General features: G+C 39.5%; 1 protein-coding gene across 1 annotated transcript; it reads left to right on the plus strand.

Moving 5' to 3' along the window:
- Positions 1–2,981: 2,981 nt before the first annotated feature.
- SLC17A6 (solute carrier family 17 member 6) lies at positions 2,982–42,706 on the plus strand. Its single transcript, XM_003428300.5, has 12 exons — positions 2,982–3,810; positions 7,519–7,771; positions 10,016–10,134; positions 22,966–23,080; positions 24,629–24,716; positions 24,832–24,918; positions 27,787–27,929; positions 33,694–33,843; positions 37,511–37,643; positions 38,386–38,496; positions 39,442–39,569; positions 40,621–42,706. The coding sequence occupies exons 1-12, from the start codon at positions 3,725–3,727 to the stop codon at positions 40,954–40,956; spliced, it is 1,749 nt and encodes a 582-aa protein (XP_003428348.1). The 5' UTR covers positions 2,982–3,724; the 3' UTR covers positions 40,957–42,706.
- Positions 42,707–72,089: the final 29,383 nt, after the last annotated feature.

Raw genomic sequence — 72,089 nt, forward strand, 5'->3', positions numbered from 1 at the left:
GCTGCTAATCAAGGAAAATACAATTGTGGAACTTTTTTATAATATTTAAGTTCTTATACTATGTGCCAGCTACTGTACTAAGCCCTGGACATATGCAAGCTAGTCAGGCTGGAAATGTCCATGTCCCAGTGGGGCTCACAGTCTTAATCTCCATTTTACAGGTGAGGTAACTGAGGCACAGAGAAGTTAAGTGATTTGCCCAAGGTCACACAGCAAACAAGTGGTCGAGTCTGGATTAGAACCCAGATTTTTCTAGCTCCCAGGCCTGTCCATGATTCATTGACCCACGTTGTTTCTACAAAAGTGTTTCTGGGGAGGGGTAAACCTTAGTAGGGCAGAATGGAACAACTGAAAGAAATAGCTGGATATGATTACAGTGTCACTATTATGCTGTAAACTTAAATTCACCTTATCTGGTTTTTGCCTAATGCAGAAAGAACAGTATAATCGTCTGAAGAGATTGAAGTATGTAGAAGAGTAGAAGGTGATGACTTCCAATTTAAAATGCTGAGTGGGAGCTGTCCATTTGGACCATGGGTAGATCTAGCTGGAGCAAAGAAGAACTCAATAACTCAGATTCTCCCTATTCCAAATACTTATTTGGTTTCCCAACCAAACAAAAATGAAGTTAAACCGTCTTCTTTTGAAACACCTTAATTGTTTAATTGTGATTGGTTGTCTTGCACAACTTTTGAATTTTGATCAATTTTGCCTGTTGATTCTTCTCCATAAACTCCATCTAGACTATAAGATCCTTATGGGCAGAGAACATGTCTACCAACTCTGTTTTTTGCATTCTCCCAAAAGCTTAGTACAGTGATCTGCATACAGTAAGCATTTGCTAAATATTATTGATTGATTGATTGATTTGCCTTTGAAGATGTTGAGCTCCTGAGGACCATTTCTTAGTCAATTTCAGTGTACTGATTACAGTGTTTTGCACAATGTAAAGACATACATGTGGTGATGATGATGATATTGTTCTTGAAATGACAAATATTTTGACTTTAAATTAAGCAACCAAATTTGTGATTTACATATGGTATGTATCTCTAGGGAGAGGAAATCAGGCCGCATTGGCATTAGAAATACTTTATTCTTTCCAATCCAAATTTTCATAAATGTTCCAATTGAAATGTTAACTTCTTGAGGTCAAGTACTGTGTCTTTTTCATGCCAAGGGCTTTGTACAGTATTCTGAACCGAAGAAGGAAGGAAGGAAGGAAGGAAGGAAGGAAGGAAGGAAGGAAGGAAGGAAGGAAGGAAGGAAGGAAGGAAGGAAGGAAGGAAGGAAGGAAGGAAGGAAGGAAGGAAGGGAGGGAGGGAGGGAGGGAGGGAGGGAGGCTTCCTGTATAATTTCTTATACCATTGTCATCATCTTTCTGAATTACTGCAGCAAATCTGTGAAATAACCAGAAATTGGAGCTAATCTAAACTCCAGGTTTGAAAGGATTAATCACATTGAATTTCTTTCAGGCTTTAAATGTGCTACAGATTTGTGTTTACTTAATTCAGAGAATATGCACTGCATCTTAGATAGATGTCTTAATTTTCATAGAGCTGGTGGACTTTGGTTAGTGAGGGGGAATAAGGATGGCGCCTTCAGATGTCTTTTTTATTTTTTCCATTACAATCCAACTCAAGTTTGAAGTCATTTATATACGCCTGGCTATGAAGAATTCCTTGTCCTTCATGGATCACTATGGCCATTCATTTAGATCCCTTCTACAAATGAATTAATCGAGTCACACTTCAGGTAAAGGGATGCAGATTCCCACGGGTTGATCACTCCAAGAACTCCCCCTACTGGCTTGAAGAAATCCAAATTTGTTGACCTTCAGAAAGTGGTGCAAGGCCAAATTTCTTTTTGCTGCCGTAGAGCTTACTATCATGCAAATCTCAGGAGACTAGATTTATTAATTTTTTTATGTCAAAGATAGACTACATCTCTTAAATAACGGATCATATATAACTTTTTTTTTCCATTGGTAATAGAATGCACTAACGACCTAAAAAGAAACCAAACAGCAACAACAACAAAACACCCTCCGTTCTAAATATGGCCAACACATATTTCATGGTAACCGTAAAATTTAAATATTCATGAGTGGAGCCTGTTCCCAATTTTAATCTACTTAAAAGTATTATCATTAATGCGGGAAAGGAAAAGTCAAGGTTATGCATATGTGTCTAAGAGGTAAAAACATAAATCAGAAATGCTTATTCTTATTTCAATTAACACTTTACACGAATGTCACAAGTTAAAATAAAAAAAAATCAAAAGCATAATTGGAGATGGCCTATCTATTATTTAATAAACTTCCTGGCATTTGCGCGTCAGCCGTATTTACAGCTGGGTTATTTTCCTTCCAGAGGTTTCAACGCTTAATTTCAAGTGCTTAGTACAGTGCTTTGCACACAGTAAACACTCAATAAATATGATTGAATGAATGAACGAAGCCTATTAACAAGATAATTATGTCAACAGGTACTCTTAAGCAAAAAACGAAGATAGCCAAAGCGACCCTAGCATGCTGCAGTCCCAGATGCAATGTATAATAATCCTTCCTCTTTGCAACAGGGTCTGCTCTGGCGTCAGCATTCTGGTCGAGATGGAGGAAAGGAGAGGTAACTTTCAATTTTTAATAAACTCTTCTACCCCTGCTCAGCCAACTTCACTACTTTCCCTTCAAACACGGGAGATGATGACATCTTTCCAGTTGGTTTCCATAGCATCTACTCTTGAATACTCCCAGAATGGTCCTTGGGCAAGACGATCCGCCCATTGGACCCAGAAAGTTGGCCGCGCTGTCCTCAGTGCTGAAACCCACTGGGTCACTCACACTGCGCGGAAAGAGCTGTTCTTGGTGCTGGGTCTGGAATTGTCTGAAATTAGGACCTTCTTGTCTCTTCATCTCTCTCCCTCTGTGTGTGTTTGTGTGTGTGTCTCTCTCTCCTTCTCTCTTTCTCTCTTCGACTCTCTTTCTATATCTCTCTTGCTTGCTTCTCTCCCTCCCTCTTTCTCTCTCTTTTTCTCTCTCTCTTTCTCTCTTCCCATTAAACCCAGCTCCAAGAACGCGCGAGCCCTCTCCGTCTTCTGTATTACCGCAGATCCGAGTTGCGTCGCTGTAAAGGGGCTGAACCTCAGTTGCAGTGATGAGACGCCAGAGCTGGTGTTGCCACCCGATAGCTGAAATGAATCCATCAGCTCTCTTCAGCCTGATCTGATCCGGGCAGAGGAGGTTGACTGTTCCTGCCGTTGTTGTCGTCGTCGCTATTTCGCTTTGCACCTCAGAAGGGCTGGACGATCTTGCTACCTATAAAAACCTGCCTTGCATGAAAACATTCTGCACTCCAAGCCAAGATTTTTTTGTCTTTCAAGCGGACTGATATCCAGGAAAAAGGAACTCTCCCTATCGCTCCAAATATCATGGCCCTGAATGTGCTCTCTGCCACTGGATCCTGCCCGTCCAATAAGACTTCCTAATTGTGTCTCCCAAGTCTCTCCTCTAAGGTCTCCGTGGTTTGCATGTAGATACTCAGTTGTATCTCCTTCCTCTCCCCTCTTTCTCGCTCACCCTCTTTTTGCGAGGAAGCACCAATAGCCATTTCGCGGGAAAGGAAAAAAAAAAAACCTTAGCGATTAAGCCAATATGCGCATCCGTTGCCTTTCATAGCATAGCAAACCACAGTCAGAGTAAACGGCAGTAACCACCTCTACAGGCATGGAGTCGGTAAAACAAAGGATTTTGACCCCCGGCAAAGAGGGACTGAAGAATATTGCTGGAAAATCCCTTGGTCAAATCTACAGGTAAGAGAAAGCGGCTCCCAACGTTCGAGTTTATGCCTACTGAAAACGGTCAGCGACGTTTCGGAACACTGAAGCTCTTGCTATGACCGGTGATTCTTGTAGGATATACCTGGCTTGCATGGGATTTACCGGGGAATGCTACTCGTTAGCTAAAGAATTTGACTTCACAACAACCTGTCTGGTGTGTGTGTGTGTGTGTGTGTGTGTGTATGTTACTACTGGTGTACTGACTATTAGGGGCACATTTTAAACCTCTTCTTCTTTCTGTTCATGCCCTTTAAGAACTTAGAGCCAATTTTTTCAAAGATCGCTTTGTGTTGGATTTAATTTGCAGCGTGGAAAACGCTCAAGAGTTAGGCTTGCCATTTTCCACTAATGCAAAAGCATCCGAACCATTCGATGAAGTGATTCCCAAAAGGAGATCTTCCTCCTCGGTGAAGAAAAAAATATAATGAAGGTACCAAAGTGCATCAATAATGGATAACTGGGAAATTTCTGAGTCTGAATCGGAGACAATTATACGTTTTTAATTATTTATACTTTTTTATGCACACAACATAAAAGCACGTTTCAGTGTCGTGAATGGGAAATGCACGAAAAAATATTGAAGCTGCATTCTCTTGCATTAAGAGAAAGAAAAACATCCGTCTGAAGGTGTCGGGAAAGGCTGAAAATGAAATTTCTATCTACCTTTCCGGAGGTTCCCTATTAATGAAATGGATCCGTTTTGTAGATTTAGTCTCCCATTCCCTCCACATATGTCATGTTTAATATTATTTTTAGGTTAATGAAATACAAATAAGATAGAGATGAAGCCTGGTGAAAGAAAGCCATCCACAAAGTCAGTCAGTGATTTTCAGGCTTAGAAAACAGAAATACTCAGAGAAAGGGAGATTATTTTCAGAAAAAAAAGTTTTACAGCGTCTCCAATAGTCCCTGTCCAGCAATTCCCCACTGGTCCTTTTTATGTACTGGATGTACCTCTGCGGCAATCCACCGCATCCTCCTCTGCAAAATCCTACAACCAACAAGGACGTTAATTCAATCACAGCATCCTTACCATTAGGCTGTGCGGGCAAACCGAGACATGCTTTCGTTGAGCTATAGCATTTTCTTTTACTGGAAAATAATCAATGCAAGGTTCCAAAATGTCCCGTTTGGAAAAACAACAACAACATAATTCTGAGATTAAGTTACCTCGGCACCACTAACCAGAACGGCCAGAAATTTCACCTTTCCAACCCTGGGTTTTCGACTCTAGGATGACCCGACTATTAAATTAGAATGATTAAAGCGCGAATGATTTACGAGACGCTGTTTGCAAAGACGATATGAATATACTTTTCTTGATGTCTTTAATTGCTTGAAAATAATTTTCAGTTCTATATACTTCTTGGGATGATCTAAGATTACTCTGTTACTGTCTATATGTTCAAAGACACGAACGAATATCAGCTGCATAAACGATGGGAAATGCAATCAATTCTGCACAACTGTTAACTTAAAATAAGGCCCTATTTATATAAGAATGTATCAAATATCCACCAAAATAATTCAGTCTATTCTAAGAGAAAAACGAGTTTGGCATATTTTATTCCTAAAAATTCTTCGTTAGAATAGAAACGGCGAAGATTTAACATCGAGCAGAAAATGGCTCCCATTTAAAAATTCATAGTATCATTTTCTCAGGAACGTGTTCTGAAAGGAATTGATTCATAAAAATATGGAATTTAAAATATGAATGCAGATGAGCGTTTTCAAGCAAACCCGGATTTCTCATTTTATTGGGAAATGCACGGGTGTGTGTGGAATATGAATCGCATTTCCCTGTTTTGAAATAGGCCCCGTATTTTTTTTTTTCTGTGTGTGTAGCAAGCATAGTAATGACGCAACAAGGAGTGAATAATTAAGCAGGGAAGCTTCAACAATCGTGTATGTTTGGCCCTATGTTCTGTGGCCTTTGTTTTAACTACCTTAGAATCTACAAGCAAAAAGTCATAGGGGGGCAAAAGAGATGTTAACGACTTTGATCCAGGAAATGGAGTGAAATCGACAAGAGGTGGGGTGAAGGGGAAACAGAGAGAGCTGAAGGTGGATCCAGCAAGCCAGCCCATCGCGATAGGCCCCTCACTGTGGAGATCCTTACGATAGGGAAGGAATCCAGGGCGAGACCTGGAATTCACCCTCCCCCACCCAGAAATCAGCATCTCTTTGGTGGAAAGGGGTGCGGGGAATGAGGGGGTGCGAGGTGCGGGAGTGTGGATGGTCGGGGAGGGTAGGGGGGGAATGGTTCCTCCAGACTGCAGTTCGGCCTGGCTCCCACCCCAATATCAAGAGTAACCAGGCTGAGTTTCGGAGGTAAACTCGACGTGGGGGTGGGTGAGAAAACGGAAGAGACACAGACGGGAACAGAATGATGGCGGGACTGCTTTTCCCCGATTGTAGCAAGTCTCCTATTTCGTCCAGTCCTCCCGTGGGAGTGTCCGGGAATACCTACCCTGCCCGTTGGCATCCCCAAAAGGTCAATGTACGGGAAACAGAGATGGCAAGGGAGGGGAGAGGGGGTGGTGGCGTGAGAAAAGGTGTAAAGGATCAAGAGGAGGTGCCCGGGGGAAAAGGGAAAAGAGGGTAAACGGTTTTATTTTGGAAACAAGAGAGAGAGAGAGGGAAATGCATTCATTCATTCATTCGATCGTATTTATTGAGCGCTTGTTGTATAAAAAGCACTGTACTAGGCGCTTGGAAAGTACAATTCGGCAACAGAGACAATCCCTAACAATGGGCTCACAGTCTAGAAGGAGGGAGATAGACAACAAAACAAGTAGATAGGCATCAATAACATCAGTATAAATAGATAGAATTATAGATTCATTCAGTCGTCTTTATTGAGCGCTTACTGTGAGCAGAGCACTGTACTAAGCGCTTGGAAAATACAATTCGGCGACAAAGAGAGATAATCCCTACCCAACAACTGGCTCACAGTCCAGGAGGGAGACAGACAGCAAGTAGACAGATATCAATAGCCCGTCATTGGGCAGGCATTCTCTCTTTCTGTTGCCGAATTGTACATTTCAAGAGCTTAGTACAGTGCTTTGGACATAAGTAATCTCCCAATAAATACTATTGAATCAGTATAGATAGAATTATACATCCATTTACTCAATCGTCTTTATTGAGCGCTTACTCTGTGCAGAGCACTGCACTAAGCGCTTGGAAAGTACAAATTTTCAATAGTATTTATTGAGCGCTTACTATGGGCAGAGCACTGTACTAAGCGCTTGGAATGTACAATTCGAATATATACACATCATTAAGAAAATGAATAGAATTATAGATGTGTACATCTATATACAAGTGCTATGGGGCGGGGACGTGGGTAGAGCAGAGGGAGGGAGTCGGGGCGATGGGGAGGGGAGGAGCAGCAGATGAGCCCTAGCAAAGCTCCCCACCCCATCCTCCCCTCCCCGCAACACACACTAAAAGCTCCCAAATGTGCTGAAAACCGGTCCTCTGATTTACTCCCCCAGCCTCCATCACATCCAACATTATTATTATTATTATTATTGTACAACATGGAATCATTCGTGGGGACCTGAGTTCGAGTTCGACCCGTTTCGGAGACCCTCCCCCAGGCCCCTAAGCCCCTGGGCAGCCTGCTCTATCCCCCCTCACCCTCCCGTCTCCTGTCCCCCACCCCACCCCTGGCAGAGTGCTGGAGAAGAAGCAGAAGCCCGGGGAGACCATCGAACTGACAGAGGATGGGAAACCCTTGGAAGTGGAGGAGAAGAAGGCTCCCCTGTGCGACTGCACGTGCTTCGGCCTGCCCCGGCGGTACATCATCGCCATCCTCAGCGGACTGGGCTTCTGCATCTCTTTCGGGATCCGCTGCAACCTGGGCGTAGCCATTGTGGACATGGTCAACAACAGCACCGTGCACCGGGGAGGAAAGGTCATCAAAGAGGTGGGCGGCTGGGGGCGGCCCTGCCTCCGCCCCAGGGGCCCTCGGAGGAAGGAGGATCTCCCCGATGGCCCTTTACTCTAGTTTATTGGTTTATGTTCATTCCCCTCCAAGGACCATCCGGGGTCGGAATATTTGGTTTTCATCAATAATAATGTTGGTAATTGTTAGCACTTACTATGTGCTGAGCACTGTTTTAAGCGCTGGGGTAGGTACAGGGTAATCAGGTTGTCCCACGTGAGGCTCACAGTCTTAATCCCATTTTATGGATGAGGTAACTGAGGCACCGAGAAGTTAATAATAATAATAAATTTGGTATTTGTTCAGCGCTTACTATGTGCCAAGCACTGTTCTAAGCACTGGGTAGATCCCAGGTAATTAGGCTATCCCACGTGAGGCTCACAATCTTAATCCCCATTGTACGGATGAGGTAACTGAGGCACCGAAAAGTGAATAACAACAATACTTTTGGTATTTGTTCAGCGTTTACTATGTGCCAAGCACTGTTCTAAGCGCTGGGTAGATACAAGGTAATTAGGTAGTCCCACGTAGGGTTCACAGTTAATCCCCATTTTCCAGATGAGGTAACCGAAGCACAGAGAAGTTAAGTGACTTGCCCGAAGTCACACAGCTGATAAGTGGCAGAGTCGGGATTAGAACCCACGACCTCTGACTCCCAAGCCCCGGGTCTTTCCACTGAGCCACGCTGCTTCTCTCAAGATGGGGCTCCCCCAAATCCTTAGAGCCCAGGAAGAAATGAAAAGCCGGGCCGGAGGGAGAGGGGGCGGGGCAGGCTGGGGACGGGATTTATTTCACTTTCATCCCTTAAGTGGGCTCCGGTGGAATGAGAGAGACTACTGAGCAGGAACCGCTTTGGCAATGATCCTGGTATTTGTTAACCGCTTACTATATCCCCGGCAATGTACTAAACTCAGGGCTGGGTACAGACAAACCGCGTTGGACGGAGACAACACGATTAGGAAGGAAGGCGATGGTGACCTTGAGCTGAAAGAGAAATCTGTCCAACGGTCACCATGGCCATTCACTCTCCGTTTCCCTTTAGGCTCCATGAGAGAGACGGTTCCCCCAAACCCCGCAATCCCTGCAGTGATCCTGCTCCCCGCATCCCCTCTCTTCTCCCTCTGCTCTCCCTCATACCAATCCTCGACAATTTCAACGGTCCCAAGGGCACGACGTAATGGTTAAAACACTGGCCTGGGAGTCAGAAGGCCATGGGTTCAAATCCCGGTTCTGCCACGAATCTGCTACTGTGACCTTGGGCCAGTCACTTCACTTCTCTAGGCCTCCGTTCCCTCATCTGTAAAATGGGGATTGAGACCGTGAGCCCCAGGTGGGACAGGGACTGTGCCCAACCCGATTTGCTTGTATCTACCGCAGCGCTCAATACAGTGCCTGGTACATAGGAAGCACTTAACAAATACCATAATAATTGTTATTAAGGGCTCAGAACCGTTAGCTTTTGTCCCAGGGGTAGACGCCAGATAGGGATCAGGTGTAGACAGCAACCTGTCAAGGGCCAGCTTGCTTTATCTTGCTAATTTCAGCAACCAAACCCGTGGGGCTTTTGTCTAATTCCGCACCCTATTCCTTACCTCTATTCTCGAGACTTTATTTCACCAACGACGCATTTCATGATTATAAATACATGTATAAACACAATTCAGCGTACCTACCCTAGAGAAGCAGCGTGGCTCAGTGGAAAGACCCCGGGCTTGGGAGTTAGAGATCATGGATTCAAATGTCGACTCAGCCGCTTGTCAGCTGTGTGACTTTGGGCAAGTCACTTAACTTCTCTGTGCCTCAGTTACCTCACCTGTAAAATGGGAATTAAGACTGTGAGCCACACGTGGGACAGCCTGATCACCTTGGATCCTCTCCAGCGCTTAGAACAGTGCTTTGCACATAGTATGCGCTTAACAAATGCCATTGTTATTATTATTATTTCTACTCGAGTTCACACCATGGACCGAGAGGAGTGTTTAGCAGATCACGACGCGAAAAAGGAGAGGCCTGCTTAAAATAAGCCTGGTTAAAATATTAAAAGAAGACTGTGGTGTCTGCAGTGTGGAAGCTGCGCTTATAAAACAAGCAGGGTGCAGCACCTCCTCTCACCACCCTTATGCACTGGGAAGTCAATAGTGGCCGGGGTCTGCGCCCTAACCCTTGTTCTCTCTCTGTCTCTCTCCCCCTCGACCCTCGCCCAACATGCTGCCCCGGGACCCGCAGAAAGCCAAGTTCAACTGGGATCCAGAAACGGTGGGAATGATCCACGGTTCCTTCTTCTGGGGCTACATCATTACCCAGATCCCGGGGGGCTACATCGCCTCCCGCCTGGCCGCCAACAGGTAGGGGGGTCGGGGGAGTCGGGACCGGTTGGAGCCGCTGACTGGGCTGACCAGGGCAGGGGGGAGATGGGGAGGGGGGACGTATCTCAGAGGGTGGAGTGACCTCCAGAGCCCCCGTTCACCCTCTGATTCTGAGACCCCTCGCCGAAGGCCCCAGAGAAGCCGGGGTCGAGACCGTCGAGCTCAAAGAAGTCATCTGATCGTTTTCCTCCACCGGTCTTTCTTGCTTCTCCCCTCTCCCCTCCTTTCTTTTCTCTCTCGGCCTCTCTTGTCCCTCACTTCTCCCTCACCCTTTTGGAAAGTGAGTTCCCCGGTTTAGCCCGCATTCCCTGGGGACCGAGGCGAGGAGCTGAGATGGTGCAGAAGGACGGGGCGGAAATGTTGCCTCGAGGGCCCCCGGGCCTTGGGGATTCTGTCCAGTTTCTTGGTGGTTTCACTTCTTAGAGACGCGGTTGGGCTCCTCCTCCTCCTCTCTCCTCTTCCTTCTCGTTTCTCCTCCTCCTGCTCTCTCCTCCTCCTCTCCCTCCTCCTCTTCTCTATGTTCAGCCTCCTCCCTCCTTCTCTTTCTTCTCCTTTCTCATCCTCCACCTCTCTCCTCCTTCTTTCATTCAATAGTATTTATTGAGCGCTTACTATGTGCAGAGCACTGTGCTAAACTCTTGGAATGTACAATTCGGCAACAGATAGACGGGCTCACGGTCTTCTCCCTCTCTACCTTCTCATCCTCCTCTTTCTTCTTTCTCATCTTTTTCCCACTCCTTTTCTTCCTCCTCCTTCCTCTCCATTTTCCTTCCCCTCCTCCTCTCTTCCTCCTTTCCCTCTTCTTTCTCCTCTTTCTTCTCTTCCACCTCCTCCTCGCTTCGTATCCTCCCAACTGCACTAAGGAGGATGAACTGTCTCTACTCTTCTTTCTCAAAACATACAACACACATACAGGCATATGCACCCACTCAAACAAATATTAATACACACTGCAGTTGCAGACACACACACTCCTACACGGATAGATTCACGCACCCACACACACATGCATTAAACACACAACAGATACACAAAACACACGGCACTCTCCCTCCTCCCCGAAAAGCCGGTGCAGATGGCGCCGGTTACAGATGGGTCTGGAGGGTTGGTTTCTATGGTGTCTGGAAAGATTTCAAGCACCCAGGGTGTGATTCCACCTGTTAATTAGCTCCTCCGAGGTTTAGGGAAGACAGAAGGCGTTCAGAGGCAGCCTGGGGGCCGAGTGCTTGGTGCCTGCAGAGAAGGAACGGGTCCTAGTGCCACGCTGCCCTAAGCATCTGGGGTGTCCGAGGAGTCAGCGACTTTCCTTTCCCCATCCACTCTCTCATCTCTGCACCCCCGTTCGCCTTCACCACAATCTTGTCTCTGGCCCAGGGCACCACAGTGACCCCAGCATGGGATGACTGCAGAAGCACGGGAGCAGATCGCGGGGGAGGGGGCTAGTTGAATTTGATTTCTTTGCTTTATTAGAGAGTAAGAAAAATGTTCATTAGGCTCACAGCCTCCCAGGAGACGGATGAGGAAGCCAGGAGCTGTTCTTGTACCTGCTATTTTAAAGCCCAAGGCCCCTTTTTCTGCCCCTCTGCCTCCCCCACCCCCAACCAGCTCCCTAATACAAAACCTAATTTCAATATTCCAGCTTCAAAAAAATATATATCATTGACATATTCTCTTCCTCGTGACACCGGATTCCTGCTCTTCTACAAGTTTCCCAACCTCCATTTCTCTTTCCCACCCAATCTTTTCACCAAGGAGATCATAACGAAGAGATCAAGGGCTTCTGCTTCTGACAGCTCTGCTCTCTCCAGGGTGTGGAACTGCTGGAAATTTACTTGAGGCTTAGCAGGCAGAGGGCACTGATTTCAGTATAGAGTTATCTAGCAGCTAGGAGGACAGTAGATTTCCATTGTTTCTTTCTGAATATTGCTTCTATATGACTAATAATAAATGGATGTACACAGCACCAGTTGGTAAAAAACATATGTGACAATTTTCTGGGCTTGACGAAGGCTAGTGTTCCAACAGATTTTTGAAATGGGCTCCCAGCTTTGCTCATCTAATGTCTCTGACAGACCTGAGAGTTTCCGGTGAGGAATGAAAAGATGGAAATTGGTGTCTTTATGGCCTGTCTATTCTTTAAAGCCTGTTCCCTTCCAGTCACCATTCCCACCTAATATCCATAGCCACTTCACACCCTTACTCAATAAGTGGGTAACTACCTATTTAGAGAGGATTGGAAACACTTTAAGTATGAAGTTTAGTAGCAAAGGGAAAGGGAGAAAAATCTCAAAAAAGAAAAATGACTTTTGATGGAAAGAATTAAAGAGACTTACCCATAGGATGGTTGACCCTTATTTACTCTTGCTCATTTCCAGTTTCAGATTCTCAGTGGCAGCATTATGAATGCCTTAGTAAATAAAAAAATACTTTAAAAATAATTTTCACTTGTAAATAATTCTATCAATTTTCATATGTGTACCTCTAAATACTAGACTATACAATATCAAATCAAAATACAATTCATTAGCAAAGGATATGTTCAAAGTCCTAACCTTATGTTTTCCAAGTGCTAACGTGCTTTCATTTCCTGCCAAGCAGGAACCACCTTTGCCAAGTTTCTCTCTTTTTTCTCCTTTTCTTGGACATCTATGGAGGGAACTTTCTTTGTAAAATCGAAGGCCATGGCCTTCAGCATAGATCACAGCTCAGATGACAGATGATTGGCTCCAGCACAAATGCTAATTTATATGATATTGTTTGTCCAAGAGATGTTTGGGCCAAAAGATTGATCACCAATTTGAGCTTCTAAAATGATCATTCGGACCAAAGTTCACCTTCTACTAACAGCTAGATATTCTTACAGTGATTGATTTGATGATGAACTTAAATCCAGTCAACAGTTATTTCATAAATGTATTAAATAATTCCAGACTGAAGAAAAGCATCCTCTTTTGGAGGTATGCCTTTGATCAAAGATGGAGGAAAACAGCTCTGGGTTTGTTTTTTACTCGCTTGAAAATCCCATTCAATTTATAAAGTGTTTCCATGAACAATAATAATAATAATGTTGGTATTTGTTAAGCGCTTACTATGTGCCGAGCACTGTTCTAAGCGCTGGGGTAGACACAGGGGAATCGGGATGTCCCACTTGGGGCTCACAATCTTAATCCCCATTTTACAGATGAGGTAACTGAGGCCCAGAGAAGTGAAGTGACTTGCCCACGGTCACACAGCTGACAAGTGGCAGATCTGGGATTCGAACTCATGACCTCTGACTCCAAAGCCCGTGCTCTTTCCACTGAGCCACGCCGCTTCTCTAACAAGCAACATGTATGAACTCATTCAAAGCTGCTCTAAAATGGAACTCACTTCATTTTAGTGAGGTGCTAGGTAATGATTTTTCTACCTAAAGGCACAAAATGAGCTTGGATTGCATTTGCTTTAGAGGCCTCACGCACAAACCTGAGTGAGAACATAAATTGGGCATAATCCACAAAAGTAAAATTTTGGTGACTACACCCTCTCATGATAAATTTCTCATTAAAAGAAAATGCAGTAAAAAAGATGTAGAAACCAGCTCGAATTTACTGGCCGAGGGATGCCTTGCAAAGCAGTGATGATAACACCAGCTGTTGGTTTCTTATTTTCTGGGATGATGGGCTAGGAATTATGAGAAAACAATGAGCTCAGTCCCTTAAAGGAGAGATCATCTTGCATCATGCCCATCTCTGCCTGCACTTTAAGGGGGAAAGAGAGAGCCTAGCAGAAGAGGTTAGGCTAAAGAATAATTTGGGGGGATGAGTGAAGAAGCATCAATTCTCAAATATTCCTGGTTTAATTGTATAGCAGTGTATGTACCAAGTTGAGTTTTAAGGGGATAAGACTGCTCCTGGCCAGACATGGAATTTTTTCCATCCAGATTTATTTAGAAATTCAGTATTTATATCAAAAATTATATGAGATTATCTTTTTTTAAGATTCAAGACTTGCAAGACTATCTGGCCTTCTAATCCCTTTCCATAATGGCAAATAGTGAAAGCAGTTCAAAGTGTACGCAGAAAAAACCCTTCAGAGAACCTTGTTCTAGATTTAATTGTCATTTTATTTCTTGCTGCCTAGCAGCCTCTGACCTTTCCATTTACAACCCAGTATTTGATGCAGCACATTCTTTAAAACTGACTTATGACTTCTCCAACCAAATCAGATGCAGAAAAATGTACAGCTCAAAAAAAGAATTGAAATGTAAGTTTATGTGATTCCGTTGAAGTTCTCTCACTAATTACAATATTTAGAAATGGAAGTTGCAGTGTCCATTGTGGCGAAAGTCTTATAAGGTGTTATATTTCTATATGATTCAATTATTTAATCTTTAATGCAATTCACAATAGAAGTCATTGCCCACAGAAAAATGCTCTAAATCTCATTTTGAGGCTTTTAAAAGAGCAGACTTAAAGTGCTATTATTACAGCAGCATTGGCATAGATCCTTCACCTCCCAACAATCCAGTGGTATTCATTTGTTATGCATTAAGAAAATGCAGAGTGCCAGATTCTAGTTAACATCGATTATTTTTTTTTTCTGAAGTCTTAGATAGTTTAGTTTTCACCCTTACATAAATATAGATCAGTTTCCTATTTGCTCTCTTGTTTTCTAAAGTGCATCTCAAGGCTCCTGATTCAAACTTGGCTTGGATATAAAAATGAATTTTTTTTTTTTTGATGATTGTGAGAAAGAAGCTGAAGTATAATAAAACCAGTTGCCAGGATCGAACCTTCAGTCATCACTTGAACTGACATACAGTTAACACATTTCTGCAGCATACAGTCTGCTAATCATAATGTCTGTTTTCAATGAATCAGAGTGCCAACTGTAGTCCAAATGAGAGATCACTATCTATTACACCAAAGATCCAGACAAAAAAATCCAAGAATTAGAGAACTGAGCCTTTAACATCCCCAGAGGACCCGAAGATTTGTAGCAATAGAGAGCAGGGAAGTCTCTCATGCCTTCCTAGTACTGAGTCATTAAGGATCCCTGACTCTCTCTTCCACTCAGTAATATTTATCTCTTTTTTTATTATTTTGTACTTCCTTAAAGGCCATATACAAATAAGAGTGACCTAGACAATAGCTTTATTTGTACCTAGGGAGAATGTGGGTTTTAGGGCAAATGCTCTGGCTGTCTGGATATAGTTTGAGATACTGCAGAGGTCTGAGGATATGTAATTTCTGTCAGGTCAAGAATATGCTGTGAGATAATTAACTTGGTAATTTGTGTTTTTCAGCTATTGTTTTGACAGGTAAAATGCAGATCCATTTCTGTTGAAAGTCATTTTTTTCTCAAAGCCAAAAAAAAAAAAAAATCAATAGATTTAGATACAGTTGTCCTCGAGGAAGGCAACATTAAAATTTTAAACAAATTACAAAAAAATTAGTATTTTAGCCTGCATTTTCCCTAACACTCTACAGTCTTTTCATGTTGAACTGTGAAATGATTTTCAGAGAGATAAAACATTTTATCCAGAAAAGATCCTACGTGTTTCGTGTTCAAAGTACAAAAGGATTATTACTATTTTTTTTTTACAAGAAATAAAGCAATGCAACACATCCTTTTTGTTTATTAGGATTATTTCACTGCCAGGACTAATTTAGTGTCACCACAAATTGTCACTTTTTTCCCATTTGTCATTTTTCACCGAAGGTCCTTAACCTCTAGCCCACAAGCCTTTTATATGTGAAAAGAATCCAACAAAGACTCCTTGAACAATGGAGCTGGCCTTGAGCTAAGGAGGATTTTTTATTTTTCAACTCAGCTCTGGCCTTTCAGGAGTTTGATCTTGGAGGGTGGGGATGGGAAAAGGGGGGTCACAGTCACCTTTCTGTCTGACGAGTGAAAGCCTTTCCTCCTCCCTGCTTGATGCTACCTTATCCAAGGCAAGTGTTGTTCACCATCAGTGTAGCAATCCCCAAAGCTGGCACGTGCCATTCACACCCCCAACCAGAGCTGCACGTGCTGCACTATTTGGCTGCAGGGCTGGAGAAGACCAAAGGAGCTGGTGGGGGAAGGGTGGCATCAGGTGATTAGCTGGTGGATTCAGTCTCTCTCTGCCATATGCCACTGCTGAGGCTGCCTATTTTCTCTGTCATGAGCGATGAAGTCATTTTTACAGCTTAATGAGGTATCAAGGGATTTGGGGTTGTGTGTGTGTGTGTTGTTTTTTTTTAATATCAAAGTGGGGCATCAGATGTGGCAAAATGAAATATGGAGGATCCTGTTTGATTGGATTTAGACAGAGGGGAATCGGTCTGCCCTTATTCATCCTCTGGGAGAGGCTTAACCTCACACCTGGTGTGAGACACACTGGCCCCTATGTACAGCTTCGAGTCAGACCCCAAATGGAAATAGATTGATAGAGTCTGCAAAAAATAGAAACACATATTCATGAATGTTCCCATTCCCCTGCCACTTCTCTGAACAAATTCCCAAGGGCCCACCAGCTCATAGGGAACCGGAAGATGTTATGTGCTGTTTGACTCAAGTGAACATGAATGAGATTTCATGCTAACTCACTAAGCGACACTCTGAATATTAATACTCTTGCAAATCCCTTTAGATAAACGTACTTTTGATGGTCTCAGAGCTAGAGAATTCTACCCATTTGCTCTATAATTCCAGTAGTGTGATCTAGTGTAGTGTAGTGTGATCTACACATTTTAAAGTCTCACTATCAGTCTAATTATTTAAATCACACCTATCTCAGTGAAATGCAGTTGGAAAATGTTGCAACTTTAGGTTCAGGTGTCTTTATTCTTATGTAGAATGTATCTCTATACTTATTTTTACACTTTCCACAGAGTCAACATATACAGGAGCTATAGACTAGGTTTCCTCTTGCTACTATTTTTAGAGTTCATTAGTCTTGCTGTATTAGTCTTTTCAAAGAAAGCTTTTTTCTGTAGCCTGTGATATACAACAGAAAGAATTGGGTGGAAAGCAAAAATTTAAGTGCACTTTCTGGTGATGTCATAGTTTACAGGTTTTCATCAATAATACAGTCATTATAGAAAATTGAGTTGTGCCACGAACCAATTATTTACCTGCTTGTGCATAATTCTGGGTGTTGTCCCAACTTGGACTAGTCATGTCAACAACTTGAGCTTCTTTTTCTATAGGGAATGCATGGTTGGGCCTGAAATTAAACTAGTTTATCCTCCAGGTGTCAGAAGCATACAGCTCAGATATTCTTGAGTTCTCTGTTCAACAAAATTTGCTCATGCAATGGACTTTCTACTTTTTTCCTTGGGAAATTCTCTAGGATCTCTAAATCTCTTTCAGGAAATGTTTACTGACTTGAAGCCTTTTCTTCCGACTCTCCCATCCTGCCCCCTCCCAACTTGGCACACTTCAATTCCATTATTCATTGAGTCACATTTTTGTTAAACAGAAGTGGATCCAGACCCTAGTACTAGAGTGAAGAGAAAAACAGGGAAAGGGGATACCAGAAATCAGTCATTGCTCTACAGTTTGGCAAGATAAATCCTTGTCAAAAATGGACACCTCTTATTTTTTCCTGGGATGAGGAGTCGTAGTAAAATACACTCGAAGCCCACTCAGCGATATTCTACATTATATAGACTGATGATAAATGCACAATGAGATATATTTTTTAAACCCAGCTATTTAAGTCAGGGTGGTATGTTCTGTTATATATGTTTGTCAATTGTAACATATGTTAGACTGACCGTAGTGTTTCTGTTGAAAATGGGCCATTGAGCCACTGTCCTTGTTTTCCCTCTCCCCTACCCTCATGGTGAGAGTTGCAGACAAGGAAAGAAAAATATATTGACAAGAAAAGGAGTAATATCTCTGAGAAATCTAGAATATTCAAATTAGAAGAATGTGGTGAAATAGATGGGAGACACATATATTGCGCATGCTTGATTATTTAATGGGAGTAGGTAGAAATCAGTGAAAGTCAGTGTATGTCAGGCTGACTAGCTTCAACAGGGTGTGATATTTAAATCTAAGTCCAAGATATTTAGATATTTTAATAAAATTGCCAGGACAGCCTACCCAAATCTGTTGCTATTCTGACTACACTGGAATGTAGTCAGCCTCAAAAAAGCAAAGGAGCAAGCATTTCAAAAAGGATTCCGGAAATTAATTGAGAGGTAAAATATCATTAGCTCCGTAGTTGAAGCTAGACTTACACAAAGAGTGAGCAAAGTAAATGAAATTACATCCAGTTGGACAAGTTGATCATTACTGAGTATCATCATTAAAAATCAGTAGCTTGCTAAAAACTGAGGGTGTTCTAGACAGATTCTCTTTCCTCTCATACTCTTTCTTCCTATCTAACTCTCTTTTCTCTTTTTCCTATCTCTACTCCTTCTCCTCTGTATTGCCATCCTTTTCTTTTTGCTTCTCTCTTTTTTCTCTCTCTACTCTTCTTTCACTTCTCTCTTCTAATAATAATAATACTACTAATAATTTTGGTATTTGTTAAACTCTTACTATGTGCCAGGCACTATGCTAAGTGCTGGGGTGAAAGCAGCAAATAGGGCTGTCCTTTTCTAAGATGGTAAACATGAAAATACCTTAACTGTAGATATGGTTTGAAGCTCAGAAATCCCTCTTAGACTGTATCAGATTCAGTCAAGTTTTAGAGATCAGGAGACTGACATAAAGGTTAAAAGTATGCTCCCCTACTTCTAAAAATGCCATGCTAAATCAATATAACTGCCAAAAGAATGTAATGACTGCCAACTATATTAAACTAAAGACAATTCAAAGTCCATGAAATTTTACCAATTGATCCAATCCTAAAAGCTGAACCTGAGAGGCGAGGATTGAGAAGGTATTTTATCTGGGCAGTCGGGTTTAATGATTTCATAACCTTTTTCAATGTTGTTTGGACGAGTTAAGCATGAGGTTAAAGTGGGACATATACTTGAACTCATCCACCATCTCAAGTGAGGATTTATCCACAGGAGCATTGAGAAGCTCACACTGTGCTGTCAATCAGATAATTACTTTGAAACACTTTTGCAAGGTTGCAATTCAGTCTGCAGCTCTGAGTTCACTGGAAAGTGCAAACCAGGTAAATAAATAGTTAAAACTGATACTTTAGAGAATCTGTTTGATTTTGTTTAATTCTTCTACATTAAACAGAAGAACAGAATAATGTTGATATGCTGGAGAGGTTATTTGGACAGGAAAGGTGAACAAGATAAATATATAGGATTAAAATGGACCTTAGTACAGGTCGATGCATCACTGTTTCAACTAAATATTCAGAAGGTTATATTTGTTTTTAATACTATTTTTAATTTTCATTTATTTTTACTTGTTTTTTCATACCATGGATTTTAGGCTGAATATTAGGGCATGTATTAAGAGACTAATGCGTGTTATTTCAGAATTTCACTACCCTATATCTCCTCAGTGCTGAGTATGGTGCTGGGAATGTTGAAAGTGCTTAACAAATACCATAATTAATATTATTATTATTATTATTTATCTCCATCTGGGTCACTGACAAATGCTCTGATTAGTTCAAATACAGCTTTTAGGCAAGTGATTGACTGGACAATAGGAAAAGTAGAAGCAGGAGACAGAGCAAGAAATAGGATAAGAAGATAATGAGAGGAACGGATAGAAGAACAGTGGAACAGAAGAGGAGAGAGCAGGGAAGGAGGAGGACTACACACTGAAAAGGACTGGCTCAAATATTGAAGCAGGGTTGAAAGGACTGTCCCAAACATTTTACATGATGTCATGGCATACAGCATAAATATGTAATTCAATATAATAACATTATATGTAACATTTTTGGTAAAGGGAGTTTATTTTCAATCCGCCCTGCTTCCCTGGTGCCCATTTCTTGAGCAAGTGTCCATGGCACCTCCACTCCAAGATCCTGATTTGTGCCCCACTAACAGATCACTGTCATCTCATCACTGGAAGAAGCTGCATGCCTGCCATCTTTAGAAGGTCCAGCACTGCTGGCTTGCCTGCAAACTGACTCTGAGAGCCTAGAACTACCAGAACATGGGGCAGGGAGTTTGGGAGTGGGGAGGAGAGAAAGCATAGCCAGACACTGGGGAATGATTCACCTGGTGAGGGACAACAGAGGCTGGGAACTTCTACTGAAGCAACCACATAGGGATGTCCTACTAGATTGTAAAAGTCCTTAATGGCAAGGACCAGAAATAACTGTATTGTACTCTCCCAAGTTCTTAGTATGATCCTTGGCATAGAGTAAGTGCTAAATAAATATGATTGATTGATAAGGAGAGGGACAAGTGCTGCAATAAATGCAGGAGTAAGAACAAGTGTACTGGGCTGAGCCAGGTATTTCACAAGGTTATTCACAAACATTTCACAAAGTAAATCTCCTCTTCAAAAGGAATATTAATATTCTGAAATATATGGAGAATCCTGAGGTCATTACCAAATCCACATGGTCTCTCTATATGTAGATTGAGATAGATATATATATGTTAATGGGGTTTCAGTATGGTTTTAAAATAATGGCAATGTATGAGAGTCAATTTTGATAATACAGGTATTAAATTAGATATTGATTTGAAAAGCAAAAGTAGACTCTAGACTGTAGAACCTAGTTTCTAAACTGAAAGTTCATTATGGGCATGGAATATGTCTACCAACCCTGTCATATTAATTCAATCATATTTATTGAGTGCTTACTATGTGCAGAGCACTATACTAAGTGCTTGGAATGTACAATTTGGAAACAGAGGCAAGCAACAGAAACAAATGTACTCTCACACGTGCTTGATACAGTGCTCTGCACACAGTAAACAATAAATATGATTGATTGATTCATTGAAATGTGAGTAATCACAGGAAAATTAAGGATATGGAATTGGACAATTACCATAAATAGTTATTGAAAAAAAATCATTAGCCTTTCTGGTTAAAACCTCATTAATAAAAAAATTAATAAAATTATTTCAAAGGAAGGAAGGATCTAAAAGCATCATGACAATATTACTACACTGGCAACATTGAGAACTACAACCTTAAAGGAAGTGATGCTTATCTTAGTTTTTAATAGAATGGAAATGACATTTGTTAGGTGATGACCAGAATTTACATGTGACAGGATAATTTGTAGTTGTAAATTTAAGAATGGATGAAAATGCATCTCTGTGAAGCCTAAATAATGAAAGCAACCACAAAGCATATTGGAAAGGAGAATTATTCCTTGGTCAGAGTACTTGGATTACAAGACCAATGAAAAATTTATAGGAGACATTTTGATAAAAAGCTCTGTACGTTTTCTACCTCAGCATGTTCACCTGCAGAACAGAGCATGAGTTTACTTGGAGGTGTGCATATGAAGAAAAACATATTAGTTAATTATTAATATGTTAGGAAACTGGTCAACTCTAAAAATAACAGATAAATTCCATTAAAAGGGTACTCAAACTTTAAACTGCCCTCTTCCTTCCTATATATATTTTATTAATCTGGCTAAAATCTTGAAGGATATTAGAATAGACCCAGTTGTTTTTTATTGGCATGAATGTTGTGACAATCACTGTGATATGGCACAGTCTCCTATTTTTGGAGAATCTTATGCACTAGGTTTATAGGGAAAAATGCTTTTGCATTTTTTCTAAAGATGGAGAAAGGGCTTACCTATAATCAGCGTTTTGTATATCTTTCAGTAAATAGGAAAACAGAAAATAACATTTATATTGTTAAAGAAGTTCTAAAGCCTGAACAAAGTGTTTAGGAAATTAAACATATAATTCAGACCAATTATTTTTTGATGAGTTTGCTGCAGTTTATACAAATTCAAAAGGAAGGTGAGCCGTGTGAAATAAATAAAATGGATTACGTGACCTTCCAACTAAACAATGACAAACCTATGAGTTCATATGAATGCATATGAGGCAAGCTTTATGGGATGAAACCTCTTTTCAGCAACTCATAATCCATTTTTCAAAGTTTTATAGCAGTTTTTCTGAAATGCAGGATTCTGCAATTCTATCTTTAAATAGTTGCATGTTAATGGCCCTATTAGCAAAAAAACTTAGGTGTTCTTTTCCAGTAATCAATCACTGATAAACCCGAAATCTAATTCTTTGACTTTGATTCAGTCAAACCCAAGCAGTATTCACAGTGTTTTTTCAGGTTCCTTGTTACAAAGTAAATCATGCAAGCACTGTCACTGAGGTATTCCACAACTATGAGGTTTATTTTTTACACATATTAATAATAATAATGATAATAATGCTTCCCCGTGGCTCAGTGAAAAGAGCACGGGCTTGGGAGTCAGAGGTCACGGGTTCAAATCCTGGCTCTGCCACTTGTCAGCTGTGTGACTGTGGGCAAGTCATTTAACTTCTCTGTGCCTCAGTTACCTTATCTGTAAAATGGGGATGAAGACTGTGAGCCTCATGTGGGACAACCTGAATACCCTGCCCTGTAAAGCTACCCCAACTCTGCTGTAAAATTTTTCTGTGATATCAAAAATAATTTTTGAGCTAACAAGAAACTATTTTAGCTTATCTTCTTTCAATCACCTCCTTCCTAATTGTTCAATTATAAACAACCTTGAATGTTGTTTCAATTATTTGTATTTTTTAAATAATCATCAGTCAATTGTATTATAATTGAGATCATTAACATTTTCTTCCTTTTCTAAAATAAAATACATCTTGGGAAAGAGTTTCCTTCTTTAAGTATCTCTGGTGTGAGGAATTAACTTACCATCCATTTTAAAAAGTGATTTATTTTAGACAATGCTGTATTTTTTTACTCTTTTTTCTTTTACAGGGTTTTTGGGGCAGCTATACTCCTCACTTCTACCCTCAATATGCTAATTCCCTCTGCAGCCAGAGTGCATTATGGGTGTGTCATCTTTGTTAGGATCTTACAGGGACTTGTTGAGGTATGGAATTGAAGACTCTCATTCCTATAAGCTTGTATATTAAAACCAGCAAGTTTTCTTAGTTATGACAGAAAATGCTATTAATGAAGATGTATTAAAATGTTGTAATGTAATGATACAATCTCCTAGATTAGCAAATATAGGAAACTACTAGTCAGAATGTTAAGTGATGCAGTTTAACAGGGTTTAGCACCTTTTGTAAATGGAATGCCCTTGTGGAATACTTAGTCATTTTGGACCAATGATTATCTTAAAAAAACCCAAGCTAATATGTGTACTTGCAATATATTTTGGTAAGAAGGTTTTCATAATTACACTGATTTTTTTCTCCTCATTCTTTAGGGAGAAAGTTTTCAGTCAACGTCTTTATTTTTCTTTCATTACAGATGAAATGAAAGTCATGACTGAAAGACAATCTTTTCTTGTCTGAATTGATTCTCTTATATTTACTCCAGCATATATCATGGTGCTTTTTACATAGATCAGGGAACCTAGTTTGCTAAAAATAGTGGTCAAAAACAAGGCAGAATTTAGCAATTCCTTTGCTTCCTAGACTAATTAAAGAATAAGAGTCAGCATTGGCTAGAAGGGAGATTAAAAGAGACTAGGAGAAACACATGAGGGTTGATCAAGATTAGTTATAGTATTTAGCACTGATCTCACTTGGCTGTTTATAGGGACTAGGGATGTTATTAAGGCTCTTAAGATCTTTTTGAAATGCAGAATTGGAAAATGTGAATTTATCTTTTTTAACCTTGGAACTAATTAAATTTGACATCTTTATAGAAATGCAGAAGGAGGAATTTGTTTTAAAACTCTCTATTAATGTGCCCTATCCTCTTGAAAAATCTTGGATAAAAGCCTACAAAATAGCATTTTGTAGGGTGGGCATATTGCTGAGGCAGCAGGTCTTATTATATTTTCTAATGATTTGAAACCTTCTGTAGATCTTTAGCAGGAAGTTACCTCTTGAAATTATGTCTTCAATCACTTTCTCCAAACAGATACATTTCTGAACTATCTTTGGTAGAAGATTGTCTATTCACTTTTATAAAGATCTCTTAGTATGGTGACATTTCAGTAGTGAACTCCAGTCCTTATTGTCGAGTTGTTGTTTTATGTTAGATAATTACTCCACACTTATCACATGCCTTTCACATAGATCAGTGAATACTAAAACTACCTAGTTTGCTAAGAAAAATCAGTAGCAAGGCAAAATTTAGCAAATCCTTTGCTTCCTAGACAAATTAAAGAATGAGTCAGCACTTGAGTTGTTTTTATGTTAGACAACCTACTCTTTCTCCAAATGAAGTCCTTAGGCTCTTGTTCATGCTTTCATGAAAATTAAGACTAATTGCTTAGCTTTTTTCTAAATATCCCTTTAATAAATATTCATATATTCAGTCAGTGATTAGCATTCCTGTTTCCTTAACCTTTCGCAGAGATTCTTTTGGAATCTCTCTGTAACAGAAAGGACAAAAGAGATGTCTTATTTTCTGATCTCTCATTGATCTGAACACATTAACCACTGAAATCCCCTTCCCTCAGGGAGTCACCTACCCAGCCTGCCATGGGATATGGAGTAAATGGGCCCCTCCTTTAGAGAGAAGTAGACTGGCAACTACTTCCTTTTGTGGTAAGTAACATCCATTTTGTACTCTTCTCAAGTATAAATGGCGGGGGTGAGGGGATACAAAAATAGGCATCCATTTTCAATTACGTTTCCCCACTTTTCTCTTTTTTTTTAATAGGTTCCTATGCAGGTGCTGTCATTGCAATGCCTTTAGCTGGGATTCTAGTGCAATATACGGGATGGTCTTCTGTATTTTATGTATATGGTATGTTATATTTTTAGTTCATTTATTGACATGCCTTCTCCACATTTAGAGTAGATTTCATAAAATTGGCTGAAAGGAAACAAAAATTTGAAAACTATAGAAATAAGTGGCAAGGAAAATGAAAGATGCAATCAAATTAAACATTTTACATAGAGGCTGTTAAGAGATATATATCCCGTTGTGAGTGCTAATTGTCTAGATAGAAATATTGGCTAAAGGCACACACACATTTTAGGTTGTTGGAAAAATCAGAGTTACTGACTGAACACGGCTGGAAATAATTACAAAAATAGAACTCAGGATCTGAGTCAAAACACACTCTAAAAGGTCACAAAATACTCTGCACTGATTGACTAGAATGTTCAGGAGCTGAAAGACTCCAAAGATTAGAATTTTAGATTCTATAGATTCCAATTTTGAAGTCTAGATTAAAGCCTTACTTGATGTCAAAAATAGAAGAGGTCTTAATTTGTGCAAATTAAAAAAAAGGAAGGCCTTCCAAAATATTGAAATGAGTTCTCAAGAAGGATGAAGTGAGGGAGAAATTGGAAAGATCAGTTATCTGAAATCTAGAATTAATGATTCTAGATGGCTTCTGGATTATCCAGTGGAGACGCTCTATTCTTTTTGTAAAAAGGCAAAGAAGCTAGAAACAGAAACGATTCGCAAGATCCAGAATGATAAAATTTATTACCAGTCATTTAGGCTAAAAAATTATTTTGGGAAAATTATAGTTAACATTAGCTTATTCAGAAGATATTTTGATACTACAATCATAGTCACTGCTGTTCATTTTTCATGTTTCCATCAAATCAGATCAACAGAATATGCTAAATTTAATCTGACAACTGTTTACCAGACAGGAGTATTTTTAAACTTCACTTTAGGACTGGCATTCCCTTCCAGATTTGTTCTTTCCTTCCTTTGAAACCAGTATTTCCTTCATGGGACATTAGCTCAGTGATAAGAGGCTACGAGTGGGAGACTCAGCCCTCAAACCCAAAAGCTAAGAAGGAATTGAAGCAATACCCATACTCGAAAGCAGTGAGATAGCTCATGCAAATTGAACAAACTTACATTAATTTTCAGAAATGTACCTGACTGACTCACACCGATGAAAGTGCAATGCACCAGAATGCAAATAATTTCACGATAATAATAGTTAGGATCCTTGAGTAAACCATTCTTATCTCTCCCTATAACGGTATTGTCATGAGCCCATCTCTCACCATTAGGCACTTACTCTATAAATCTGTCCCTGGTCTTGTCAAGCACCTCACTATAGGTTCAACCCCATCTCTCATTGTCAAGCAATTATTCTATAAGCCCATCCCTGGTCCTGTCAGGCACCTATCCTAGTCCATCCCTGGGGATATAGCTCCCCGTACTGTCCCACAGGCCCTCAATAACAAGCTAAACCACAGTGAAACCAAACCACCACTTTATATAGTAGAAAGATTGATGATAACAATAGTATCAATAATAATAATCATGGTATTGGTTAAGTGCTTACTCTTTCCCAGTCACTGTACCAAGCGCCGGAGTGGTTACAAGCAAATAGAGTTGGACACAGTCCTTGTCCCACATGGGGCCCACAGTCTAAATACCCATTTTATAGATGAGGTAACTGAGGAACAAAGAAGTGAAGTAATTTGTCGAAGGTCACACATCAGACAAGTGGCAGAGCCGGTATTAGAACACATGACATTCTGACACCTAGGCCAGGGTTCTAACCACTATGTTTATTCAGTTCTTAATAGTCTAATTGAAGAAGGACACACACACACACAGACACACACACACAGCTGCCAATCCAACTGTTTTTCCCAAGTTCGTGCAGATGGTCTCACATTGGAGGAGTTTGAGGATTCTGGGTGCACCCAGCATGTCATTCTGGCATGGATCCTTAGGTGATTCCTCGCAGCCCTGCCATAGGGGTCTAGGCATGGGTCTTAGGTGGTATTCTGCCACTGCCGCTTGGGTTCTGGTTCTTAGCTCATGGCAACCAACTTATTGCAGTAGTTCGAATGCCATCTTAGGTGGTACCACCCGCCTGTTTCGGTTGTTTGGTCACCCACTCATGTCAGTTGTTTCAGCAGTTGCAGTGGATCCTGATTTGCTACTTCTGTCTCAAGTCTATTACTAGGTACCAATTTGTACATTCCAAGCACTTAGTACAGTGCTCTGCACATAGTAAGCGCTCAATAAATACTACTGAATGAATGAACTAGGGAAAGTCAAGGGGGACGACTATTCCTTCTCCCGTAACCACCCCCTGGATTTTTTGCAGGATAGCTTATCTCTTGTACCTCTGATAGTCTTTTTTCTGCCCTATAGCAAGATGGATCAGTGCCTCCTCAAGGTGGTCCTTCTATGTTGTCAATTTCTCCTCAAATTCTTCCTTCTATGTTGTTGTTCATGGTATCAAATGATGATTATTCACAAAACTATTTCTGTGTCACAAAATGGAGTCACTCCTGCTCACTACAAGTATTAACAGTAAAATCTTCAAATCCCCAGCAAAACTATAATGGTTTGCATTTCAAGAGTATTTTGAGACTGAAAATTCAAAGCCTTTTACAACTTATATGTTATCAGGAAGATAGAATTCTGATTTCTCATAACTTGAAACAGGTTCATTGAGATAGTTTCAGTACAAGTCCCATTCACGATGAATTGTGTAGACCTATAAGTACTGCAGAAACCTCAGTGTGGATTGAGGTTGCTTTGTGAAAAACAATCTCTATGTGTGACTTCTTATAACATCTTGATGTTACAAAAATGTTATATGAATTTAATTAAATATGTTGAAATGTTATTCCCTGTACTCACCATCTATTAAAATTATCTTCCTTTTATTCTTAACAGGGAGCTTTGGAATGGTCTGGTACTTGTTTTGGCTTTTGGTGTCCTATGAGAGTCCTGCTAAACATCCCACCATTTCAGATGAAGAGCGGAGGTACATAGAAGAAAGCATTGGAGAGAGTGCCAATCTTTTGGGTGCAATGGAAGTAAGAACATTAGTATTACATGATATATTTTTACTTTTAATTTATCTATTAATCAATCATATTTATTGAGTACTTATTGTGTGCACTACACTAGGTGCTTGGGAGAGTAAAATATAACAGAGTTGGTAGAATCTTTTGTAATCTTTTCCAACAACTAATGTCAATATTATTTCATTGACACCATGATTTTGGGGTTTTTTTTAGAAACACCTTCTTGAATATCTTGGACTCTTGTTGTATGTTGTCAAAGGCAGTTTTGAGCAATAAGATATTTACTTTTCTGCTTTGACCATTGCTATCTCATTCCCTTTAGTGCTTACCTTACTAGGCTCCCATGGGTAAGATGATCTCAATCAATCAATGGTATTTAATGAGCACATTGTATGCAAAACACTGAACTAAGTATGTCCACAGGAAAAAGATAATTCTAGTTTTGCCTTTTAAGTTATTTAACAGTTGATTCAGAATATTACAAGGACACATTCCTTTCATGTCCCTCAAGTATACTCCATTATTTGCTCTGTCGGATTTGGGGAAAATACTAGAAACAGGACTGATTAGCTAAATCACTGCAGACATCATTTGCTTACATAAGAAAATATATGGATATTCGGATTATGGATATTTCAAGTGCTGCATTTTCAGAATTTTGTCAGTAGCACAACTACAACCCAGTTCCTCACTGATCTTATGATGTCCTGAGAGTTTCATTGTTTTGCTTCTTATGAGAACATCAACAAAATTAGTGCAACTCTATTGTTTAGCACTCTTCTACTTTTGCTCTTTCTTCCATATATACCCATAAACTCATGTTCAATCATATTTATTGAGAGCTTGCTGTGTGCAAAGCACTGCACTAAGCACTTGTTGCATGTTCATGGGGAAAAGTTAATCTAGGTAGGTTGGAGGCAGAGCTTTTACTTCTTTTACTTCTATCACACAATCAATCAGTCAATCAATGGTATTTATTGAGCAAACTGTACTCCAAAGAATAAGTACAGTGCTCTATGCAAAGTCGGCACTTAATAAATACTAGGAACAAGAGAAAGGAAGAAATGGAGATTAAAAATAAGAGGAGAGGGACAGAAGGTAGAAAAGGAGTAGGCAAAGAAGACTGAAGCAATGAGGAAAAGGAAAGAGGAGTAAAAGAAACAAAGGAGTAAGGAGGTTTCATGGAAGAAGTGATTTTTTTTGGTTGAGTTTCAAAGTTAAATGGAAAAACAAAATATTCTAATCTTGGGAGAGTGGGGAATATTAGGTCCCATGACTCAGACAATGGGAGTGTTTCATGGGCCAGAAAGTTGTATGGTAGACAATGAGAATATAAAAAAGATTGGAAAATAGGTGCGATAAGCCCACTTCAATTTGAAACTAGTAGAAATCCACAATCATTTATTTTTAATAAGAGGAGATTTGTGTTTGAATAAATCCTTGAAAAAGATTATTTTTGGGTGTATGCTGTGGATAGGATAGATTTTAGAGGGGAGAGGATCGAAGCAGTGAAAGACAGCAGAAAGGAAGGTATTGAAATGGTCCAGGTATCAAATAATTAAGATTTGTGTTAGTGCTGTGATTGTGTAATTTGGATGGAAGTGGCAGAATGATGAAATTTTGTTAAGGAAGAATGAGAATTTATTAATTAAATTGCATGGGTATGGAGAATGAGAAAAAGGAGTCAAAATGACCCCAAAATATGAGGTGGAACAAAGAGGACATGGCTCTATTCAATCAATTAACCAATCAATGGTATTTATTGAGTACCTACTGAGTAGTAAGCACTGAACTATGAACTTGTGAGACTATAACAGAAACAAGACATACAATAATGTGATAGTAGTGGTACTTGTTAAGTGCTTACCATGCTAAGCACTGTACTAAATGCTGGACAAGATACAAGATAATCATTCAGAACAGTCCTTGTCCCATATGGAATTTGCAGTCTAAGGAGTAGGGAAACAGGTACTGAATACTATTTTCAGATACGAAAACTGCAAAGAGAAGTTAAGTGATTTGTGCAAATTCACACAGCAGAGTTGTGATTAGAACCCAGGTCCTCTGGTTCCCAGGCCTGTGTTCTTTCCACTAAACAATGCTGCTTCCATTCCTTGCCTCCAAGGTGAATACAATCTCATAGAGAAGACAGGCAAAAAATATTTATGAAAAGAGGGAGAAAGAGAACTAATGAATATACTTTTACTTCTGTTGCCCAATCAATGGTATTTATTGAGTAAAGTGCACTCCAAAGAATAAGTACAGTGCTGTATGCGAAGAGTGAAAAGAGCACAGGTTTGGGAGGCAGAGGACCTGGGCTCTAATCTCAGCTTCACCACTTATCTGCTGTGTGACCTTGGGCAAGTCACTAAACTTAGAACAGTGCTTGGCATATAGTAAGCGCTTAACAAATACCTACATTATTACCTCATCTGTAAAATGGGGATTAACTCTTCATCCCTCTGATTTAGACTGTGAGCCTTATGAGGACAGGGACTACAGTCTACATGATTATCTTATTTCTATCCCAGCACTTCACAATAGTGAACATTTAACAAATATGGTAATACAAAATTGGAAAATTCAGCAAATAATGTATACTAATCAAAATCAATTGTGTCAAGTTGACAACAATGGATTTTAATTATGATTAGTCACAGAATTAGTCACAGATTAGTCACAGATTAGTACAGTGCTCTGCACATAGTAAGCGCTCAATAAATACTATTGAATGAATGAAAGAAATAGTTGGCATCATGTTGTTAAAAAAGGCAGGAGATACTATAGCACATATATTAAGATCTACCATTTCTCCTCTAGGGTCAGTAAATCAGTCAGTGGTATTTACTGAGTGCTTATTGTGTGCTGAACACTGTACTAAGCACTTGGAAGAGCCAGCATAACAGAATTAGTAGACACATTCCCTGTTCAAAAGAAACATACAATCCAGATGATGAAAGGGTGACTATTCATTGGTAAGGTCATCACAGCTAATAAAATGTGGAAATTCAAGTTATACATTCCAATAACAACAATAATAATGACAATTATGGTATTTGTTAAGCGTTTAATATGTGCCAGGCACTACTAAGCACTAGGAGGGATACAAACAAATTAGGTTAGACGCAGCTTTTTTTTCCCACCTGGGGCTCACAGTCTTAATTCCCATTGTACAGATGAGGTAAGTGAGGCACGGAGAAGTGAAATGACTTTCCCAAGGTCACACAACAGACAAGTGGCAGAGCCGAGATTAGAACCCCTGACCTTCTGACTCCCAGACCTGTGTTTTTTCCACTATGACATGCTGCTTCTCTGCTAGCAGGATTTATATAGCTGCCTCAATTGTTTTTGGCTAATTTTGGCTCATGTCACACTTTTTATTTTATTTTATATATCACTTTCATTTTTCCAAAGCACTCTCATAGAAAATTTTATCTTCAAAACATCCCTTCAAGGTAGGAAAAGGTACGTATTTATTCCCCAATTTGTAGATGAGGAAATGAGTTATAAAACGTTTGAATTATTTTTCCCAAGGTCCCACATCAGGTGGGACTAGATTCCAGTTCCTAGTCCCATGTTCCTTCTTCTAGATTATGCTCTTGTCTTCACATGGACCTGGCTCAATAGCTCATTTTACACAGCCAAAGTAAGTGAAGCAAATATCTAGATAATTGAGGTATCTAATCCTTCTTTAGTCATCAAATTCATGAAATTAAGATAAAAATAATGCTGGTGGCCCAAATTGACTGGATGATTGCTTCACAGTTATACTTCCATGAGGTACTGCCATTCTTTCAGAGGGCATGAGTTTGTATCACGCCACTCTTGCCAAATGTCTATGTCAAAAGCATATCACAGTGGACAGTCTTAGTGGAAATGTCAAACAGTTAGTTGAAATGCAGAGACTAGAAATAAACTCTCAGCCACCAGCCTTGTGTAGGCTGATGGAACAATGTGAAGTATTTCAAGCATTCATTTCCTTGCCACATGATTTAATACATTTCAGATGCTCCAAATTCAATTTTAAAGCCAATATATGGCTATGGTGAAATTTTAACTTGTTAAATAAATTACATTTGGTTTCATAATGCATGAAATAGCTGAGAACTTTTAATAGGCACATATACCACTTGAAAATGAGTGCTTTGGCTGGATATGCCCATGATATTGATAAAAATAGCAGACTCCCAAATATCTTTCTTTATCACTACTTGTAAGATTTTGAAATTATTCTTTAAAAGGTAGGTCTATATTCTGAAACATCTTGGCACTTGCAAATGGGAACCAGTTTATGCTTTGAATAGAAATTTATATTTGTAATAAATAAAACTTAGACTAGAGTTTCCTAAATTTGAGGTGCTGTATCTTGTTCAAAATTTAAATGGTTGCCAGCCATCCCTTATTCTTCCCAGCTCCTTCTTGTCCTATGAAAGCATTCTTTTTTTATCAATCAATCCATCAATCATATTTATTGAGTGCTTACTCTGTGCAGAGCATTGTACTAAGCACTTGGAAGAGATCGATAATAGAATTAGCAGATATGTTCCTTGCCTATAATGAGTGTACAGTCTAGAGGGAGAGAGAGACAGTAAATTGAGTAAATAAATAGTTTATAAACTATAATTTAAAGATATGTACCTAAGTGCTGTGGGGTTGAAAGTGAGGTGAATAGCAAATGGCCTAAGGTCACAGATTCACTCAGTCATAGCCTAGTGTTGAAGGGTGGTGTCAGCAATCAGATCAATCAGGTACACAACACTAGAGTGATCATGAATCATCCTCAGGGACCTGTGTAGATAGAGAAGAGGAAGGGGTACATTGAAGGCAAGTGACACAACCAGCTCCAAATCCACTAAAAGCCAGGAAATAGCAGGATAGGAGATTCACTCGTATTTTGTCTTAAGCATTTAGATGGGATTTTAGGATGAGACAAGTTCTTGTATGGAAAGAGGAAGTCATGTAAGTAAATAGGATTCTTACTCTTTGCTGAGTAAAGGAGGACGAGGAGGAGGAATAATCAGGGCCTTCTGTCATATGCAATCTCAGTGTATTTCAATAAGAAGCCATCAATGGGAAAGCCATTCAGACAAGTCATCTGTGACAGAATGCTGCAGCCTGCCTGCATCTGGGCAGGCAGCATTATTTATAGACCACACCCTGGGTGCAGAACTTCTTTCCAGGCTCTCTAGGTAGTTACAAAGTAAGAATAAGTCACAGTCCCTTACAGTTCAGTAACGAGGCAAGAAAAGCTTACAAATAAACAAAACTCAAGTGATAGAAACATAAAACATAAAGATGTGAGTTGCGTAGAATACAGTACTCCAGAATCTACACTAGCAAGTTGGCTGTAAGTGTAATTCAGAATGCCAAGATTATTCTGAAGGTCATTCATGGACCTTAGCTAGTCTCAGCTCCTGGTTTTCTTGATAGAGTCTCAAGACTGTTTAGCTTCTACTGACTCCTAGAAGAACAGGCAGGATGATTTTCAGGAAAGGCCTTGATCAATGGTATAATGCCCAGCTTTGACCAACAAAGTCCTTTTAGAACCTACCTGATATAAGACCCAACTGAATGTTGGCCTGTCCTAAGGTAGAGCTGGGTTTGGTATTTTCATGTTTCTTGCTCTTGATGGTAAACTGTGTGATTCAACAATCTCCTAGAATATTTGACTTGATTGTTTCTTCTTTACTCATCCTATCTATATGTTTAAGTAAAGGCACAATTTAAAAATGAGATCTGGAGATAATGCTATTTTATTTATTTTTTGTTTCAGAAATTCAAGACTCCTTGGAGAAAATTTTTTACATCTATGCCAGTCTATGCAATAATTGTTGCGAACTTCTGTAGAAGCTGGACTTTTTATTTATTGCTAATTAGTCAGCCTGCTTATTTTGAGGAGGTCTTTGGATTTGAAATCAGCAAGGTAGGCAATAAAGCATACTTTCTTATTTTTGTTTTCGTTTGGTAATGACTGGAATATCCTTTTTTCATTTCCTTGCTTCACTGAAAAACAATTTATAATCCTTTACCAACACTTGGTCAGACTTAACTATTTAAACTTGTGCAAGTCATTATTTTCTGTTAATAGCCACAGCAGGAACCAGAGAATTGCAGTGTTACAAAGATTGGACTAGAGAGGGAGCACTGATTTGAAATGTGCTTCTGAAATCTTTTATCTACAGATTTTTCTCTTTCTCATAAAACAGGGCTGCATAAAACTGCTTGTTATAGATTTTCTCTAATTATATTGTGTCTATCCCAGTGCTTAGCACTGTAATTAACTCAGAGTAAGCGCTTAAGCAGTAACACAATTATTAGTGCAATATATTGTCTGGTAAATTATAATGGTGTGTTACCAAAGTTCATGATACGTAGATATAGATGGACATTTTACAAGAGATGGGAGTAGATGATGCATAATGGAAAGATAACATAATTCTTTTTGAGACTGTACAGATATAGAAAGTTCAAAAATGAATACTTTGTTGTTCCAAAGCTGTTGAATGTTCATCATCTCTCTTACTCAATTTTCAAAGAATAAATTAAGCTGGGAACCTTAAGAGTATGTACTGTATACTCATTTGAAAGAATATTCAAAATGCTGATCTGAAGAAAACTTGAGTTTCAGAGCAGCTATTCTAAGAGCTCTTTTGTGATTCTCGTTTCTACGGAAACCGTTTCCTCCATCTCTGATTAGAAAGGCTGCTTCTTATTGTGCTATTCTATCTGGAAGAGACATGGGGACAAAACATTGAGGGCTAGCCATTGGCAAGCACTGTGGGACTTTTACAAAGCTGAAGAACACGACTGAGGACTGAGAGGTCATTCTTGGGATCTAGGATGAGTTTAACCTCTAAGTTTATTTGGAGCATTGAACACTGTGTGGCTGCTGTGCTTCAGAGTAAAATTTAAGGCACCATTTGAGAGTAGAGAAAGGGTGTGGTTGGACAGGCCATACAAACCACTAGAGCATAAAGACACAGCAGGAAAAAAATATACAACATTGCTCATTGACTTAATTCACCTATATTTTTTTCCTTTTCTGAATCTCAGCATTTCACTAAGCAGAATAATCTTCTATGGGGTCATGGGGGAATTCCTGCAGGGTAACAAAATTTCATTTGAACAGAATTTATAATTCTCTTGAGAGATGTAAAAGTTGGAGAAGATGACTTGCAGAAGCCAAATAAATGCATGCAGAAGCCAAATAAATGCATCTATCAAGGAAGAAGAGACAGGACAATTCAGCCTAAGCCTTAGGAGAGGTTTGCATACATGCTCGACTGGTACTTATGGGCTGCTTTCTAGACAGTCGGTGGGCATCAACCCAGCAAGTTAAATTGTAAGTGGAGTAGAGTGTGATGCTCCAGGATATTATGGTGTGAATGGGCATATTAAGGACTAATTAAATTTAATTATCCAGGCAATATGTATTTGTTACTGTAAACAGGTGCCAGTCTAGAGAAATCTACAAACTTTTAAGGGTCATTTTTTCCTAAACCTTGCATCTCTTTAAGTGATTTTCCTTTCCTTAATCTCATTATGCTCTTCCTGGGAATAAAGGGCAACTTTATATGAGTAAACTCTGAATGATATGCTAAACCATCCTAGGAATTGTAATTTGTTAAAGAACTTCCTGTGATTTTTTTATGAAGCTGAATATCTTCATAATTCGCTGTTAAACTAATATGGTAAAGTGCTACATTGAACAGTATAGACTGTAAATTTTAGATTTAGATTTTTTTAAATAGCAAAAGAAATTCATGGTAAATTAATAATAAAACAGTGTTCATGTCTGCATTGCAAATATGCATGGAAAGCTTAAGTCTCAAGTGGGACAGGTGAAAACTAATTTCAATTTGATATTGTATATTTGTTAATCCATGATATTCAATCATATTTATTGAATGCTTACTGTATGCAGACCCCTGTACTAAGTGCTTGAAATATACAATTTGTTAACAGATAGAAAATCCCTGCCAAACAATGGGCTAACACTGGCTTGATACCAAATCTATAAGTCACCTCCTCCAAGAGGCCTTCCCAGACTGAGCTTCCCCTTTTCCCTCTGCTCCCTTTCTGCCCCCTTTTCACCTCCCCTCAGCTAAGCCCCCTTTCCCCTCTTTCCCTCTGCTCCTCCCTCCTCCCTTCCCCTCCCCTCAGCACTGTGCTCACTTGTATATATTTTTATTACCTCATTCATTTTGTTAATGAGGTGTACATCCCCTTGATTCTATTTATCGTTATTAAGTTGTCTTGTTTTTTCCGTCTGTCTCCCCCACTTAGACTGTAAGCCTGTCAGTGGGCAGGGATTGTCTATCTGTTGCCAAATTGTACATTCCAAGCGCTTAGTACAGTGTTCTGCACAAAGTAAACACTCAATAAATACTATTGAATGAATAAAAGTGATTTAAATAATCTTTTTAAACTGTATTGGAAATAGAAGAAATCCTATTAACTTAATTTTGCTTTAGGCCTCAGCCTACCCTCATATCATAAAAGCCAAATGAAGTGGGCTATACTGAGATTTAGGAAATTAAAAGAGTAAGCATCAATATACAGGTACATATTAAGAAGAAATTTGTAACAAATTTTCCATTCATGATGATTGGAGTAATAAACCCCCAGACTTGACAAATCAGTAAAGAAATGAAATCAGAATGCTTTACTACTATTAGGCACATTCATTCATTCATTCATTCATTCATTCTATGTATTGAGCACTTACTGTGTGCAGAGCACTGTAATAATAATAATAAAGTTGGTATTCGTTAAGTGCTTACTATGTACAGAGCACTGTTCTAAGCACCGGGGTAGATACAAGGTAATCATGTTGTCCCACGTGAGGCTCACAGTCTTAATCCCCAGTTTACAGATGAGGTAACTGAGGCACAGAGAAGTGAAGTGACTTACCTAAGCACTTGGAAAGTACAATTCAGCAATAAAGAGAGAGAATCCCTGCCTACAACGGGCTTACAGTCTAGAGGCGGGGAGACATCAAAAAAGTAAACAGGCATGAATATAAATAAATAGAATTATAGATATGTACATATGTACACAAGTGCTGTGAGGCGGGGAGAGGGAGGTAGAGCTAAGGGAGTGAGTCCAAGCAAAGCAGAGGGGAGGGGGAGCACAGGTAAAAGGGGGCTTAGTCTGGGAAAGCCTTTTGGAGGAGATCAGCCTACAGTAGGACTTTGAAGAGGGGAAGTGTGATTGTTTGGCAGATCTGAGGAGTGAGGGCATTCCAGGTCAGAGATAAGACTTGGGCCAGGGGTTGACAGCTGGACAGGCAAGAATGAGGCACAGTGAGGTTAGCACCAGAAGAGTGGAGTATGCAGGCTGGGAGGTAGAAGGAGAGAAGGGAGGTGAGGTAAGGAGGGGCAAGGTGATGAGACAGCTTTGAAGCCAAAAGTGAGGAGTTTTTGTTTGATATGGAGGTTGATAGGCAATCATACATGAATGAATAGCTATTTTCAGAAGAATTTGTAATTTCATCCTTCTTGTATATTATATGAAACTTAATCCAGAAAATGCAGCCACTGGGAATGTTATTACTTTTCAAACATTCACCTGTATTCATTTTTCATTAGGTGGGTATGCTATCTGCTGTTCCACATTTAGTGATGACGATTATTGTCCCTATTGGAGGGCAGATTGCAGATTTCCTGAGAAGCAGGCAAATTCTTTCAACTACTACAGTGAGAAAAATAATGAATTGTGGAGGTAAGCCTTTGTAATGGGGCTAAGAATTTAAACAAACCATACTGTACTGTTGTCCTTCCTACCATGTGAAAATCAATGGCACAACTGGCCTGGGTTGCCTTCTCTTATTATTCTAGTGATTTCTATTGCTCTTGCTCCATTATTCATTTTGAAAAACTACCCAAATCGGTGCCCTTCCTAAGTCCCACAAATGTTGGGAGCCTCCCTATTGTGGGTGTGTGTCTGATCTTTTTAGTCCAACATTTTTTTTAATTTCATGGTATTTGTTAAGCACCTATACAGTTCATATTTCACAGGGAGCTCACAATCTTAGTCCCCATTTACAGATGAGGTAACTGAAGCACAGAAAAGTAAAGTGACTTGCCCAAGGCCACACAGAAGGCAAGTGGCAGAGCAGGGTTAGAACCCAGGTCCTTCTGAGTTCCAGACCCGTGGTCTATCCACTAGGCAATACTCCTCCTCTTAACAATTGAGGTCTTTATCTTCAGTGTATCGTTTCATTCATTTTTAGCATTTGGCCACTGGCAATGACACCTGTCAAGCAGGCCAGGGTGACTATCAAGGGGTCCCTGTTTAATCAAGTAAAATTCTTTTCAATTATGCTGATAATGGACATTATATTTTATAAAATAATTTGAATTTAATATTTTTAGGACCAGTTAAAGTAAATGATCAGAAACTTAAATCCACGATTTGTTGATATTTAAATTTCTGATAATTTTATTTTCTTCTATTCTGTCAGGTTTTGGCATGGAAGCAACTCTACTTCTGGTGGTGGGCTATTCTCACACTAGAGGAGTGGCCATTTCATTCTTAGTGCTTGCAGTGGGCTTCAGTGGATTTGCTATATCTGGTGAGATATGATTTTGGTTCTTTTAGGCTTTTGATATTAGTTCTAAGGAGATTTAAATTCAGTTTCTCATTTGGGATTCTTATTAACAAGGTTGTTTTATCCAGAATACACAGAAGGGAAAAATTCTGAACTTCAAAAATTGGATTCAGTCATTTTCCTTTGTTTTTTAAAGCCAAAAACATCCTGAGTAGAAACTTCAAGCCTAATTATTCCATCAGAGCCAGTTTTTTGGGCAGGCAAGCACTTTATTGCCTGGAGGTTCCAATTTTAAGGCATCATGTGGGGAAAAAAAATTCCTATTAATAACTGGCCCACAATGGGAAAGATGATTAAAGGAGTGGAACTACTGAACCATCATCATCATCAAGATCATTTATTCATTCAGTTGTATTGATTAAGAGCTTATTATGTGCAGAGCACTGTAATAACAACTTGGAAGAGAGTACAGTGCAGCAGAATTAACAGAAACAGTCCCTGCCCATAAAGAGCTTACAGGCCACAGGGGGAGACAGGTATTAACATGAATAAATAATAGATAGAACCACTTCTTAAACTCTCCTCCCCTTCCATCAGCTCTAGTTCAAATCCTGAAGCAAGGCAAGGCCATGAGCCCAAATGATTGTCTGGTGCTGTGCAATGTCTAACACAAACAGGATATGATTGAATTCAAAATACTTAAGCTACATTTGTGTGTGTGTATGTGTGTGTATATGTTTAATGTCCCCTTATCCAGTAAGTATGCTCACTTACATGGTCTAGCCTCACCCTATTGATAACAGAGCTCTGAAAAGTGGCTTGGGCAGCACAGGCTCATAACTACAGAAGGCTGTAGAACACCATCAGAGTAATTTTTCCAGTTTTTTTCAAGTAATAAAGGATAACCACAGTTCTGACTGGAAAAATGTAGCCTTATGAAAGTTGTGAAAGTTTGTGTGCTTATTTCAGGATTCAATGTCAATCACTTGGATATTGCCCCACGATATGCCAGTATCTTAATGGGAATTTCGAATGGGGTTGGCACGCTGTCTGGAATGGTTTGTCCTATTATCGTGGGTGCGATGACCAAGAATAAGGTATGTTTCTCAAATGAGTCAAATGGGCCATTTAAAATTGTTTTTTGTTCGCATAAATGGAGAGTGCAATTGGAAGCCAGAGCCCAGATTGTTCATTCTCTTTTCTATACAATCCTCCCATTCTGGCTGAACAGCTCCACCACTGTAAAGAGATATTTGATTTGAGTTTCAGAAAACAAAATCTGCAAAATGTTTGTTCCTCCAAAAAGCTGTTAGTCCATCTCACTGTTCAAATAAGCTGCATACCTTTCATTCCCTCCTAACTGTCTTCAGCAGTTTTCAGAGCTTTTGAACCTCCCTCTGAAAGCCCTTTCCACTGACAAATAGTTTTTGAATGACAGCTCACATAATCAGTAGAGGAGGAGTAAAGAACTGATCTAAGAAAAATAAAAAAGGGAATAATTTAAAGTTAAAAATAATAAAAAACTATCATTTTTTTCAAATTAAATTCTAATACATTTTTGTATCTTTTTAGAAAAAGTAGTAGAAATGAATTCCAAACCTGTTCTTTAATCAGTCCATCTATCAGTGGTATTTATTAAGCACCTACAGGTTGTACAGCACTCTAGTCAGTGACTGGGAGGCTACAATAGAAGGAAAGCCATGGACTCTGCTCTCAGGGAGTTTTTTATCTACTTCTTTTTCATGGTATTTGTTAAGTCCTTATTAAGACATTGTACTAATCACTGGAGTAGATAAAAGCTAAACAGATAGACACAGTCCATATCCCTCATGGGGCTCACAGTCCTCATTTTACAGATGAGGTAACTGAGGCACAAAGGATCAAGTTACTTGCCCATGATCACACAGCAGACAAGTGGCAGAGCTGGGATTAGAAGACTTCCTTCAGACACTGAAGTCCATGCTCTAGCCATTAGGCCGAACTGCTTTTGTCAACTTATTTTTCATTGGACAGGAGGGAAAAGGTCCACTCTGACTGAACTAAGGTTGCTTTATGAAAGAGATATCCCAGTAGGGTATTTTAGTTTATAAATCAATCATCTATTATTTGGAGAGGGTATTCTGACTATGGAACTTTTCTTCATTACAGACTCGGGAAGAGTGGCAATATGTTTTCCTGATAGCTGCTCTAGTCCATTATGGTGGAGTTATCTTCTATGGAATATTTGCTTCGGGTGAGAAACAACCCTGGGCTGATCCTGAGGAAACTAGTGAAGAAAAATGTGGCTTTATTCATGAAGATGAACTCGATGAAGAAACCGGGGACATTACTCAGAATTATGTAAATTATGGTTCCGCTAAGTCTTATGGTGCTACAAATCAGGCCAACGGAGGTTGGCCAAATGGGTGGGAGAAGAAAGAAGAATTTGTACAGGAAGAAGTACAAGACTCATACCCCTACAAGGAAGGACAAGATTACTCATAACAAAGCTAAATCCTGGATCTATTTTGTAGTGTTTGTGATTAAGTTCATCGTGATGGTTTGCACAAAAAAAAGTGGTGTGAACATGTTGACACATATCAAAAAAGGCAGAACAGGCTAAAAAACCCCACAAAGTTCCCATTAAAGTGCAATCTGTACAAGTTGTGACGTGATCACCTACATTCAGGCGTATCCATTCTTATATTAGAGATTTAAGGGTTTGTGAACCAAACTAAAAAGGCAACTAGTTTATTACAGTGTCTCCATGAGCTACAAACTCATGATTACAAGATTAAATAATTAATGATTAAAGCACAACTAACCAACAGAGTTGGCACACTGAATACTACGGTTAGATAGCCAAAACTACTTGATCATTAAAAATGCACTTATATATTTGTTACACTGCATTGAAAGATAGCCAACATAACTTGTGTTCAATTCCACATTTGTTAAGTCTGAGGTAAGCTGTGTGTGTATTTGTAAAAGGCAAGATCTTACCTTGAAAAAAGAAAAGAGTTCTCTCCATTCTAGATGTACACTAAAGGGTAACAACCAGAAGAAATTCTCTAGGTTAAAGTAAGTACATGCTGCAAGATGGGGAATAAAAGAACATCTGTGAATTGATGGAGTGTTTTATAGTGAAGAATTGGGCATAACTTCTTCTTTCCATGTTAGAGACCCAATGAAGTTAGGAGTACATTTCATGTTCTTCCATTTATTTACCTAACAGTATAAAATACATTGTATTTAAAGATCTGAATTTTCATGCAGCATGACAGATAACTTTTTGCAAGAAATAGACTTCAGTGTATTTTTATTACAACTTTATACTGGTTGTAAATCTTATTAGGAAAAGCTCATATGCACATCTTGCAGAATATAAGAAACTTTCTCTGAAGACATAGCACCCTGATATAATATTAACAATAAATGTAATAGAAAATGCTTAAATACTCTTCTTTCATTCACATTTTTCATTTGGTATGAAACTTGTGCCACAGATATATAAATAGTATAAAAGATATGATCTTGCCACAGAAGCTGTAACTTTAGAAAATTTTCCTATTTTATGACCCCTAATAAAATTGTATCTGTCTTTGAAAAATATAGGACAATGAAGAATATTGAATAGATATGGTGGACATACACACACAAGTAACAATCCTTACCTAAGCTTATATCCCTAGTGGTATACATTTAGTGTTGGGTTTGAGAGATGGGAATTTCTATCTTCATTAAGCTTGCCATTTCTTAGTATAATTCAAAAAGAATTGCATTTGTGTACCAAGCAATAAGTGCAATGCATTACAAAGTGCATAATCTTTCAGTCTATATATTATCTTCATTTTGCTTGTTCTAGATGTTTGGGGTGGTTGGGATTTTAATACATGAAATTAACACTGGACCATTTTCTAATGCTCTAAAAGTGATAATTGCAATGCATTTCCCAACTCAAGTCAAATGATTATCAATGTTTGTAATGGTCTATTCTGGATTTTTGATCTGTTCATTGTATTGTGCTAGTGACTGGAGGCCTTGCTACTGCAATATAAGACTTGAAGATTGTTTTAAAAAGTGAAAACCACTCTTGACCCTAAGGAAAATCAAATTATCTTTTGCTTTGTGCCTCAAAGTGATGTAAATTGTGGTCATAGCTTTTGCAGTGTTGAATGAAAAGATGTGGAATGTTACTTTTGTTGCTGCAAAAAGTGTTAATAAAATGCTCTATTTATTCTTTTGTAAAAAAAAATGGTATTTTAGAAATCTGTGATTTATTTTGAACTTTTTTTAATAGGATTTAATTGATTACTATGTGTCAAACACTATTATAAGCACTGGGGAAGATACAAGTGAATTAAGTTGGACAAATTCCTGTTCCATTTGGAGGCAGAATAGGAGAACTGAGGCATGGAGAGCTTGAGTGACTTACTCAAGATTATTGCACAGCAAGTATTGGACAGAGCTGGAATTAGAACCCAGGTCCTCTGACTCCCAGGCCCATGCTCTTTGCACTAGGCCATGCTGCTTCTCCATTTTACTGAACATAGGATTTTTGTCTGTATCCTAGCCATCTTTGCCCATGAGGATAGGATTTCACTCTGAGTAGCAATACCTTCAAAAATGAAAGGCAGCTATAAGTATAATATATATCTGACCCCATAGTAGAGAATTAGATTCTGTTTTTCTTGGAATTATTCACAGGGAAAAATGATGTTTGGCACTAAAATGGGTCAATATCAATTCTATATTAATTTGCACACTAAAATATAACAACTGATTCCAGTTCAACTTGTGGTGTGGAAAGCCTCCAATGAGCAAAGCATGCCCTAAGCAATGTCCTTCCTTCATTTAAGGAGATTTCAATGCATTTAATTTCAGAATGGTTTTGGTACCTTCAGATGTCAGATGTCATATGCCCAGATAGGTGTTCAATAACCCCGCCCCTCCATTCTCCAGAACAGAAGGTCCCCTACCTGTCAGATGATATTCAGTAGTGACTTTTCCTGAAGTTTACTGGTGGTACTCCTGGCATTTAGCCCCTCCTTGGATAAATCATTGACTTGCCCTGCATCCTGTGAGGTATTTGTATTAGGCAGGAAATCTCAAGAGGTTTGTTACCTATTTATTCTGTGGGACAGGGACTGTGTCTGACCCAATGAACTTGTATCTACCTAAATGCTTAGAACAGTGCTTGAATGAATAATACATGCTTAACAACCATGATAATGATGCTGATGCTGCTGATGATGATGATAATAAAAGTGAAATGGGAATATCTGGGGAGGGGGATTTCACAAGAAGAGCCAGTGAGATTACAGAGATGACCAACAGCAGTATGAGATGAGGAAGAGCAAAACATCAATCAATTAATCACATGTATCATTATTACTGTGTGCAATAAGGACTTGGGAAAGTACAATATAATGAAGTTGTCAAGACATGTTCCCTACCCTGAACAAGTTTACAGGTAGAAGGAAATACAAATATTCATTTAAATAATCAAATTATGGATACATATATATATATATATGTATCCATATATACATATATATATATATTAATGCTTTGGGGCTGAGGGAGGGTGAATAAAGGGTGCAAATCTAAATGCAAAGGCAATGCAGAAGGAGTGGGAGAAGAGGAAAGAGGGAATACTCTGGGAAGACCTCTTCGAGATGTGCTTTTAATGAGGAGATGGGGAGAGTGATTGTCAGATATTAAGAAGGAGGGAATTCCAAGCCAGAGGTAGGATGTTGGTGAGAAGTCAGTGGAGGCATAGATGATATTGAGGTACAGTAGGATGGCATTAGAGGAGCAAAATGTGTGGACTGGGTTGTAGTAGGAAATCATGGAGGCAAGATATAATGGGGCAAGGTGACTGAGTTCTTTAAAGCCAATGGTAAGTAGTTTCTGTTTGATATGGTGGTGGATGTGCAATCAGTGAAAAGCAGCATGGCCTAGTGCATACAGCCTGGGCCTGGGAGTCAGAAGCACCTAGGTTCTAATTTCATCTTTGCCACTTGTCTCCTCTGTGACCTTGGGCACAGTTCCCTCAGTGTCTCAGTTCCCTCATCTGTAAAATATGGATTAAAACTGTGAGTCCCATGTGGGATAGGGACTGTGCCCAATCTGATTAGCCTGTATTACCTCAGTGCTTAGGACAGTGCTTGACACATAGTAAGTACTTAACAAATACCATGATCACTGGAGGTTCTTGAGGAGGGGGGAAACATGGACTGAACAGTTTGGTAGAAAAATGACCCAGGCAGCAGAGAGGCAGGAGGCAGGGAGGTCAGTAAGGAGGGTGATACAAATATTAAGGTAGGATTGGATAAATGCTTCAGTGATAAGTGGATTAATGTGGAGGCAGTGATGCATGGATTAACGTGGATGGAGAAGAAAGGATGGATTTTAGCGATGTTGTGGAGGTTGAACCAACAGGATTTGATGATAGATTGAATATGTGGGTTGAACGAGAAAGATGGGTGGAGGATAATGACAAGGTTATGGGTTTGTGAGACAGGAAGGATAGTGGTGGTGTTTACAGTTATGGAAAGTCAGGAGGAGGACAGAGTTTGGGTGGGGTGATAATAGAAAGGCTATGAAAGGTGGGGGGTGTCTGTACCATATATAAGAATAAAATCATTGTCAAATGGTCTTAGACCACTGGCTCTCTCCATCCCAGGATTCTGTCTCCATCTGAGCAGAGCTTAAATAGTGACTATGATGTATAGAAAGAGGTTGTCCCTCATTTTTTTCTCTTTTCTTGGCACTCTCATTCCTGGGTATGGTATAATTCTGATGTACTTTTTTTTTCTCCCTCCAAGACATTTACTCCCATTACTATCAGTTTGATTTTTCTTTCTGTTCATGAAGTTTTTTCAGGAATTACCACTGGTTGTTCCCAATAATAACGTTGATATTTGTTAAGCACTTACTATGTGCAGAGCACTTTTCTAAGTGCTGGGGCAGATACAGGCTAATCAGGTCATCCCATAAGAGAAGCAGCGTGGCTCAGTGGAAAGAGCATGGGCTTTGGAGTCAGAGGTCATGAGTTCGAATCCCAGCTCTGCCACTTGTCAGCTGTGTGACTGTGGGCAAGTCACTTATCTTCTCTGGGCCTCAGTTACCTCATCTGTAAAATGGGGATTAAGACTGTGAGCCCCATGTGGGACAACCTGATTCCCCTGTGTCTCCCCCAGCGCTTAGAACAGTGCTCTGCACATAGTAAGCGCTTAACAAATACCAACATTATTATTACGTGAGGCTCACAGTTAATCCCCACTTTACAGATGAGGGAACTGAGGCACAGAGAAGTTAAATGACTTGCCCAAAGTCACACAGCTGACAAGTGGCAGAACCGGGAGTCAAACCCATGACCTCTGACTCCCAAGCCCAGGCTCTTTCCACTGAGCCACGGTGTGCCAAGAGAGTATTTAATAAATGCTGCTCCTCTTCTTGCTTCTCCTTTTGTCCTTTCCCTCTTCCTCTTCCTCCTCCTCCTCTTTCCCCTCCTCTTATTACTGCTACTACTATTATCATTGACATAATATCCTTGAGGAAAGGATCATGTTTATTAATTCTAGCCTCCCAAGCATTTACTTCAATGTTCTGCACACAATAGAAGCCCAAGAAATACTTTTCATTGATTAATTTTAAAATTATTTTGGACATACCTATAGCCAAAAGCTATGAAAATTCCACTGGTTACTGAAGATATACTTCTTTCCTCTCACCTTGTAGCATTCTGACCAGCCTGCTGTGAAGGAGTTTGCTGGTTCAAGGGTAAATGGTTTGGACTCCTTCTCCTGTTGGCCAGGATTGTCTTATAGGACAAGCCTAGAAGTGATACCTGGCATTTATTTAAGTGCTTAACAAATTCCATAATTATTATTATTATTACCTATGAGGATTTGTGTCTGTTGTGAGTACTGAGATCCTATATGTTTGAGAAAGAGCCTAAACAACTTTTGTCTCCAAACTGTTCACATTGCCACCACTCTCAAATTAATTTGATTTCTTGCTGAGGAGATTGTTGTGTCAAGAACTCCTGCCCCAGTACATTCCTGTCCAGGCTTTGGATAAGTATATCTCTAGCACAGAGACAAAGCTTCTGACCCCTGAGAGCCTCCTTAAGTCATGACATTTCATGTCACAATTTCACAAAACTCTTTTATTTAAGAATTCAAGGTAACAGCAGAACAATAAACACAAAAGGATATGTGCATCAGAATGAAGTTCTTCTTCAGCCTGAATCTGAGAGAGGTAACAAATGATAAAGAGAATAAATGTCATAGATCGAGGCTATTCTGTTTGAAAGATCCCACTGGAGCCTATTCACTGCTTCTGACAGATAAAAAGTGTTTTGTTCAATTCTGCGCTTGCTGGCTGGAAATATGTGAAGTACCGTCTCCTTTTTAAATGAGAATGAATTCACTCCAATCCAGAGCACATCTTCAAGTCTACTCTTAGTCTTGTAAACCCAATAAAAGTCAGTTGTCCTCTATTTTGAGGCTGAAAAAGGAATAAGTAATTGTTTTCAGGCTGTTAGTATTAATTAGATTTTTAATTAAAAGCCTTTATAATTTGGAATTAGTAATTCATGGAAAATCATAAACTAGATAATCAGAGGCTAACGCACACCAAAATATGCACATATACTACATATATCTCTGTGTGCTTAAACGTATGTCTGATACAACTTTTGATTGCCAATGATTCTTTCCATTCTGGAGTACTGTAAGAATTTTAACATACTTCCAACTGGAATTTACTCTGCAATATGTAAATGCGGCTGAGCTTGCCTATACATATACAGAGTGTGACTTGATGTCATGAGCTCAAACAACACATGCAGGAAGGGACCTGCAAATGTGGAAGATGAAAGGCTAATTAACTGCCATAGTCACCAACTACTCACTATGTATGCACAACTACCTGTAAGACATATTTTTTTAATCATTCTCTCACCTAAATATCCACTTTCCATCTTCCTTCCTATGTACAAGTTGTTTTAGTGTCTTTCTACCTCCATGAGATTTTTAGCTCCTTGAAGGAAGTAGGAGTAATAGTTTTCATTGAACTTCAGTAGTTGGTGCTAAATGCCCTATACTAAATGCTTAGGATGCAGAAAACAAAACAAAAAAATGGTTTCCAATGGCAAAGGCAGACACAAAAACATTTGCCATTAGAGTCGAAAAACTAATTGATTAAAAATAAATTTGCAAGTGCTGTGGATGGGCATAAATAAGTCCATTTATAAATAGAGATGGCTGATTTGATTATATGACTTAGGGTGCAAAGGGAACTAATAATAATAATAATGTTGGTATTTGTTAAGTGCTTACTATGTGCCAAGCACTGTTCTAAGCGCTGGGGTAGACACAGGGGAATCAGGTTGTCCCACGTGGGACTCACAGTCTTAATCCCCATTTTACAGATGAGGTAACTGAGGCTCTGAGAAGTTAAGTGACTTGCCCAAAGTCACACAGCTGACGAGTGGCCGAGCCGGGATTCAAACCCATGACCTATGATTCCAAAGCCCATGCTCTTTCCACTGAGCCAGGCTGCTTCTCTATATTCTAACGAGAGGTGTGATATGTCAGAAGTGGGGAAAGAAGGAATTCCAAGGTACTGGAAGCATAAGCAGCAGCATAAGCAGGGGATGGAGGAAGGAAAATTGAGACTGAAGCAGTGATCATGTCTAGAGAAGCAGCGTGGCTCAGTGGAAATAGCCCAGGCTCAGGAGTCAGAGACACATAGGCTCTAAATAATAACTATTAATTAATTAAAGATAGAGACTGTGGCTTATACTTCTATTGCATATTTTACAAGAGTCTTGTATAGTGTTCTGCACATGGCAGTTGTTCAATAAATGCTGTTGATACTTGATTGATATTTCACCTGATAAAATAATTAAATCTCCCTAGGCTTCCATGGAATGTATGTTCTCTGAACAAAGGAGGAAACAAACACATACTAGACCATAGGGGACATGACATAAGAGGAAGAGAGGGGATCAGAAAATAAATGAGGGGAGTGAGATAGCATTGAGTTTCCATAAGAAGACAAAGTCATGCAAAATAGACCAACAAATGATTACATTCTCTCTCAAATATAGCATGACACAAATGTAGCCTTTTTCATAGTATTTATTAAGTGCTTAATATTTGCCAGGTACTGTACTAAGCATTGAAATAGAGGCAAGCTAATCACGTTGGTCATAGTCCATGTCCCATGTCCTAATCCCCATTTTACAGATGAGGAAACTGAGGCACAGAGAAGTGAAGTGACTTGCCCAGAGTCACCCAGCAGAGAAATGGCAGAGCTGAAATTAGAACATAGATCCTTCTGATTCCCAGTTCTGTCAAACTCTATCCACTAGGCTATGTTGATGTCTGGTATACATGTGGATGGGAGAGGAAATCACTCTGTGAAGGTTCAATTCACCTTTTTTCCCCCCCAGCTCTCCCCACCCTCACATTTTTTATTTTCTTTAATGGCCGAGATAGAAAAAAAAGTCTCAAGTTTCAAACATTTGACTTTTCCTGTCTCCCTTGGGACCATACCCTGCGTTTCAGGAGAAAACTAATTTACAGATTTACACTCCCTCCCCTCAATGAAACTCTGCTTGAGAAAACCTATTGAGGCAGTAGGTGAAAAACTGTACTGCCTGAGTGGTAGATTTTCTCTAAGCTCCTAAAGCTTACCTGCATCATGTTTCTGTCATCTGGTGCTTCTTTTGTAACAGAGCACAGGGCTGTTATGCCTGGCCTTTGCTGGAGTTAAAGTGCCATTGAATTTGTCACTTAAGTTTAATAGAGCTATGTCAAAATCACACCTCTGATTCCTCCTGAAGACTTTTCCCAACTAGATTAAGAAAGTGGCTGCTCATACTGATTTTCCTGTCATAAATCAGAGGAATCTGGGGTAGTAAATAATGGAACATCGGAATATGCTGGTCCCTGGTTTAGCTTGATTGCACAGCAGCTCTGCATTTTCTCCAAAGACATGCAAGAACATGACTGTCCTGATCCTTCGACTCACCAGGGCTAACAGTCAGGAAATGTGCCTGCTCCTGGGTGAAAGAATCTTGAGAATCTCAATTTTACTGACAAGAAGCAATGGGACAAAGCTGATTGCTTGACTCTTCAAGGGTCAGACACAAAGGGCCAGGAATGAAATAAACATTGTGGCAGGTGGACAGAACAGGTGTAGTCAGCTGTATGACTAGGCATCCTATTTATTACACCATTTTTTTTTCTTCCCCAGACTGATCTCCCATAGTCTTAACTCTTGTATCTGGAGTTTCCATGATGCTAAACGCTGGTTTGAAAGTGATATTATTGTTGCATTGCACTTTCCTAAGCACTTAGTACAGTGCACTTTTCTAAGCACTTAGTACACACAGTAAGCACTCAATAAATGTGATTGAATGAATGAATGAATGAAAACAGGATTTTGGAGACAGTGCAGAGAGAACAGACTACATGTTTCATCTAAAATAAGTCCATCATTGTTGAAGCTAAGTGCAGAGCAGGGGCAATGGCAAAATACCAATATAACAATCCTGTGGTACTCTGGAATGGAATAACTGGGGAGAAGGTGGACAGAACAATGCTGTAAAAAAATCACTGAGGAAAAATCTCAAACAATTAAGAGGATGATTGGGAGAAAGCCAAAAAAGGCAGGTCAGCTTGATGTCACATGTCACTTTGCTGCCCCCATCATTTCTTTTAAATGACATCCTGCACACATTCCACACAATTCAAAAACGTCCACTGGTTGGTCATTACTCTCTGAAATAAACAGAAACTCCTAGCCAGTTAGCACTAAATCATCTTTCCCTCCTGCATGTCCATTTTCTTTTCCCATGATACCACAGCTCATAACCTTTGTTGCTTTAAAGCTAACCTATTTGCTGTGCTCATGATTGCCTAGCTGCAGTCCTCTTGTTTACACCCCCATTTCCTAGAATCCCCTCTTCATTTATAACAGACCACTGTTGTCTCTCTTCAAAACCTTCTGAGATTATATCTCTTCCAAGAACCCTTCCTGATTATTCTCCAATCTTCTCACATTTTATCACTTTATATCACTTTATCTCAATGTAAGAAGCAACATGTCCTAGTGAAAAGAGTATGGTCCTCGGAGTTAGAGGATCTGGGTTGTAATACTGGCTCTGGCACTCGTCTGTTGAGTTACCTTGGACATGTCACTTTTCTGTGTTCCCGTTCCCTCATTAGCAAAATGGGGTTTCAGTTCTTGTTCTCCTTGAACTCATGAAGGATATGATGATCTTGTACCTACTCCAGAGTTTACTAGTGCTTGGCATATAGCAAGTGTTTAAAAATGCCACAACTATTATTATGATCATTATCATTATTATCATTACCACCCAACTGTCACTTTGGTCCTTCTGAGCCAAGGAAGCACTTAATATCAGACAACTTCCATAGAATGTATGTACATACCTTACTTATTCTATTACTACTCTTCTCTGTAATTTATTTAAGCCTGTCTCTCTTCCTGCTATGACCTCCTTGAGGTTATGGATGATTTCTTCCAATACTACTGTGTGAATGCTCTTCATTTCTGGTGTCTATCCCTGACTACCTTGTAGCTGGGCAAGACACTGAGAAGATAGCTGAAGGTATTTGCATTGGTAAAGCATTTCACCCATCCACAGAGTTGCATACCACTGACAAGAAGACGATTCAGCAGTTACTAGTAAACTTGGCTGTATATGCTAGTGGCTAGCCTTCTTCAGAAAGGGCCACTGCAGGACTGTGAACTGCTAGGATCCTAGCCACATTGCCATCCATTTAAAGTTATCTCTGGAGATCTCAAGTCCCTAGAGTGCTGGTGGCAACTTGACCATGTAACATAGCAAGCTGACACAGGCAATCTGGCTGTAGGGAGAAGGAAAAAGGTGAAGTCCAGTACAGATGTTTGCATAGTCTAGGGCCCAAATAAGTTGAGGCCAACTAAAGTGATATGAGAGACATCAGTTCTCAACTTTGTGTCCTGACATTGGTTCAATGAAGTGTACAGAGGCAGCAGGCTACATTCCCACAGAGGTTGTCAAAAGGAGACCAGTTGACTTCAGGAATATGTAACCCTAACTACAACCCTGAAGGTGGACTTGCTGAATCTTTGAATCCTGAGGCTATTTGAGGTGGTTGCTAGGGAGAGGAGGAATTATCCAAGCCTGGGTTGCTGACTGAAGCCAGGGGAATGTCCCGAAATCACTCCTTGAGGGCAGAGACCACATGTAATAACTCTACCGTACTCCTCCAAGCAGTTAGTATAACACATTGCACAGAATAAGTGTGTTTAAATACTATCGATTGATGATTAATAACAAATCTATGAATTAATCAATCTTTACATTGATTTAGCACTGGGGAGAATACTGGGGGAGAAAACACGAATATTGACTCAGGCATGGTACCTGGCACCCAGGAGCCTCATAACCTAAAAGTGGATTTGGCAGACAAACAATGAAAACACAAGAGAAAAAAGGAAGAAAGCTCGGATGAACAAATCAGTAACAACCAACGTTATTAAAAACCAACCAACAATCAGCAACAACCAACAACTAATGAGAGTTGATTACTGATCGGGAAGGATGATTCTTGGTTTCCTTAGCTTCTCAGTACTCAAATCTTGACCACCTTGGACCAGACTTTGACAACCACCTCCATGTTCTCAAAACTGGCAACTGGCTTCTGTTCATTCCTAAGTCTTGTAGTGGACAGGGCTTCACTCCTGTGGTGGCGGCTGGGAGAGTGGGAAAACACCTCAACCACCAGTTGCCCCTCTTTTCCCCTGCAGACCTCAAGCCCCAGTATAATAATAGTTCTGGGCTAAGTCCCAGTTTCTGCCTGCCTTCCATTCCAGAGCAGGCTTGAGAAAGAACTAGTTCTTTGGGACTTGAAAAGCATTGTAGATTTTGAATATCTTCATAAATGTTAGATAGAGGCCAAGGGTTCAGTTTTCCCAATTAATATTAAGGGCAAAAATAGACATTTTCACAGTAAAAATCCATTCCAGATATATGCTTGGCCCATCAGACAGCCAGAATTTAGCCCAGTTATTCTCAGGTGGTTTTCCCTATTCTGTTCTCCTTCTCTTTCCATCTCATCTTCACCCTCTTCTCTTGCTCTTCAGCTGTTTGTGTATGATGGAGTTATTAAACTTCTGTCCCCTAGAAATATGTGCTATTTGAGCACCAGTGAAGTGCTGGTTTGTAAAAACTCTGTTTGATGAAGACACTTATTCAAATATTTTTTGAAACTATTTACTTTATGAGCCATCAGAACTGAAATAAAAATCTTTCCAAAATGTAGCTCTTACAAGCTCTTCATATCTTCTTCTGCAAGCGAAAGCTGGACAGGACTGCACCAGTATTCCAGGGAGTTAGCCTTTAGTCATCTTTTGAGGGCTAGGAGTATAACAAGTAACCCATGCCTACCCAACCTAAGGAAAGTGGAGATTTGAGCAATTATCTGGTGAATTTGATGTCATCATGGAAGAGGTAGAAGAGATTGGTTGACTGAATCTGAAAACAATGTAAGCAGAGCTTCAAGGGAGAAGAACTACTCCAGCACTTAGAATAGTTCTTGGTACATACAAATACTTAACAAATACCAGAAAAAATAAATCAGTAACAACTTGCCTGACACTTGGGTCTTTTTCCAGCCAGTGTTGCTAAAAGCTGTTCATAGGGCATATATGGTGGCAGAAATTGGGATAGGAGGAGAGCCAAAAGAGGGCTTATGGTCACAGGTTGGTCCAAGTCCTTTGAGGCCCCACCAACCAGAGATAGGAGGATAGCAGAGTGTGACTTTCAAAAAAGCTATCAGGAAGTGTACCTTGTCTTCAAAGGTGCCCCAGACTGACTACCGTCACATAGAGCACAGATCTGTACAGTTCAGACCAAAGGGTGTAGCCCAGCCTCTTGTATTTTTGAACATCAAGGGACTAATATTTCTGTGAAACTGGAATTGCTCCTCTACATTCCTCCTAACAGTGTGGGTATATGACGGGCAATAAAATGCTACTATCAGTCCATCAATCCTCAGACCTTTACCTCCTGGGGTCACCCCACTGCCAGAAGATATCACCTGGTCCCCAAACCTCTGGATTCTGTGATGGTATGTGGACCACCAAAGGTCTTCAGGTTGGCCTGAAGAAGCCTTGGGTCCCGAGATGCAAGATTTTCCATGTTTGGCTGTTTGTGACTTTCAACTCAGGGATCCCACTGGAGGGTTGGGAATGCAGGAAAAAAGATTGACATATTTCAGTGCAGTGGCAAGCAGCAAGGAAGCGGTGCTTTAGTTGCGTGGTAGTAGCAGTTGCAAGTTCCTAGTGGCAAGATCACAGGCCTGGGAATCAGAGGACTTCGGTTCTAATCCTAGCTCTGCCCCTTGTCTGCTGTGTGACCTTGGACAAGGTATTTAATTTCTCTGTGCCTCAGTTTTTTCATCAATAAAACGGGGATTAAATCCTACTTAGTCTGTGAGTCCCATGTGGGACAGGGACTATGTTGAGCCTGAATAGCTTGTATGTACCCGAGCATTTAGTACAGTGCCTGGCAAATAGTAAAAGCTTAATGAAATTAACTAATTTTGATTAATGGCAAATAACCTCAGAATCAATTGTCTAACTCCATAAATTAGGAGCTGTGCCTACAATTAGGCTGGATTCTCCCTTCACACAATCTCTTCTCACACACAGCCCAGAGTGCATATCTCAAGTCCCCGTTACTTCCCCTCGTCCAAGTCTTTAAAGACTTATTAAAGGCACATCTCCTTCAAGAGACCTTCTTTAATTAAACCCTCATTTCCTCTCTCTGCATCATCGCTGCACTTGGATTTACTCCCTTTATTCACTCCTCCTTCAACCCCACAGCACTTTTGTACCTATCTGTAATTTATTTATTTGTTTTGATGCCTGTCTTCTCCTCTAGACTGTTTTGTTGTTGTGGGCAGGGAATATGTTTATTGTTATATTGTACTCTCCCAGTGCTTGGTACAGTGCTTTGCACTTAATAAGCACTTAATAAAGATTACTGAATGAATGTACATATCTGTAATTTATTTATATTAATATATTTATATAATAATTTATATTAATATTAGTTAATTCCTGTCTCCCATTCTAGATTGTAAGCTCATTGTGGATGGGGAACATGCCTACCAACTCCATTATATTATACTATCTATCCCAAGAGCTTAATATAGTGCTCTGCAAACAGTAAGCTCTCAATAAATATGATTGATTGAGCCCCTTAGAGCTGACCCAGTCCTATAATGAGTCTGAATGACCCAAGCTGCCACAGTTTCTGAGTCCTTCTTTGTATTGATAATTTGGACCAGAGCAGCTTGTTAGCACAAAGAAAGTATGGAATTGTCCCACCTGCACTGTGATAAGTTTAACTTAAAGTTTGCTTTGAGGTAAATGACTAAATCCATACAATAGGTTCTATTAAGAAATTTAGACTGAACATTCGATTTTTGTTTTTCCTTAAAGGAAATGTGAACCACCAAAATAACTTTACTCAAGGAAGGAAGTAATTCAATCTAGTCTTTCCCATTTTTCTCTCTTTTCCTCCCATTTAGTAAGTACCTGTCATTACTGGAAAGAGCCATCAGGGGATAAAAAGGAAGGGACAATGATTGTGACCAAAATATCCTAGAGGAGTGTCTTACAGGGGTCACAGTTTCATAGCAAAAGGCAATATAACTCACTCCAACCTGACCAGAAGCAGAAAGCAGGGACAAACCTCATAAAAAATACTCAGACCTTTTTATGAATGGCATTAGTTAAGTGCTTACCATATGCCAGAAACTGTACTAAACAAACCCTAAGGTGGGTATAAACTAATTAAGAAAGTCCACTGACAGCCTATTTCCTATGTGAGATTCATAGTTCTAATCTTTATTTTACAGATGAGTAACAGAGGCACAGAGAAGAGACTTTGCCAAGGTCTTGCAGCAGACAAGTGGAAGAGCAGAGACTAGAAACCAAGTTCCCTGACTTCCACTAGACTTTGAAGTGCTCTTCCAACTAGAAAAGTGCTGCTTCTCAAGAGGTTCCCCTATCTCCAGTCCAGAACTTTTCTAAAAAATTCAGCCTTTTCAGGGTATCCCTTCGGAGAAACAGGGTACCTTAGTAGATAAAGCACAGGCCTGGGAGTCAGAAAGACCTGGCTTCTAATAACCTCTCTGCCACACAGCAGTTGTGTGACCTTGGGCAAGTCTCTTAACTTCTCAGTGCCTCAATTTCCTCATCTGTAAAATGGTAAAATGCTAAGACTATGATCACCATGTGGGACAGGAACTGTGTCCAACCTGACTCACTTATATCTCCCCCAAGTGTTTAGAACAGTGCTTGGCACATAAATCCTTAACAAGTACCACTATTATTATCTCCTGCTTTAGTCATTTGAATTTTGTCAATGAGATCCTGAGAAACAGTCAGCTACCCAGCACTGAAGCAATGTTCCCAGCAGCTGATCTCCAATGGGCTCCCCATGAGAGAAGAATGAGTGATTACAGGATACTTAAGCAACTGCTCAGTGCTGGTCTGAAAGCGATCACCTATAAACCAGAAGGGCAGAATCAACAATGTGAAGACAAAGTGATGGGGTCTCAATCAGTGAAACATCAGTGGATAGACAATCGCAAGACTGCTGAAATAGACAGTAGGCAGGCAGCAATAGCAAGGGGGGCTTGCTCTCCTGGAGGAAAGGCTTCAGAGACTTCAGTGTACCGAAAGGCAACCTCAAAACCCGAAACAGGTCCAATATGGGGCAAACGTATTAACTCATTGAAGAGTGCAAACATATTTTTTATGGTATTTGTTAAGTGCTTACTATTTTGCCGGGCACTATACTAAGTGCTGGGAGTTACAAGGTTGGACATGGTCCATATCTTACATAATAATAATAATAATAATAATGGTACTTGTTATGTGCTTACTATGTGACAAGCACTGTTGTAAGCACTGGGGTAGTACAAGGTAGTCAGGTTGTTCCATATGGGGCTCACAGTCTTAATTCCCATTTTAAAGACTGGGGAACTGAGGTCCAAAGAAGCTAAGTGACTAGCCCAAGGTTTCACAGCAGACAAGTGGTGGAGTCAGGATTAGAACTCTGGTCCTTCTGTTTCCTAGAGCCAAGCTCTATCCACTAGGTCATGCTGGGTGTTGATTCCTCGTTTGTCTTTTCAGCACCACTCGGACTAATGGACAAGTTTTCACCATCAGTGGTCTCATCTTTCCCCTCTCAAGATTGCATCTGGAGGAGTTTCCAGTACTCTACCAGTGATGGCTAGGGAGGGAGAATCAAGCAGAAGAATATTCATTCCATTCCTAGCTTGGCCGATGGCTAGTGAATGGAAGGCAATCTGCTAAAATTCAGAACTCATCCGTGCTGGGCAGAGGTGGCATGAGAGCGAGTCAAGGGCAGAGACTCAAGTTTACTGCATGGAAGATGGCACTACCAGAATGATCAGAGATGGTGAGTGGGGCTTTCTGGGAGAGATGTGTCCATGGAGTCACTATGGGTCAGAGACAACACAACAGCTTACAACAAGTCTCATCTTTGAAAATGAAAGGTAGCTAGCAACCATTGATCATCTTCATTTCAATTGAGTTTTTTTAAGACTGTTTAGCCTGTCCCAAAAGCGTGTAGCTCCTTGATTCATGCCACCATCAGTCCCCCAACACTTATGTACATATCTCTAATTTATTTAATTACATTCATGTCTGTCTCCTACTTTAGACTCTTGAGGTTTTTGTGGGCAGGAAACATATCTCTTTTATTCAGTCAATCAATCAATCAATCGATGTTATTTATTGAGTGCTTACTATGTGTAGAGCATTGTTCTAAGCACTTGGGAGAGTACAAGATAAACTAGCAGACATCTTCCCTGCCCCAAATGAGCTTACTCTCATAAGTGTTTAATACAGTACTTTTGCACACAGTAAGTGCTCAATAAATGCCACTGATTTATTGATCTGATTGAGAGCAGGGATGTGTTTTGAACTGCATTTGAATTGGACCTGTACTCTGGCAAGGCAGCTTTTCCTGTACTGTTGTCTGCAGTGTGCTTTTTCAAATGCTGCAGCAATCACTAAAACAGGATTGTGCATTGCACAATCTTCAGCACTTGGCCCTCTGCCCTCCAAAAGCTCCCCAAGGCAGTCAATCCCAGAGAATTAGCAGGGATCTCTCCATAAAAAACAATAAGCACATAAGCAGTTCTATTAATGGATTATATAAATTGTCCAAGCTGTCCAGATTAATTTCTCTGGCAGTTGCAACAGGATGTTTGGAGGAAAAGTGTGGTAGTTGCCCTCTTTGACATCCAAACCTTTTCTTCTATATCTTTAACTGTTCTCTCCTGTAACCTATTATAGATCTCTGGTCCATTAATTTAGGTAAACTCCTCTTGAACCGTTCCATATTTTTGGCCATGACCAATTCCCTGTGGTCATGGATTCTACATATTTATTGCTCATTGTGTAGAGGAATGTTTCCTTTTGTGTGTTTTGAACCTTCCCACCTTCAAATTTCAATGGACAACCCACATCCTGGTGTTGTGGACATAAACATAAGGACATATCTCCTGGGCATATTGCACAATTTGAGAAATACAGAAGTCAGTGCTATGCACAGGACCATGTTTGCTCTGTGCAATTCTTCTCTACTTTATCTTTTTTCTCTTCTCCCCCAAACAGGCCAGTATGTGGGCTTCCCCTTTACAGGGGGCTCTGTGCTTCCTAATTATGATCCAAGTTATTAAAGCTCAGCTAATTAAAATGAAATATTATTAAACACTAATCGTATGGTTTGCTAAAACTCAGTGTCCTTACTTTGCTAACTCTATGGAAAATTCTGGGCTTTTGTTTATTCTTAATTGATTTCTCTCTTCAGGTCTTTTTGCTGCATTCTATTGCAGAACATCTGTTGCTGACAGGACAAGAGAGTATTTAAATTCAACAAGATATATGAAATGGCCACAAAATTTAAAAAAACACTTTCTTGAAAAATGGATAGGAATTCAAAATTCTATAAATCAGAAACTCAGCAACCAATGACTTTATTGAAGTGAAATAAATATTCAAGCCTTTGAACCTTTTTAATATTTCAGACTGGTGTATCTGATTAACACAAAAACTCCCATATTTCCCTTAGGATATAATCTATTAAGAACTTCTGACTAACACAGAAAAGCTTTCAGTGACCTTGTAATAGATCAATAACCTCACTTGTCAAGTTGAGTTATCAGTTTTAAATATTGAACATCTCCCATAGAGGTAGAAAATAAAATTAAGAAATTAAAAGTAACTTTTTAAATCAGTACCTCCAACAGAGCAATATTTCAGTGAATATTTCTCTAAGTATTGTGTGTCATAGATGCCAGATTCAAACCTCTAGTTTATATGTTTCTGGCCCTCTTATGCGTGCAGATTTAAGTCTACCATGCTGCCATTTCCCTACCTATGGGAGATGAGCCCATACAACTCCAAAAGGAGCCTGGAGATTGTGGCAAAATTGTGGCAGCAGCTTCTATGTCCTTGTCATCACCCTGTCCTGTGACCTTCCCCAAGGGATCACAAAGTGAATGAACAGGGTCCCTCTGGCTGTTTCTAGCCAAGCATAATCCCCTCCACAGGTAAATATTCAACTGGCAACTGTCCCTGGCAGAACACTGAGGTTGGGTTCCAAAACAAGATAGTTCAAAGCAAAACCTATTAAAAAGAGTTTAGAGTTCAAATGCCTTCATGAGTAAACAAACACTTGGAGCAGGGCATTTCACCCACTCAGTGGACCCTCAATAAATATCATTAGTACAACAAAGCAACATACTGCTTGCTTTCTATGCAAAACTGAATTCATTTTTCATTCATGTGATGGTGCTACATCTCCTGTCTTCTAAACAGATCATGTCAGCAGCAGACAAGACAGAACCCCTCAGGACAGGACTGTGCTGAATTGTATCTTCAAGCCATGCCCTTGTATTGTGAGCTTTAATTTTTTTTTTAAAAAAGAATGCAACCTGAAATTCATTCAGAACAAAACCCAAGCAATTTGAAGGAGAATTGTAGCCTTTAGTGACCTGAAAGACTAAAGGGATCTGAAAACTATCTGGTTTCGACATTTTATTTTGGTCCCTGATCCATAAAAGAACTGTGAGAGAGCTGGTCGCCATTTACATAGACATGGTGTTGCTCTCCTGAGGGAAGATGGCAAAGTCATTCTTCTTGGCTGTCACAAGCTGCCATTAATTTTGTCTGCAATTGCCAGCTAAGTTCAGGAAGATCTTAGAGAATGAATTATTGATCTGCAGTTGGGCACTGATTGGAGCATGTTTGTGTTTATTTCTAAGTAACTCCTTTGTCTTTGAGGCAATAAATCTACATTTCTCTTTTGGGGCTAGTATCCTTTACAATAAATTGCACTTGTATGACAACTGAGGACACATATTATAATAAGCAAATAAGCTTTCATGTTGGGAGAAAAACTTTCCAGTCTATAACTGAAATTCAAGAACAGCAACTTCAGATAATAACATTATATGGAGTATTTACTGGTCCTGCTAAAAGCTTATTAAGACAATAATTCTGGTTACTGAGCCAAGTAGTGTTATGTGGAATATACAGTTGGAATCAATCAAGGGATATGTTAACCCAGCTGAATAACTTCATTCCTCTCAAATCAATGCCTCTGACTTTTATTTTGAAGCAATAATGTGCTTCCTATTTTTCCTTTCTTCTTTTCCCCATCTCGACCTGTTATGTGACATCTCCTAGCATTCGGTAACTAAGCTGCAACAGCCTGAAAGCTTTCTACCACATGTTCTATTGTTCCTTGTGTCCTCTGTGAGAATGAAGTGCTCTCTTTCCTTCCATTTACTTCAGTGACATTTGCTTCTAGGACCAACTTCTGGGACTGACAGATCCTAAGTAGGACTCTTATGACTTGGATTGTTGTTCTGATACCATTCAGATTTGGTCTCACTGGATTTCATTTTACTGTGATGTTTGCAGTCTCACAGCTACAGAAAATCAACTGCCCCAAATAGGATAGTTTAACTTAATGTGCTAATTCAAATTTATTTTTATTTTGCTTCTGAGGTAAAAAAAAAAATACTGGATCATCTCTCACCTAAAGAGAAATGACTCACATCAAATATGAATCTGAACTGAAATGATTGTCTTTATGGATGAAATCTCCAAATTTAGCATTCATTTCAGTCATTCTCCCTTATTTTTCTTCCATTGTTTTTTTTTGGAGGGTTTCTAATTAGGTTCAAACTATTCTCATTAAAGTTTATATGTCTTAACTGCCTTCAAAATCAGGTTTCTCCAGTCTGCCGGAAGAACCTGTGATCCATAATTTACCTATTCATAAAAAACAGATTCTTTGTCATTCTCCAAGTATTGAGAGAAAAAGGTCGTAATTCATTATCAAATTTTTAATTGTAATAGAATATAAAAGAATACTCTAATTTACAGACTAAAGAAGGAGCACTCTTTTCCATTTGAAAGATGGAATTAAAATAATATGGGTAACAAGTGTTTGCTTTTTTTTCAAGACTTAGAGCCCGCAGGATATCCGCTGTAATATTTAGAAAATATTTGGGAGAGTCTACCCAGGACTAAATCTTGGAACCTTCATCATTTGGTTCTGAGCCCAGCAGGTGTTTCGACAGCAGGGCCAATTCCCAAATTATTTTGGCTAGACCAAATTTGGCTCCCTCACTTTCTCCCAATTCCCCTCCTTGGCCTCTCTTTCAGAGCTAGCCCATTCACATGGCTTCAGCTACCACCTTCATATAAATGTCTCCCAAATTTACTGAACCTTACTATATATCTTGCTCTGGTCTCTGGTCTCTCATCTCAAACCCTTTGGTCTCACTCTTTTTTTGTAACCTGGAACTCACTTCCACTCAAATCCACATCCCTCCTCATATTTAAAGCTCCCTCAAATCCTACCTCCTTCAGGAGTCTTTCCCCAACTAATTCCCACTGTCTTTGAAAATGCCATATTCTCTGCTATCCTTAGCAATTATGTACATATCAATCTTTCTACCCTATTTTTTCATTTTTCTATGTTTGCTGCTTCCTATACATATATTTTTCTTCTACCTGGGTCACTGTGTAAGGCCCTGCTCCTTTTAATGTAGTGTACTCCTTCTTTTAGGTGCTAAATACAGTGCTCTGTGCACAACATACCCTCAATAAATACAACTGAATGAATAATGGCCAAGCCTCAGCTTCGAGACTTCAAAACTCTAAAACCTGCAAGAATGAACTGATATAGTATTAATAACAACACTCACACCCTCTTTTTCATCTGGGGCACAAAGTGCAAGGAATGAAAAGATGAGCAGAGAAGCACACTGTCAAATACATGTATGGTCTTTTACAAGCAGAACCCACAAGAAGCAGCATGGCTCAGTGGAAAGAGCCTGGGTTTGGGAGTCATAGGTCATGGGTTTGAAGCCCGGCTCTGCAACTTGTCAGCTGTGTGACTGTGGGTAAGTCACTTAACTTCTTTGTGCCTCAGTTACCTCATCTGTAAAATGGGGATTAACTGTGAACCTCATGTGGGACAACCTGATTACCCTGTATCTCCCCCAGCTCTCAGAACAGTACTCTGCATATAGTAAGTGCTTAACAAATACCAACATTATTATTTATAACCAAAGTGGCTACAGCTGTGCCATGGTGGTATGATCCAGAATCTAGTTGCCTTGGTAACCGCTGCTGTCTTGGCTCATCTATTTTTCTGGATTCCTGGATTTCTCATGGAATACCCTAGGTTGTTCTTGGGACAGAAGTCTTCACCACTGGTAGCAAACCCCTAGCAGGCAGAATCAAGACTGGAACTTAGATGTCCTGATTCCTGAGCAATGCTCTTTCCCTTGAACAAGAGGAAAGCTTGAATGACTCCATAAATGAATCCATGAATGAATGAATGTTGAATGAATGTTTATGTACTGTGGATAGCTCAGTGAACCAGGAATAAAGAGAGACTTGATTGTTTGTACTTACCAGGAATTGTAATCTCTTCCTCAAATTGGTTAGTCAGTCTTCCTCATACCAGCTCCATGAGAGTCCCAAGAAGAAACAACATCTACAGAGAGAAGAGAGGCCACTTTTTCCTCTAAACTGTAAGCTCCTTGTTGGCAGGGAATGTGACAACAAATTCTGTCCCAGTTCTGTATACTTAGTATTCAGTAAGCTCTCAATAAGTATGATTGATTGAATGATTGATTGATTTTTCTGGGCTGTTTCATTCGCCTTCTCATAAAGACCTATAGCATGGTTGAAAAGAAGGCTTAAAAAATATCAGAAATATGATTTCTGAAACAGGAGAACAGAGTGGGAGACACAGTGAGGCTTAAATGATCACAATTTTAGGGCCTAAAAGAAAGATGAGGATAGAACCTAAAGGGTTGGAGCAGAAAGGGGGCCTGGCCAAAGATGGGAGGTAGAAAGAGGAATAAATAGAAGATTGAAAGTGAAAAGGAAAATAGGGAAAGATATATCTCTTTTCCTTCCCTTCTTCCCCCTAATTTTTCCAGCCTAATGGCAGCAGAAATCCATGGTGTTTGCAAGTAGTGAGCATTTGAGAATGGTTTATAGCATGTGGCATGTCCTTACTTTCACAAACGGGAGTCCCTCTGTGGCTACAACTGCTAATACTCCTGTGAGTGCCACCATAGCTGACCAGTACTGTTCCATAACCCCACCCAGACAAAGTTTGTCATTCCCTTTTAATAGCATGGCTGAAAAGTACTGACCATCTTTACCAAATCATCTGGTCTTCTCAATTCCACCTGTCCTAGTGGATCCGAAATAGGGAAAGGATAGAGTACCTTGGGTATTTTAGAGGCCACCCGGGACAGAGATCCTTACATCAAGCTGTAGGGCCTTTAGATTGCTAGTTCCTAAAGGCAGGGAGTGCATCTACCAATTCTGTTATACTGTACTCTTTCAAGCCTTTAGTACAGTGGTCTTCATGCAGTAAGTGTTCAATAAATACTACTGATTGATTAATTAGTTGAGTAGGACCAGTAGCTTGGCCTCTCAGTGGCAGAAGAGACAAAAGTTCTTGTCTTCCTTAATTTTCCACGTTGCAGTAGCTACATGCTATTCTGGATTTCTCTACTTCAGCCAGCTCTAGTCCTGCTGTGGAGGACTAGCAGCTGAGCAAAGTATGCTTTACAGTTTTCATCAATTACAATTATTGAGTGCTTACTGTGTGCAGAACACTGTACTCAGTTCGTGGGAGAGTACAATAGAATAGAGATCTGGTAGGCACATACCCTGACCACAAGGAGCTTACAGTCTGGAGGGAGAGATAGACATTAAAGTGAATGTGGATATGTAGGCATAAGCACTGTGGGGCTGGGGTGGGGTGAACAAAGGGTAAAAAGCTTCCAGAGCCTTAATTTGAGGAGAACATAAAACATAAACAGTAATTCATTCTTTTCTGCCTGTTACTCATTTTCTTCAAATTCAAATGGAAATTACTCAAGCACTTCTGTGCTTTTATCTAACCCACTATCAGAATGGCATAAGTGAGATAAAACACCAAGGACTTTTTCCTCTTTCTCCTTCTCTTTCCCTCTCTTTCTCATTCTTTTTTTGATATAATGGTACAGAAGAGCTGAAAATTGAGTTTCTGAATTTTAAGAAAACTGAGAAAGGGAAGAAAAAATAAACCACACTCTATTCCCCATGTTTGTGTTCTCCTGATAATGCAGAATTGTCTTTAAGATTCAAAGATGACACTACTTGTAGGTTCATTTTCTTTTATAAATGCTTTTGGCTAAGGCTGAAAAGACTAGTGATCAACCACCCTTCTACCTGTGTGCATATTAAAAAGATCATTTGCTGAGCTATATTACAGCAGATAAATGGCATTGACTGGAAATGAGGATATATATATATATATATGTATAGGCAAACTAAGCAATTGCCAGGGTATTTGGTTAGAAGGACCTGATTTCTCCAAATATTTCTTCTCAGCTAGTTGTTCAATTGGCTTCTGCCTCCATTTCTTTTTCTGAGGATGCCAAATTGTCTTGAATAGACCTGAAATGTAGTGCTTATTTGTGCTCACAACCTATTGTTTTACTTAATCTTGTGGATCTGAATTTACATACTCCTGATGGGGAGGGAGGAGAAATCAGGGTCAATATTGCTTCCTTATTCTATTACTTAGTCAAGTCCTTCTGAATGATCCACAGCAAAATTGCATTGCCCATCTTCACTCAGTTCTGATTTTATTGGAAAGTCATTTATATCATCTGCCCTGGCAAAATTTTTTCAAAGCTTAGCTTCCTAGACTGGATCTATCTCTCAGTCACATCTAGCCACATTATACCATTTAACACATTCCTTAAGGGATTTCCAGCTAAATTTTATTTCCTCTAATGTAACTGATTACAGTTTACTAAGGGATACCAGACCAGTAAACCAAACCCCTTTGGGCTGGGAAGAATTGAAGAGTGGCAAAATCTGTCCAGCTTTATTATTCACACATACTCTTCCTTTATGTTTCTTGGGACAAGGTGGCATAAATTTCTTCGTGTTAATCCCTAAATCAACTATGCACTTGGCTGTATACCCCTTAAACACTTTATATTCACCCCATCCCCATAACACATACATATCTTCCCTCTATACTGCAAGCTTATTACAGACAGGAAACATCTCTGCTAATTCTGTTGTATTCTCCTGAGTGCTTAGTAAGTACCTTGCTCTGCACATAGTAAGCACTCTAAATATGATTGATTGATTGATCTTCCATTCCCTCTCTCTGGCATTGATTTTAATGTCTGTGTCTCTCCCTCTTATTGTACTCATATTGTACTCTCCCAAGCACTTAGAACAATGCTTTCTACACAATAAACAATCAATATTTATTGGCTGATTACCTCATGATGGACTCCCAATCTAAATGGGACTCAGAGGACCATAAGAATATCACCCAAACAGCAAGAAAACTTGTTAAAATACCAAATTATCAACAGTAGAAATAGGTAACAGTTAATCAGGGGGGCATAATCAGGGGGCACTTCACCACTTCAGGCTATTCTAGGTGAGAAATGGTCACAACCTCCCCAGAACACAGCATTGCACAGCATCCCAAGCCAACACAGGCTCCTGTGTTAGTGGACAGGTGTCCCATAATTCCCAAATCAAATTTTAGTTGAAAATACTTGCTATAGCAGGGCTGAGTAGAGTTTAAATTGTGCATGGGTTCCTTTACTCCTGGGAGGATGAGAAGATGAGATTTCCATAGCTATGATGTCTACAGGGGAGGGAGGAATATGTGTTTGTTGTCACTTGTCTCTGCCATCAATGGGCCCTGGACACCCAATTCTGGGAAGCTTTAAACCATAAATTTTCATCCCCTGCCCGCCTTGTGGAGACCATTAATATTAAGAAAATTAGTGGGAAATTCTCTGGGGGCTTTGTTTTCCTGAGGATGGCATAGCCACACCCTTGGTGGGAGGTATAATTGGGCATGAGATTTAATACTTTGCTATTCCTGTTGGAGTATCTGCTGTGGATAAACATCCCTTTTTTTCAAAACCGAAGATGGAAATTCTGAAGTAAGTTTTTCTCCATTAAATCCTGGGTTCAAATCCTGGCCCTGCTACTTATCTGGTGTGTGATTTGGGGCAAATCACTTAATCTCTGTGCCTAAATTCCTTCACTTGCAAAATGGGGATCAAACATCTATTCTCCCTCCCCCTTCGATTCTGAGCCTCATGTGAGACAGGAACAGTGTAAGATCCAATTGTCTTGATTCTACCCCAGTTCTTAGCATAGTCGTTGGCATATTGTAAGCAATTAAACATTATTATTATCATTGCCATTGTTGTTGTTGCTATTTACCATTCAAAGCAGGCTTTACCATCCACTCCTCTCCCTTTCAGCGTGCCTTGATAGGTAGTGGAACCACTGGTGGTCTTGACTATGAGCAGGAGAGTAATCATAGGTAACCCACATAGCATCCCACTTTAGCCCCACCATGAGAAGTGTAAAGCAAATAGTGTTATCCCACGGAGGTTCTGGGCATTCAGACTGATTTTTCATTTTTTTAATGAAAAAAGAATATTAAAAATATATGTAGGACCATGATCCCTACATCCCTACATTGTGCTTATTCTAAAATTTGTTACCTTTCACAATCATCTCCTGAAATTTTCAAAGAATCTTTTCATTGCTATCCACTGAGCCAACATAATGGAAGCAGATTTTTCCTTCAATATACACAGGGAGACCAAGGTAACTATGCCATTTCCCTTATGAATCAATCCATCTAATGGAGAATATGTTCCATATTAAAGTATTTATTTTATGAATAAGCACAGTGTGAATGTCAGCAATATTGCCTAGTGGAAAGAGCATAGCCCTGGGAGCCATAGGACCTGAGTTCTAATCCCAGATATGCCATTTCTCTGCTGTGTGACTTTGGACAAGTCACATGCTTCAGTTCCCTAATCTGCAAAAGAGGGATTTAATACTTGTTCTTATACTTACAGTGACATCTCCATGTGGGAGCTGATGATCTTATATCTAACAATGTTTACTACAGTGCTTGACACATAGTAAGTGCTTAACAAATACCCCAATTCTTGTGACAACAACATAAACAATATTAAACTAAACCAAACTAAAAAAGTGCTTATTTGGATCATTCCAGCTAAACTCTTGATTGACTCATATTAGCAACAATAATGCCACTGGATCTGTATATAAAGCACTTCCCTCCACACTGCAGTTCATTTTGTAAATTAAAAAAAATGTGGGAATTGAGCAACCTGGGCTCAGAATTTGTAATATAAACCTTCTTCTCCTATCACTGGGATTAAAAATTTGTAGCACTTTACCCCCAAAAAGCCCATGTGCAATCAGTGATTCATGTCTTAAGCATTTCAGGAGGAATAAATGATAAGATCCATTTTAGGGATATAAAAACTGAGTATAAGAACATGCAACTGAAATTCATAGTAAATTAACAGGGAAAGTGGGTATATTTGAAAATTTCTAGGACCATAATTCCCTTTAAACCTTGGGAATGCTGGAGAAGAAGTAGGGAGATTGGAATGGCTCCTGCATTAAGAGTTTAATTTCATTTGAACTCTCCATAACTGGAAAAATGGAAACTATGGAAATCAATAAAAACTGGAACACCAAATTATATAAATGGCCTCAAACTAACAATAGAAGTCTGAAAATCAAAATGGATGAATTGGATGAACTATTTGGCATTTAGTGAAGAAGAGACACAAATCACATCTCCGACACATGGTGAAGGGAAGAAAACCAGGGAGATTTAGCACAGTCTAATAATAATAACAATAACAACAACAATAATATCAATTAAGCACTGACATCCCAATGCTTCCTTGACCTCTCAGCTGCCGTTGACACTGTCAAGCAGCCTCTTCTCCAGGAAACATTAATTAACTTTGGTTTCACTGACATTGTAATCTCCTGGTTCTCCTATCTCTCTGGCTATTCATTCTCAGTCTATTTTGTGGGTTCCTCCTCTTCCTCCCACCTTCTAATTGTTCCACTCCCTTGGAGAACTGATTCAGTCCCATGGTTTCAACTACCATCTCTCTGTGGATGACTCCCAAATCTATATCCCCAGGCCTGATCTTTCTTCTTCTCTACTGCCTTGTATTTCCTTTTGCCTTCAGGACATCTCTACTTGGATATTCTGCCCACACCTCAAATTTAACATATCCAAAGCAGAACTCCACTTTTTCCTACCCAATTTCTGTCTTTCCCCGACTTTCCCACCACTGCAGACAGCACCACCATCTTCCCTGTGTCAGAAGCCTTGTCTCTACAGAGCAGGTTTATAAGCATATGGGATTAGAGCAAAGGAATGTTGTGGAGCCAGAAAATAATGATACATTAAAGAACAGTCTAGGTGAAATTATGAGTTAGTGGACCTTAGTAGGTTACTAGATGGAAAAGTTAGGGATGTTTGAAAGTATTTTTCTAACCATCAATGTAAGAAGGCCCACTGTCAAACAGTTCATTCAAATATTCCTTAGTATCACTGTCATAAACAGAATACTAAAGGAGATGGATTATTGGATTGAGTTAGTTATGCTTTACTGCATTTTTAAGTAGTGAATATTGGAATTAAAGAAATATTGAATGTTAAACTTTTCCCTCACTCAGTACTGAACTCTAAATATAAAGATTGTTATTTATTTGCCAATTAGAATTCCATTGACAAGGAATTAATGGCATTGTGATTGTTTTAGGAAATTTGAATAAGGATATTGAATTAAGTGCTTCTCCTGGCAAAACTGACATCAGGCAATCTGAATGTCTTGGCAACCAAACTGAAAGATAAATTGACCATGCTTTCCACATATAGGCCATATCTGGAAATGTCTTTATGTAGACTTTTTTTAAAACTTCTGTACAGCAATATTAAAAAAAAGGAATTTTGCTTAGGAAGTGAGATTTCATTTATTAGGAACTCAGATGATTTTCTCTTTGGTATATTATAGTGCAATCCTCAAAGCATTTCTGTAAAATAGATCTGAAAGCATATCAGACTTAATAACCTTTCCAGAGAGAACAGGAAGAAGAGATGGGGAGTATGGGAAAGGAATGGAAGTGAGAAGTGAGAAGGCTCATTCACTACACTTGATTCAAGAGAACAGGTGGGGAAGGAATCAATAATGACAAGTTCTCCTTTGTTTTTTTATTAAGTTCAAACTTGGCCAAATTAGATATTTTCATTGCAAATTCCTCTTAAGCATCATATCTCAAAGGACATTTAGAACTTGTCTTCTACCAATCTTGCACAGGCATTAATTGGAACAAAGAAATTCCACAAGGAGTCACTAGAGTCTATAAGAAATTCCACCAACTCATTTTTAAAATTGAATGAAGTAAATCCTAAATAGTAAACTTGGACAGAAGCACAATATAGAGTAGTGAATACAAGCAAATGACCCAAATTCAAAATCTAAGATTTTTTATTCTGAAAACACTGATTACTTTGAGTGAACCCCCTTGGGGTCTTCCTTTAGGTTGGGAGGTCAAAGGTAGTATTGGTGATTTTGAACACCTGTTTCACACAATGAAGGAGAAGAAATAGATGACTGTTTCCAATCCCAGGATGTCAGATGATTTTTTTCCCCCATACCTTGTATATTACACTATTCCCCAGGAAGAAGGTGATTGACAGGATCCAAAGACTGCACATTGCCCTGAACAGGCCATTCTTACTTTAAGCACTTTATTCAACTCCTTGGTTCATGTTCTCTCAGTCCCAAAATCTTCATGATTGGACCCAGTCTTGTTGCTCACTCTTGAGAGGAGATCCCCATTGCCATTAATGAAGGTAAAGGACTGAGAGACCCAGAGGAGACTTTTTACCTACCACATCACCCTTTTGTGTTAGTAACTCTTGTTATCCTTTAGACCTCCTGCTAAGAAAGGATAGAGGGAAGAAGGAAAACATTTAAGAAAGTCCAAATTAAGATTAGGTCCAGGTCTGGTTTCCAGGAAGGATAAGTGTGTGAATTGACCTACTTGTGGATTTAGAATCCAAGAGGTGTGGATGAGTGGAGTTGATAACATGAAGCTAATCCAACTTTTTTGATTGAGATCCTCGTGTTCGGTGATTTCCCTAAGATTGATTGTTGTAGAGGAGTCTTCACCAAATGATTATTTCATTTCTCAAGACTATTAAAGCTCAATTTTGACATTCTATTAAAGAGTGGGTGGAGAAGGGAGGAGGCAAGGTGGGATGGGATCCTACCCTCCAAACTCTGTAGACTCACCTCCCCAGAGACCACTCATTTATGGTTAATTATCCTGGACCTGGGAGCCTGCATCCTGAGTGAACATAACTTCTTTCAGACTTACCCTCCCAGTCCCTTGTTTCTAACAAAATCCTCCATTCCTTGGCTAGGGGCTGGAGAATATCTTCTGCTTTCCCTTCCACTTCTTTGCAGTTTATGTCAGGCTTTACCCTTATCTGCTTCTGTGAAAAGTAATGAAACTCTGCCAGGTTTGTAAGGGGAAGAAAGCTCCTCAGTCCCTTTCTGCTCTTTCCTGCTTCCAATAGCAGCTCCTTAAACTGACACTTTCCTTAGGACACCCTTCCTGCCCTCTTTCCTCCAAGAAGCACCCCCAAGCTCCAGATTGCTTACCTCCCCCATGTTTTCTGCAGTTTCTGATAACCCCTTTCTCAGAGTTTTGGCTTTTGGAAATCTTATGGAAAGGTCAGGATACTTGTAGTCAGAAGAACTAGGAAACTGAAAATGCCTGCTGCCATGAGATGCAGGATTCCACATATGCAGAGTACAATAGAGTGTCAACTGGGAATAAGATCATGGTATGAATATTTGAGGAAGGGAACTTGCCTGGTGGTTTAGAAGTGGACACAAGAGGAGATGAAAGAAGGAGATGCAGGGAGTCCAGAATAAAGAGTCCTGTGCTCTTCCTCTTCCTGCACTCCAGGGTTCAGGAGTACTACTTCCACCTTCAACCAGGGACTACTAGTGCAGAGTACTCAACAAGTCCATTTTCCTACCAGTAAGATCTGACCTGAGAATGGTGAAACTCAGCAGACATTTGTGCACCAATCAGATCCTGCCCAGGAAAACCATCAGATGAGAGACAGGAGGGGCAGATTGTAAGCCTGTTTTTAATTAGAGTTAGATTAATTACAAAACAAAAATAGCCCTGAGGACATTCATTGCCCCAGGAGTCATAGATTAGTAAAGTCTTACCCTTATTGTGAACCTGATGAGTTTTGTATTTTAGAATTGTAAGCCCCATGTAAAGCAGGGACTGAAACCAACTGATTATTTGTATCTGTTACACAGCATCCTGTAGTATAGATTTTAATAATTCATTCTGAGAGTGGGTCCAGAGGGGTTAATGATCTTTTCTATTACAGATTAGGAAAGGTATTCCCAAAAACCCAGGGAGTGAGGTGTTGATCATGCTCAGATCAAAAGTATGTTGAAAACATGAAAGTAAAATATTTTTAAACCTTTCCACACATCAGCCGAGGATGAACTTGCTTTGTCTAGCTTTTTAACTAGAGTTCTGACTATTCTATTTACAGATTTCAATATATTACAGTGATGCCTGTTATCAATAATTTCCAGGCTACTTTTTCACCAGACCTACATTGTCTTTTCTTTCTACTTGGGTATTTGGGTTTGGATGGAGAAACGAAGATAGAAGTGAGATGAGGAAGAAAGGAGAGAGCAGGATACCTTCTGTCCAGGAGGGTGTTGTTTTTATGCATCTCTGCAAACTTCTCTTCCAACATCCTTGAATGCTATTTTAATGACTTATTATAAGTATAAATAACTATAACCAGGTTTTACAATTAAGGAATATCTTGTAAAGAAAATATCAGTCTTGGTTAATTGTTGAATTTCTTTAGAGTTTCTCGAGACAATAGATTTATGGAGGATTGTATTACATATCTATGCAATTGAAATGCGCTATGAAGCAGCTGCCAGTAAGTTAATTAGTCTGACTCAGGCATCCTTATCTGAGTAACATTTTCTTTCTGTGCACCTGAGAGCACCACC

The sequence above is a fragment of the Ornithorhynchus anatinus genome, chromosome 3 (genome assembly GCF_004115215.2).
Source record: "Ornithorhynchus anatinus isolate Pmale09 chromosome 3, mOrnAna1.pri.v4, whole genome shotgun sequence".
Taxonomy (NCBI): Eukaryota; Metazoa; Chordata; class Mammalia; order Monotremata; family Ornithorhynchidae; genus Ornithorhynchus; species Ornithorhynchus anatinus.

Bases quoted from the DNA above. Each gene is read 5' to 3' on its own strand.
- SLC17A6 (XM_003428300.5), top strand. From the start codon at position 3,725: ATGGAGTCGGTAAAACAAAGGATTTTGACCCCCGGCAAAGAGGGACTG. The intron at 24,717-24,831 runs GTAAGTAACATC...TTTTTTTAATAG, and splicing joins GGCAACTACTTCCTTTTGTG to GTTCCTATGCAGGTGCTGTC. The intron at 24,919-27,786 runs GTATGTTATATT...TATTCTTAACAG, and splicing joins TTCTGTATTTTATGTATATG to GGAGCTTTGGAATGGTCTGG.